Source organism: Meriones unguiculatus, chromosome 5 (genome assembly GCF_030254825.1).
Source record: "Meriones unguiculatus strain TT.TT164.6M chromosome 5, Bangor_MerUng_6.1, whole genome shotgun sequence".
In the NCBI taxonomy this organism is placed as follows: Eukaryota; Metazoa; Chordata; class Mammalia; order Rodentia; family Muridae; genus Meriones; species Meriones unguiculatus.
In genome coordinates this window covers 49122783-49194871 of record NC_083353.1, presented here as the reverse complement: position 1 = coordinate 49194871, position 72089 = coordinate 49122783, and the positions used below count along the sequence as shown (strand labels likewise).

The 72089-nt window shown below is 41.9% G+C and overlaps 1 protein-coding gene across 1 annotated transcript; it reads right to left on the bottom strand.

The window, feature by feature from the left end:
- Window positions 1–28687: 28687 nt before the first annotated feature.
- Window positions 28688–63473, bottom strand: LOC132654147 (vomeronasal type-1 receptor A11-like; the record flags this gene model as incomplete). The annotated part of the gene is made up of 5 exons (XM_060383402.1): window positions 28688–28708; window positions 31156–31266; window positions 31319–31451; window positions 52771–52815; window positions 62602–63473. Coding segments are annotated over 5 exons (1182 nt in total), but the record flags the coding sequence as incomplete, so codon positions are not given.
- Between the last annotated feature and the right edge of the window lie 8616 nt (window positions 63474–72089).

Sequence of the window (72089 nt, the reverse complement as noted above, 5' to 3'; positions counted from 1 at the left end):
CCTTCAACACCTCAGAGACTCCTGAGCTACCAAGTTAGGCTACTAGCATGTGATGCAGCCTCAACAGTATTTAGACCACAGTGTCTGTGTGCTGAAGCTGAGAAAATACTTCAGAGGGTTTTAATTGTTTCACCAAGTCAAAGGTTTCATTTTAGTGGTTCTTTATTTTAATTAAACTTTTATATTTTTATATTACTTACAGTTTATTTAGTTTGTATCCCAGCTGTAGCCCCCTCCCTCATTTCCTTCCAATCCCACCCTCCCTCCCTTACCTCCTCCCTGCCCCTCTCTAAGTCCACTGACAGGGAAGTCTTCCCTCCTTTCCATCGGACCCTAGCTTATCAGATTTCTTTAGGATTGGCTGAAATGTCCTTCTCTGTGGCCTAGCAATGCTGCTCTTCTCTCAGGGGAGGAAGGAAGGTCAAAGAGCCAGCCATTGAAGTCGTGCCAGAGACAATCCACGTTCCCCTTACTAGGGTACTCACTTGGATAATGAGCTGCCATGGGCTACATCCAAGCAGGGGCTCTAGGTTATATCCATGCATGGTCTTTAGTTGGAGAAACAGTCTCAGAATAGACCTCTGTGCCCAGGACAGGAGCCTACCACACAGTGTCTCTGAAAGACTCTGCCTAGCAGTGTATCAAAGCAGATGCTGAGACTCATAACCAAACCTTGGGCAGAGTGCAGGGAATCATAGGAAAGAAGGGGAAGTTAGTATGACTGGAGAGGACAGGAGCTTGACAAGGACCAAACATTTTAGTTTTTCTTAATTCACAATATGAGTGACCCTCATAGAATCTTTAAGGGACTCTCATGCTTCCCTACGGAACTACATAAAACAAGCCTCCATCATCTGCTCTGCTCTCAGCATTACATTCTAATATCACACCAAATAATCCACTAAAGTATCAGCACTCTATGTATTTTACAGTCCAAAGTTTCAAAACCTTTCCACAGTTCTCCAAAAACCCAAGGTCAGGTCTGTCATAGTCATACCTCATGGCCTAGTACCACTTTCTGTCTTCTCAGGGTTTCTGTTGCTATGGGGAGAGGAGGGATTATTTCACCACACAGCCTGTAGTTCCCCAGCCAGGGAAGCTAGGAGAGAACTCAAGACAGGGACCTGGATGCAGGAACTGATGGAGAGGCCATGGAGTATTGCTGCTCACCAGCTTGTTCCTTAGAGCTTGCTCAACCTACTTTTTGTAGCACCTGGGACCAGCAGGCAGGGACGGCACTGTTCACAGTGAGCATGGCCATCCATATGAAACCAACATCCATCAAGACTTGTACCAGGTGCTTGCCCACAGGCCGGTCTGCTGAGGATGTTTCCTCAACTGCGGTGCCCTCTTCTGAAATAATTCCAGCTTGTTTCAAGCTGCCATAAAACTTTCCAGCACAGACACCATGCATGCAGGAGATGTAATTCGGTAAACAACTTCCTGTTCATAGGAAAATCTTATCACTGAAAGTCAAGTGTGTAGGGTGAAATTGTTTTGTACTTATTTAAACCATGTGACATTGTCACCACAACTGGCAAATCCTACCATGTGTGACAACCATGAGACATTGTCATGGAACATACTAAGGACAGGCAACTGGGATAAAATTTCACAAGTACAGGGTACCATGTCAGGAGTTAGACCCAAAGCAGATAGTTGGTGAAACATTGAATAAAGCAGATTTTCTAAAATAAATGTTCTGTAGCATCATTAGAAAATGTTAATCCTTTATGGATTATGGACCATGCACTTCAGGTAGCAGAAGAGTGTTGATTAAAAGAGTGGTGCTTAATTATTCTTTATAAAGCTTATGGGTTTGTTTTCCAAATCCCAGTCACAAGAAGCAGAACACAGTAGGTTGGGGGCAGCTCTGTTTTCCAATGAGCCAGTAAAATGGCAGTTGTCTCTACTTTGAACAACTTAGACATTAGAGTTGTGCTGTGACAGCCCAGGAAAACAATGGAGAGACTGATGGGGCTCCATTGTTTCCAAGCTCTATTTACAGCTTTTTAAAATTACAAAGTACATTTACAAATGTCATCGGAAGCACACACTCTGAATGCCATTTTATGGTCTCTGCACTGAGTGGCAGGTGCATGTTCTATACTTATTTCATGGAAGGAAAACACACCTGTAGATTTTAACTAATAGTTTGCATTGCATGTGTATCAGCACTGGCTAACTAAGAAGTAAAAGAGTTCTAAAATGCTTTTTCTTATGTTGTTTCTGATTGCACTTTATACAATGTAACAAAATAGGCTGCTTCCTAGAGGCATGAAACTCTGTACATGGCACCAGGAAACCTCACTGATCTGTGATATATGTACCTTCAGAAAAGGCTATATTGGAGAATAGGAAGGGAAGACATTTGGGCAGATTAGGAAAATAAATCATGCACAGAGCAAGAAATGACAAAGGGGAACATGAGAGCTCCTCAGATAGAGTCTGTTGTGAAGGCTACAGCTGCTCTGGGAGTGGAGGGAGGAATTGAACTCCGTATCCTGCCTGAATTCAAGCGACAACTTTAGCCTGTGTCAGGCCATAGTTACCCAAATCATGAACAACCACAATCCATAGCATCAGCACGTAGAGTGTATTGGTGGAGACACTGTCTCTGCTCAATGAAAATTGCTGGAGGATACTTAATCAGGATGTCTACCTTTGGCACAATCCTAACTTTAAAACTAGGAAGACTCTGGCGAGAAATGGCTGGTACTCCAGGCAAGGCAAAACCATCACTGAGCATATGCCAGCACTGTTTCCAGAGATACCAGAAATAAATGAATTGTGGTATCATTATAGACAAATGATGAAGAGCCTTTTGGCTAAAGAATCATGACTGTTTCTGAAAGCCTGGGTGAGAATTGTGTTTTTAAACTTTGAAGCTTTTGTACAGCATCTCTGAGCTCAGAGTGTCAGTGAGGATGTCTTACAGGGTTTCCAAATCAGCCTCCAGAAACAGCAAGATTGGAAGTCCCTGAGGGGCAGCATGGGACAGACTCCAGGCAGAAACACTGGACCCTGCACAGTGCTGCAGCACAACCTGCTCCCCCAGCACCCAAGGAGCCTTAGGAGAGACTTGGCTTTGCTGCTAAGAGCTGTGATTTCCCTCCCAGTGCATTCATTGCCTCAGTGACAGGAGAGGGGGGTCAGTTCCTGTCCATCTCTTCAGATAAATTCATGAAAAATTGAGCTTTGGGATAAGCCTGGAAATGAAATAAAGACAGCAAGACAGGGTGCTGGGGTTCAGTTCTCTAAAGTTTTCTCAAAGAAAAAGATTCAGGTTTTTCTCTCATAAAAAAAATTGCACAGAGTATATGGGGGAGAACATAGAGAAAAGACAAAACATGCAACCAGCTCTTCTCAGGATTCCTGATCTCGGTGAGACTGGGAAGGGAATCTGCCACTGTCACTGTGCATTAATAGTTAGTGTCCTGGAAACCTCATCATCATAGCCATTTTCTGACACCTCCTACCAGGCCAGCAGAGGCTAAGGGCCGACACCACTAATTTGTGATCTCTGAAATTGAGCTGAGAAGAATAGAGGCCATGAGCAAACACTAGAAGGCACATTGCAGTCCTGTGGTGCCTTCCTCTGTGGAATGAGATTTTGAATCTGCAGCCTCTATTACTTACACAGACATTGGAAGTTTTTATACTTCACAGCACAGAAGATGTTACATCAAAATAGTTCTGTGCACACCAAAGTTACAGATACACAAGTGAGGAAAGTGAGCTCTCCGGACCTTTCACTTACCTGATAATTTATCCTAGGAATAGGTAAATCAGTAAAAGAAATGTAACTAAACAGCTTATCCAGGTATACAGTGTGAGTTACTTAGTTCACAAGAATGAACATGAATTCTATAGTAATTTGAAAGTCTATAAATTAAGGAAATGAGTATGTTGGGAAGAAAATGTTCTTGTTGCCCATGCAGAACACAGTCCCTTTTGGTGTTGGTCTGTCAGAGCTCAGCATCTCCTCTGTAGCTGCTGAAAACCCCTCTTTAGCCTCCTCCTCCCACAGCCTGCCTGGGTTCCTACCACCTTCTGAATTTGCTCTTGGATGCAGAGCACTTACCCAGATTGACATGGCAGGGGAGGACTGTTCGCCTGAGGAGATCCTGCACAGCTTAGGTGAAGGGAGAATTTAAGGCCTCTTTGTGAAATGTTATTTCTGTGTCTGTAGAAGTTATCACGTTCCTGCTGGGGTAATGGAAACCTGGCATCCCAGTGAAGCATCTTCTCTGCCTGTTGATCTTACTTCCTGTGTCCTGATAACAGCCATCTGGGGAGGGCTGAGAACAAACTTTATCTGTGCTCCCTTCCCACACCTGGGGGAGTGATCAGAAAGTTTGCACCAAATTGACAACAGTATCTTTTCTCACTTTACGCTTTAGGCTTAATTTTGAGCAGTTTCTCCATTGTACTGCCTCTCTTTTGAGATTCAGAATTCTTGGTCCTCTAATGATTTGCATGCCCACTTGAGGGTCCTCCTTCTACAGTGTGTGACTACAGCCTCTTCCCAGGTCAGTCTTCCCATGGAGCACCTGTTTTGTTGATGTATTTTCTAGTCTATCCAAACTCCTAGTTGCAGGATTTTAGCTGTGAGTGAAATCTGAAGGTGAATTATGAAAGAAATCATATGCAATGTAGAGAGCTCAAGGCAGAGCTGGAGAGCCAGAGTGACCACAGGCAGATGGGACCCAGCTGAGGCCAGAACAAGCTGAGCTCTAAAGTCTGAATAAAGGGATGACTCCAGAGGTGGAGCCAGGAGGATTCATGGCTACCCTGGCTACAATGATGTTCTCATTTACAAAAAGGAAACAAGTATAAGGTTCTCAGGTAGGTGATTTAGATTTAGGACATTAGAATTAGAAGAGCAGCCTTTAAAAATACAAACCTCCTGTCTTATGTCAACAATTGAATATAAATATAGATGGAAACAAGATTCTAGCGAAAACTGGAAATTCAGAGATATTGAATGTCCTTTTATTTTAGTCAGGGTCTCCCAATGTAGCCGTGGCTGGCCTGAAACTCATTATATACACCAGGCTTGCCTTGAACTCACAGAGCTCTGCTGACTTCTTCCCCTGCCCACAAACTAAGTGCTGGCACTAAAGGCATGTGCCCACACATTTGGACCTGTTCATGGGTTCACAAGTTTGTTTTAACTATTAATTTCTCCCCATTTTCTCCATCTTTATGTATCTGTAAATATTCCCTCCCTTAGAGTCATTCACAACATTCAATTTTGCTAGCATATAGCCTGTCATCCGCATTTCTGACCAACCCAGTATGTATAAAGGACATGTGATCTTTTCCTCCATCTGCCCTGCCTACATTACCTAGTTCTTAAGTCATTTCTTTAAATGATCCTAAAGGCTAACTTATGAGATCTACACATGGACAGTGACATCACTGCTCATGGGTATGAGTGTGCTTTGATATGTAACATCTCCCCAAATTGCTCTTTTCAGTTACTGAATAACAAATGAAACTGTAATTAGTATAGAAAAGCCCACCTGAGTTAGAGGCTTGCATTTGATTTCACTTTATAAGTAATCAGGATACTGCAAGCTCCCACTTTTGATGGCATTAATTGAGGTCCAAGCTGTGTTATGTTGCATGTCTTATTCTGCATTTAAATTTAGGAGGTTTTGTCTACCTCTGTCTCGGTGTCTCTGCCTGTCTCTCTGTTTACTGTCAGTCTGCTGTCTGTCTGTCTCTCTCTGGTGTGTGTGTGTGTGTATTCATGATATCCAAAACAAAGAGGCCAGCACCCAATTGTAAATTTACTTTTAAATATAATAACCCAGGCCAAGCATTCACACATGGCCTCCTAGCACTGCCACAGGTTCCCCTTCAATGGAAAAAATTGTGAAGGAAAAATTGGAAAGATGGAGTACACGGTAGAAAGATGAAAGAGAAAGTGAAGTGGATTGGTATACACACTGTAGAAAAGGGTGGAAATGGAGACTTAATGGCAGTGAGGAACAGACATCCATGAGGAGGCCAAGGTGAGGTCCTGCTGAAACTGGGGTCTTTTTCTATGTCTGTAGCTTAAGTTACCAACAAAGGCCAAGTGGATGACATGGTTAGGGCTGCCACTGAAGACCATGAGATTGTCTGAAGGATGTGCTGCTGAGGAAGAGATAATGATGTACAAATTTTAGTGGGTATATCCTATATTATATGTCTATATATACCCTGAGTGTGTATATGCCCTGTGTGTCTTTCTGCTTCTGGGACAGCTCATTCAGGATGATCCTTTCCAGGTCCCAAATTTACCTGCAAATTTCATGATTTCCTTATTTTTCATTGCTGAATATTATTCCATTGTGTAGATGTACCACAATTTCTGTATCCATTCTTCCGTTGAGGGACATCTGGGTTGTTTCCAGCTTCTGGCTATTACAAATAAAGCTGCTACAAACATGGTTGAGCAAATGTCCTTATTGTGTACTTGAGCTTCTTTTGGATATATGCCTAGGAGTGGTATGGCTGGATCTTGAGGAAGTGCTATTCCTAGTTGTCTGAGAAAGCACCACATGGATTTCTAGAGTGGTTGTACAAGGTTACATTCCCACCAGCAGTGAAGGAGGGTTTCCCTTTCTCCACAACTTTTCCAGCATGTGTTGTCACTTGAGTTTTTGATCTTGGCCATTTTAATGAGTGAAAGGTGAAATTTCAGGGTCATTTTGACTTGCATCTCCCTGATGGCTAAGGAGGTTTTGCATTTCTGTAAGTGTTTCTCTGCCATTCAATATTCCTCCATAAAGAATTCTCTGTTTAGCTCTGTTCCCCATTTTTCAATTGGATTACTTGGTTTGTTGCTTTTCAGCTTCTTTAGTTCTTTATATATACTGGATATTAGCCCTCTGTCAGATAAAGGGTTGGGGAAGATTCTTTTCCTATCTGTAGGTATTCATTTTGTTTTGATGACAGTGTCCTTTGCTTTACAGAAGCTTTTCAGTTTCATGAGGTCCCATGTATTGATTGTTGCTCTTAGAGCCTGTGCTGTTAGTGTTCTGTTAAGGAAGTTTTCTCCTGTACCAATGAAGTCTAGGCTCTTCCCAACTTTTTCTTCTAACTGATTTAATGGTTTTATGTTGGGCTCTTTATTCCACTTGGACTTTAATTTTGTGCAGGGTGATAAGTATGGATGTATTTGCATTTTTATACATGTAGACATCCAGTTAGACCAGCAACATTTGTTGAAGATGCTATCTTTTTTCCATTGTATGGTTTTGGCATCTTTGTCAAAGATCAGGTGTCTATAAGTGTGTGGGATTATTTCTGGGTCCTCTGTTCAGTTCCATTGATCCACCATTCTGTTTCTATGCCAATAACACACAGTTGTATTATTACTGTTGCTCTAATGTACAGCTTAAGATCAGGGATGCAGATACCTCCAGATGATCTTTTATTGTAGAGGATTGTTTTAGCAATTCTGGGTTTCTTGACATTCCATATGAATTTGAGAATTTTTATTTCAAGGTCTATAAAGAATTGTGTTGGTAATTTGATGGGAATTGCATTAAATCTGTAGATTGCTTCTGGTAAGATGGCCATTTTTACTATGTTATTCCTGCCAAGCCATGAGCATGGGAGATCTTTCTATCTTCTGATATCTTCTTCTAATTCTTTCTTCAGAGGCTGGATTTTTTTTCAAACAAGTCTTTGACTTGCTTGGTTAAGTACAAGTTCCCTTTTGTCATTTGTGGCTGTTGTAAAGGGTGTTGTTTCCCTAATTTCTTTCTCAGCCCTTTTGTCTTTTGTATACAGTAAGGCTTCTGATTTTTTTGAGTTGATTTTGTATCTGGCCACATTGCTGAAGGTGTTTATCAGCTGTAGAAGTTCTCTGGTAGAATTTTTGGGGTTACTCAGGTATATTATCATATCATCTGCAAAAAGTGATAATTTGACATATTCCCTTCCAATTTGAATCCCCTTGATCTCCTTCAACTGTTTTATTGCTCTCGCAAGGACATGCAGCACTATGTTGAATTGATATGGAGAGAGTGAGCAGTCTTGCCCTGTCCCTGATTTCAGTGAGATTGCTTTAAGTTTCTCTCCGTTCAGTTTGATGTTGGCTATAGGCTTCCTGTATATTGACTTTACTATGTTTAGGTATGTGCCTTGTATCCCTGATCTCTCCAATACTTTAAACATGAATGGATATTGGATTTTGTCAAATGCTTTTGCAGCATCTAAGGAGATTATCATGTGGTCTTTTTCTTTCAGTTTGTTAATATGGTGGATCACATTGAGGGATTTCTATATACTGAATCACCCCTGCATACCTGAGATGAAGCCTACTTGGTCATAGTGGATAATATCTTTGATGTGTTCTTGTATTCAATTTGCAAGTATTTTTTTTAATATTTTGCATCAATGTCTATAACCAAGATTGCCCTGAAATTCTGTCTTTGTTGGGTCTTTGCAGGGTTTAGGTACCAAGGTGACTGCGGCTTCATAGAATGAGTTGGGTAGTGTTCCTTCTGTTTCTATTTTGTGGAATAGTTTGAGAGGATTTGGTGTTAACTCTTCTTTGAATGTCTGGTAGAATTCTGCGCTGAAACTACCTGGTCCTGGGCTTTTTTTGAATGGGAGATTCTTGATGACTGCTTCTATTTCCTTAGGGGATGTAGGACTATTTATCTGATTTATCTGGTCTTGATTCAGCTTTGGTAAGTGGAACGATCAAGAAAATTGTCCATTTCATTTAAATTTTCAAATTTTGTGGCATATACACTTTTGAGGCAAGTCCTAATAATTGTTTGGATTTCCTCAGTGTCTCTAGTTATGTCCTCCTTTTCATTTCTGATTTTGTTGATTTGGATGGTGTCTCTCTGCCTTTTAGTTAGCTTGACTAATGGTTTGTCTATCTTGTTGATTTTCTCAAAGAACCAGCTTTTGGTTTTATTGATTCTTTGAATTGTATTATGTGTTTATAATTGATTGATTTCAGCCCCGAGTTTGATTATTTCCAGCCATCTACTCCCTTTTGGTGTGTCTGCTTCTTCTTTTTCTAGGGCTTTTAGGTGAGCCATTAAGTGGCTTGAATGAGCTGTCTCGATTTTCTTCTTGAAAGCACTTAGTGCTATGAACTTTCCTCTTAGCACTGCTTTCATTGTGTCCTACAAGTTTGGGTATGTTGTGGCTTCATATTCTTTTAATTCTAGGAAGACTTTAATTTCTTTATTTCTTCCCTGACCCAGCTGTCATTTAGTAGCAACTTGTCCAGTTTCCGTGTGTGTGTAGGCTTTTTGCTATTTCTGTTGTTGTTGAGGTCCAGCTGTATTCCATAGTGATCAGAGAGGATACAAGGAATTATTTCAATCTTCTTGTATATGTTGAGTCTTGCTTTGTGGCCAACCGTATGGTCTATATTGGAGAAGGTTCCATGGGGTGCTGAGAAGAAGGTAAATTCTTTTGTGTTTGGGTGTAAGGCTCTGTAACAGTCTGTTAGGTCCATTTGATTCATGACATCTGTAAGAGTTATTGTTTCTTTGTTTAATTTCTGTTTTGTTGACCTGTCCTTTGTTGAGAGTGGGGTGTTAAAGTCTTCCATGATTAATGTGTGGGGATCTTTTTGTGGTTTAAGTGTTATCGTTCTTTCTTTTACAAATGTGGGTGCTGTTGTATTTGCGGCATAGAAGTTCAGGATTGTGATGTCTTCTTGGTGGAATTTTCCACTGATGAGCAGGAAGTGTCCTTCTTCATCTCTTTTTATTAATTTTGGTTGAAAGCTTATTTTATCAGACATTTGAATGGCTACTCCTGCTTGGTTCTTGGGTCCATTTGCTTGGAAAGCCGTCTTCCACCCCATTACCCTCAGGTAATGTCTATCTTTCTGACTTAGGTGTGTTTCTTGTTAGCAACAGATTGCTGGGTCTTGTTTACACATCCATTCTTTTAGTGTGTGTTTTTTATTGGAGAATTGAGTCCGTTGATGTTGAGAGAGATTAATGACCAATCGCTGTTAGATCCTTTGATTTTGATGTTGACTGTGGTCAGAAGTTTATGTGCTTGGTGGCTTTTTGTTTTACTGTAATGAGGTTAATTATTTCCTTGAAATAATTCTTTTTGAAAAATTTTTCTTGAAAGTAGCTAGTTTTCTTGGGTTGAATTTTTTCTTCTAGTGTCTTCTGTAATGCTGGATTTGTGTGTAGGCATTGTTGAAATTTGTTTTTGCCATTGAATATCTTGTTTTCTCCCTCTATTAGGACTGAGCGTTTTGCTAGGTATAGTAGACTGGGCTGACATCTGTGTTCTCTTAGGGCCTGCATGATATTCATCCAGGCCCTTCTGGCTTCCATAGTCTCTTGAGAAGTCAGGTGTAATTCTGATGGGCTTGCCATTATATGTTACTTGGCCTTTTTCACTTGCAGCTTTTAGTATTTTTTTCTTTGTTCTGTATACTTACTGTTTTGACTATTATGTGGAGGGAGGATTTTCTTTTCTGGTCTAATTTATTGGGTGTTCTGTAGGCCTCTTGTATTCTTATTGGCCTCTCCTTTAAGTTGGGGAAATTTTCTTCAGTGATTTTGTTTAAAATATTCTCTGGGCCTTGGAAGAGGAAATCTTTTTTTTTTTTTTTTCCTCTATTCTTATTATTCTTAGGTTTAGTGTTTTTATGTTGTCTTGAATTTCTTGGACGGTGTGTGTCAGGAATTTTTAAATTTAACATTTTCTTTGACAGATACATCGATTTCTTCCATTGTATCGTCCACACCTGAGATTCTTTCTTCCATCTCTTGTAGTCTATTGGTTATGCTTACCTCTGTAGTTCCTGTTTACTTCCCTAAGTTCTTTCTCTCCACAATTTCCTCCATTTGTGTTTTCTTTAATTTTTCCTATTCTATCTTCAGATCTTGAGCCATTTTGTGGATTTCCTTCACCTGTCTGACTTTGTATTTCCTGTTTTTCCTTCAATTCCTTCAGCTCTTTGTTTGAATAATCCTCTTTTATTAGTTTCAGTGATTTAAGTATTTCCTCTCTAAAGGCCACAAACTGTTTCCCTGCAACTTCCTGTATTTCTTTACGGATGGCCATAATCTGTTTGGTTTTTTTCTTTATCTTCCTCTATTTTTTTACAGATGGCCGTAAGCTTTTTGAATTTATCTTTCTCTAGGTCTTTACGCATTTTATTTGTTTCCTCTGTTATCCTCTTTTTGAGAATAGATGTTAGGTCATTTTCTTGAATTTCAATTATGCTTGGGAGTCCAGGGTTACTTGCCCCTTGATAACTGGTTTCTGGAGATGTCATATTGCTCTGGCTTTTGTTGGTTAAGCTTTTATACTGGCCTCTACCCATTATGTTAGGTATTGGGTGTTAGTTTCTGATGGTTCCTGGAATCCTGTAGTGCAGAAAATTCCCTTGGCAGAAAGATGGTTTTTCCTGAAGGAAGCCTCCTCAGCTTTTTGGGTATGGTCACTGTATGGCCGATGCTTTTCAGGAGTTGCCACAGCTCACCTCAGACACACAGAACTGAGTGGTTAGTGTAGTCCTTGTTAGTCCAGAGGGCTCTCCTCTCACCCAGTGAAGTCCTGGAGACAGCTTCCCTGCTTCTGGGTTTCTTGCTGTAAATTTAGTGAGCTGCTGCTGTAACTGGGTGTCCTGTGGTTTGGTCAATTTTGTTCTGGATAGATGGTTGCCCCTTGGAGCATCTGGGGGTTGATCTCGAAGATCCCAGGATTCTGTAGGTCTAAGGTTGGAGCTTTGTGCCCCAGTACCCAAACTGTAATCTGTGGCAGATAAGTACTGCTCTCCTGAGAGCAGCAGGCTAGCTGGTACACAGCAGGTCCCTGGGTTGGGCCAGTCTGCAGGACCTTTTCCAGGGATATATTTGGTGGCCTAGGTCTGCCCCCTTTGCTTGCTTCCCTGTGGGAGATTTCTCCCCACAGGGACTCCAAGTCTCTGGTGCCCTGGAGTGCACATTTCTGTCTGTGATTAATAGCTGGCACACAGCAGGATTTTGGGCTGGCGGCACACAGGTCGGCTGGTCTGTGGGACCTTTTCCAGGGATATACTGGGTGGCCTAAGTCTATCCCTGTTTGCTTTCTTCCCTGTGGGGTTTTCTCCTGAAAGAGACTCCCAGTCTCTGGTGCCCTGAGGCGCTCAACTCTGTCTGTTTTGGAGAGCTGGGTGCGCAGCAGTCTCTGTGGTCTCTGCTACAGCCCAGCTCAATGATGGTGGCTCGGATACACCATTCTGCAAGACCTTTTCCAGGAAAAGATTGGGTGACCCAAGGCCAATCCCGTTTCCTTCCTTCCCTGTGGATTTTTCTCCCGACTGGGACTCCCAGACTCTGGTGTTTTTGTGATAGTTACCCATTTTAAATTTAACCTTAAGAATAAACAACCTAAACAAAGTGACTAGATAAAACTCAATCTTGAACTCAACTATAATCTTTAGCATAACTTTAAATCTGCACTTTTTAAACTAAAATCAAAGCAAAACTTTTTATTAAACATATTTTTAAAGGAGCTAGCAAATCTTATTAATCCTATCACATTGTATTAAAACTTAACAGCAAAAAATTAAAGGACAAAAGTTTTATTTAGCATTAAACAGAGAACTAAACTTAGCCTGCAGGCCTCAGCAAAAAAGGCCTATTCTGGCCATACCAAAGCTATAGGCTAAAAAGAAACAGCATTAAATCATTTATTTAGTTACTGGCAGTCAGGCATAAATTTTATATAATGGTTAACAATGATCTGAATATAACCCTGCTTAACCCTGGGCTAACATGGAACTGTTGTCCTTTTTGTCCTGTAAAAGAGCATAAGCAAACATTTTGCATTGAAGAATCTCCAGCCTTTTTAAATGAAGAACAACTTATTTTATAGGGTTTTTTGACATGATATATTGTAATTGCAGTTTTTGTTTAATTGGCTTAAACAGCATGGCTTGGTTTTACTTTGCAAAATTAATAAAATAAACACCAAGGTCTTTTGACCTCCCCCAAAGGGATGAGAAATTTTTTTAAGTTTTTTTGTTAGACTGTCCAAGGATTATTATTTTAAAATACCTGATAAATTTTAAAATGTTTTATAGAATTTAAGTTTGATGGTCCAGGACGAAACTCAGAGGTGTTTAAACTGTCTCATGTCAAAAAATATTAATATCGTCAGTCAGTTTTTAAAATATCGTCAGTTTAAGTCCGCAGATAAACATATACACATATACATTCCAGAAGGAGTAGGGTCCACATGACCTTCACTTCACACAGAATAACGTCCCAGCGACCCTCTCTCCTGGTCCTAAAAGGAGTAGAGCCATTACAGGGCCTTTCCCAGGGAACTGGGACGTCCCCCAGATTCCCTTGACCAGATTGGAAACTCTCCCACAACTTGCAAGCAAACTGAAACCAGAAACCAAAACAGACAGCTGGCAAACAAACAAACAAACAAACAAACAAAAAACACAGAGACAAAGACAATAACAACTGCGGTACCTACTTTTTAAACATTTAAATATTTTCTTTAAAACTTGTTTTTGTAATATTAAAACAAAACATCCTCTTTAAGAGTGAATTTATAGAGCATGACATAACCATGATTTCAAAAGTCAGAACTAGATTTAAAACTCAGAATTTATCAGTGCACACAACTTAATCTTTAAAACTAGAAGTGGCTCCATCCCTCCGGCCACTGTCTGAGAGCCAACACTGACTGAAGCCCATGGGAGAAGAGATGAGAGGAGGAAGGTGTCAGGGTGAAGTGCAGCTCATCTCTGCAGCTGGTGGAGGCTGGTCTTCGGCTGATTCTGAGAGTGTGAGCCTTCCCATCCACCTAGTTCTCTGCAAGCCATCCAAGCCTAGCAACTGGTAGGGGAGAGGGAAGGAGATTTGTAGTGTCCCTGTTTTTCCTGCTCACTGAGCAACAGCCCTGTATTCTGTTCCTGACAGACTGGAGGCCTTTTTTCTTTGTTAGGGCTAGGGGGAGGTGGGCACAGGAGGCCAGTCTGAAGTATGAGAATTGGCAGCTTTATTTTTTCCCTTCTGACTCTGTTTTATACTCATTATCTAGAGCTTGTCTCCTAAATTATTTTCTGCTCTCAAATTACACAAATCTGTTTGAGCTCCTTTATGAACATTTGAAATAACCTTAGAAGTACTTTTTTCTGCCTGTTTGGCTGCTATAATGTTTTAAGTAACTCTTTAGCTTGTGAGATTCCTTTTTGTTTACCCTTACTCCTCCTGTCTTGAAGGACTCCTTGAGATCCTGTAAGAATAAGTCATGCTGACTCAATTTTTGTCCTATAATTCGTCATTCTGACTTACCTCAATGGATCAGACTCACAGATGGGCAGTCCTGTGGAGATCTCAATGCATTACCTTCAATCACTTCCCATGTGGAAGCACGAGATCTTATGTAGGGGTGTGGGCACACAAAGAAAGACATTCAATTTGATTCCCATGCCTCAACCCCATGTTGGGTGCCAAGTGTGTTCTGTCCAGCAGGAGTTCAATGTGTTCCTAAGGAGTGGCGAAAAGAATGGGTTGGGAAAGAGATAAAAGAGGGAGAGCAAGTCTATAATCTGATCCAACTCTCTTATATTTAAAAAATTTCACACAACTTTATAGGGAGAAGGCAGGAAGGGAAAATGTCTCAGCAAAATAGTTTACAAAACATAACTGGGTGATTAATGATGATGCAGAATACCACAAGAATGTTTACTAAAAGAGGTACTACAAGAATGTCAGCTAAGATATCTCAAATTGTCTAGCCTGACAAACAGATGTCTCATAAGTTCCAGAAACATAAATCTCTCACCCACAACCTTGTTGCAGCGGTCTGTGACTTTCTACTAGCTGGCATTGGCTCCCAGCACCCAAATTTTTACCAGAGAACTCCTCCACATGATAAACATGTTCAGCAAAGTGGCTGTATACTCGATGAACTCAAAACAATAGTAGCCCCTGCTTTACACAAACAATAAACGGGCTGACAAGGAAGGTAGGAAAACAACACTTCACAATAGCCATAAACAGTACAAACTATCTTGGTGTAACTCTAACCAAACTAGTGAAAGACCTGTGTGACAAGAACTTCAAGTCTCTGAATAAAGAAATTGAAGAATATATCAGAAGATGGAAAAGATCTCCCATGCTCATGGATCTGTGGATAAGAGCACCGTTTGAGTAAGCACAAGGTAAGAATTTGGATCTTCAACACCACATTTTGAAAAATACTGTTCTGGGAGCTGGGGAGAAGGCTCAGCAATTAAGAACACTTACTGCTCTTGCTGAGATACCAGGATGATTCCCTGGTATCTACATGCAGCAGTTTACAACTGCTGCCTCCAGCTCCTATTTTCACCTCTGTAGACAGCTGAACACAGGACTGAACACACACATGTAATTAAAAATAAAATAAAAATCTATACACAAACTAATCTGAAACACATATTTTAACCCTGGTATATAGCATGTTATTCTTGTGGAATACTTATTTTTTTAAACATTTTAGTTCATCAAAAGAAAAAGGAAAGTAACAGAAGACACACACACACACACACAGAGAGAGAACCTTGATCCTTACATGTATTTCCTTGTCAAGCTCCCATGCACTGTATTTCATCACCTGTAAAGGGAGGTGTTGTTGGCATACTTTTTTAGTCTATTTTATTTATTGGGGTTTCTTACATCTCTTTCTTCCCTCTCCACCCCAATCCCTTCTAACACCCTGACCTCAGGTAGGAGAGAAAGAAGGCTAGAGGAGAGAGGAGACATAGTTCCCTTTACCTACTTCCTACTGGTTAGGGTAACTGGGTGCCTTAGGGCAAGTCCAATCTTCATTTCAGGATATCTCCAACTTGTTGTCAAACTGCATCAACAGCAAACAGGAGAAGCAGGAGAAAGCAGCAACAGATTTCTTCTTCCTTGGAGCCTCATACACACACACAACTATTTCTCTCCTGTGCCTGGCATTTACTCTCTCTTCAGAGTCTTCAACATTAAAATATTTGTAACTGGCAAAGATCATGCTCCTCTCAGAGCCTGCATGAGGCAAATAGTCTGTTGCTTGGACAATGTAGATCAGCCCAACATTCCACAGCTGGGATTAAAACAAAACTCTGCTTACATAACATAACTGAGTTTCTTCTTTGCAGCCCACTTTCTCTGTCCTTCCAAAGACTTCAGCTTATCAGGGCAACAGGGTTAGAGGCCCCTGTTCTGCACAAAGCCAGGAAGCCATGACTGTAGACACCGTGTCATCCTTCAGTTGCCTGAATTGTGGATAGCCTGAGATCCATAGGACTCAAACTCATGACCAGTGATCAGCACAACAGGGATGTGAACTTGTGACCTGGAGGGAAATAAAGAGTGCAATGGAAAGAAGCAAACCTTTTGCAGACCTAGTGCATGCTGGGTGACTGTGGCACTGAGGGTGCACTACATCCAGGGAGGAGAAAAAGTTTCCTCCTCTACAACATGGACTCAGCCTTCCCATTTCCTAATGCTGAGAAAATGTGTGCAGAGCATGGTTTATGTCAGGGCTGAGCAGCACCTGTCCACCCTGTGCTTATGAATCCATGGGCTTGATTTCGCCACCATCACACAGCACAGCTTTACCATGGGATCATCAGTCTTGCCCCATGCTGTGAGGCACTGCAAAATGCACAGGGTGGCTCAGGAGGGGAACTGCTCCTGTCTCTTGCAATTGGTGTAGAATGAGGTGGAATTTAACAGTGTGGCCTGTGTGTCGCACAGCTCTTCCTGGAAAGCCAGAGGTATACTAGAGAGATGGCTGGTGTCTCAGGAAAGGATACTATATCCAAGCAGATGCTAGCTTTGAATCCAGAAATGCCATGAAGTAAATGAACTGCAAAAATATTATGGGCAAAATCATGTCCAATGTTTGAACTAAGGAATGGCAGATATTTCTAGAAAATGAGCTGGAATTATCCCTCTTGGGTTTGTTTGTTTGTTTGTTTGTTCTGTAATTGAAATTATTTTAGCCTTGCCAGGGCTCAAATCTGCAGCCTCGATGTTTATATACACCTTCAGAAACAGAAATAGATCAGCATTCTTTTAAAATGAAGAGAAAAAGCTGGGAGAGCTTGGTCATAGACATAGCAGCTGTCCTTGCTGGGAAACTCAGGAGGGCTGCAGAAGTACCTGCCTTTCTGCCCCTTTCCATGATGCAGTCACAGCTGAGACTGACTTTCTTCCTAACTGGCTTTATCCTCGTGATACCATACCCTATAAGCTACAAGAGCAAAAGAGGAAGGTTCGAGCTGATTTGACTGTAAAAAGATGCCAGGGCTTTTTGTGGAAAAATATATGAAAACCAAGCACAGAGCAAAGGACAGGAACAAAGGCTCCTCTGAAGGAAGAGAGACCATGAACTCCCATTAGCAGAGAAATTGATGGGGATATTTATTTCAATTAACAGAACACAAAGAGCTCTGGAACTTATCAGGTCCTGGTGCCTCAAGGTCCAGGGAGGACATCACATTCACTGTTCAATGGTTGGTGGCCTGCAGCCTCATCTCCATGGACCCTCTGCTGACATGACTTAACTTATAAAGTGTGGGGCAGGACAAACAGCACAGTTTGTAATTTCTGAAGCCAAATTAGGAGACAAAGATGCAGTGAGAAAATTCTGGTAGATACTTTGTAGCCATGTGAAGGTATCCTCTAGGAGATGAAATTGGGGGTGGGTCTCTCTTCTGAAGATCCTGAAATTATTTTGATTTCTCAAACTACAGAAGTCCCTTATAACACTTGCATTTGCCATATGTCAACCACAGATGCAAACACTATTTATGATTAAAAATTGAAATGAAAACATCAGTTCTCTCATGGTACATTTGTAAAAGCACCTCGGTAACATGAATGCCAACACAGCTGGTCAACAGGAGTCATCAAATTCAAAAAAAGAAATTAAGGTGTAAAGTTGATGCTATGTAACCTGGAGGTTCTAAGTCAAAGAAACAAGTTTTCTAAGATGAAATCCCCTCATTTTTCAGAACACAGTCCCCTGTGCTGAGGGGCTGCCAGGGCTCAGGTCTCCTCTGCAGATGCTGAAACCCCCTGTATCATTCATGCTCCTCCTCCCACAGTCTGCCTGGGACCCGACCACCTTCTGACTCTGAACTTGGGTGCAGAGCTCTTACCCAGATGGACGTGACAGGGCAAGACTCTATACCGGTAGAGACCTGCACACTCTTGGTGCCTTTAATGCATCTCTGCAGTCTGTAATTTTAATGCCTGTCTACAACAAGAGGCCCCTGGGCAACCACACACATGGCATCCCTGGTGAAAATCTTTGCCTCCCTCTTGGTTTTATTGTGTTGCATTCTAGGTAACTGCACACCAGAGGGGGGGGGCGAGGAGAGCTGGGCTCAAACTTTTCTCATAAATTCCCATCACTCATCTGCCAGAAGAATGAAAGGGTCACATCACACAAGCAACCCAACTTTGCTTATTCTTAATGTCAGCTTTAATTGGTCTCTACCTGTTTCATCATTTTTCAAATCTCTCGGCATGAAGATGAGGGGCTGTGGGTGTGTTCCCACAAGGTGCCTGTGGCTGAGGGTACTCTGTCCAGTGCTGTGGGTGAGAAATGTCCATATCTTTCCCCCAAGCTCAAAATGTTTGCCACTCCCTCAGACAGTCAGTGAGGGTGGTGTTCTGATGTGCAGTTACACATTTCATTGGAGCATTTATGCTCTTAACCCAGAATCAAGAAGTAAGATTAATCCTTTCCCGTGTATATTTTCCTTCTGTTTATTTTGGGATTTTTTTTCTGAGTCAGGGTTTCTCTGCATAGCCCTGGCTGGCCTGGAACCTGATCTGTAGACTAGGCTGGCCTTGAACTCAGAGATTCCCCTGCCTCTGCCATCTGAGTGCTAGGATTAAATGCATACACCTCCACCACTCATCTTATTTTGGATTTTAAAAAAAATATGTTATTCTTATACTTATTTTTTGCTTTGTGACTGTTGTGTGCTAGTCTGGACTCACTCCTGTAGCTCAGGTGGACCTTGAACTCACTATCCTGTTTCGACTTCAGGGTTACAGACTTGAGCCACCAGGCAAACCTCTGCTCGTGGGTTTATACAACTTACAGTTGTGTGGTTTCTTTCTCCTCCTCCAAGTCATTGATGTGTGAAATATTCTCTCATTTCACTTGTTAAATTCCCTTCCTTTTTGTTAATATTCTGAAGAGTTTAAGTTAGCCTGGGTGACTCCATTTTGAAATAAGGATCCATCATGACTGGGAGCTGATCTTAGGTACCAAGAAATGTCACATAATATGCACCCGGCAGAAACAAGGTTATCTCTCTAAGCAATGGCAACCAGGAAATATCACAGAATAAATGTTTAGTAAAAAAAAAGACAAATTCCCTGGCATTTGTGATTATGTAAACGATCACCTCTCCTCTGTGGCTTTTACCCAATTCTGTAAAGTCAAGGCATGAATCCTCCTGCTTTCTATCATGGAAACATGAACCCCCTGTTTGCTGTCATGGAAACCCCCTTCTTACAGTCTTTTCCATTAAAAACTCACTCAGGGCTTAGGGTCCCACTTCTCTACTGCTGTGTCAGTGAGACTTGGGTCCCGTCCAGACTTGAGTTGGATTGCTCTCGTCATAAAGCTCTCATGCTCTTGCATCAAGTTGTCTCTTGGAGGTATCTGAGGATCCTGTGATCCTTGCATTACAATACAGCCTGTTTGAGGTTCTAGGCCTTACTCAAAGTGTAGACAGAACATGGAATAGATCTTCTTTGATATTTCTCTTTCCAACAACCAGGTTCCAGTTATTTTTTTTTAGATTTTATGTAAGTGTCAACATTGAAATTACTGAATTCCAGGTCAGGTGGGGTTCATGTTTGTGACATTCCCTTGCTTTGAGTGACAGATAACAGTTTTCCTGTGTGAAGTACGCCTCTAAGTGTGTGTTCTGCTCTGTAATGTATGCCCCTGGGTGTGTTCAGCTGTGTAAATTTTTCGTTGTATGTACCGTTGTGTGAAGTGTTTCTTTCTGATTGTGTTCAGCAGTGTTCATTGTGCCTCTGAGAGTGTTCAGCAGTGTGAATTATGCCGCTGATTGTGTTTGGTTGTGTGAAGTCTTCCTGTGAGTGTGCTCAGCTGTGTGACATGTGTGACTGAGTCTGTGTTCCATCACATGAAGGGTGCTCTGAGGAGGTATCTGATTAGTCTCCAATAAGCAGGCACGCTGCAAGCCCTCAGTTCCCTGGAGTATATCAATAGTACAGCTGAGTAACTATCTGTGACTAGTTTACTATTTACATTTGGCTATGATATTTTGAGCACAGATAAAGCACTTTGTTTATGGTCTCTATTCCTTTGACACCCCTAAGCTTCATCTTTCATAAGTAACTCATCAAGTTTGTGCAGTGTGTCTGACTGGCATGGCAGACATTCGTGATGGTCTTCATGTTCTCACTAGCACTTCTTGGCACAGGGAGGCCATGACCTGATTCCACATCCTGACACCCCTAGATTAGACAGTGGCTGCTCCTACCTTTGACTTTTTTAAATTTGGCCATAGGAGCACAATTATGCAAATGACATTATGGTTCTCTGCATATCATTTTAGCTCTGTGTATTTGTGTGTGTGTTCTGCATCCTGTGATAATTTATTCTCAAAACAATGTTTCCTTGTGTATTTTTCCAAATATAAACAATTGAGGCATTCATTTATTGAAAATGCCATAGTTGCCACATATTTAAAGTAATGGTTGTGCCAGAGAGTTGGCTCAGCACATAAGTAAACTGTTTTCTAGAAGACTCAAGTTCAATTACCAACACTCACACTTGGCTGGCCCACAACTGCCTATAAGTCTAGCTCTAACAGTAATTGACACATCTGGGCTCCAAGAGCATCTGCACTCAAGGGCACACACACACACACACACACACACACGCACACACACACACACACACACACACACAGTTAAAACTTAAATCATTGTTCAAAAAATTAAAAATAAACTATGCATGGTGACACACACCTTTGTTCCCAGCACTCAGGGAGGCAGAGGCAGGTGGATCTCTGTGAGTTTGAGGTCAGCCTGATCTACAAAGAAAGCCCAGAAGAGCCAGGGCCACACAGAGAAACTGTGCTTCAAATTCCTAAATAAATAAATAAATAAATAAATAATAAAAAGTAATGTGCTAATGAAGGTCAGATGAAAGACATCTCACAGATCTTTGTGGAAAACCAATTGAGAAAGATAAACCTCATGTGATATCTGAGTGGAAATGCAGTTTAATCTTCTTTTACATACTTGCCATCCACAAACAGAGTAAACAGATGTAATGGGAAAAGGATGTTTTCACATATCAGTTTAAACCTTGGAATGTTCCTACTATGTCATGATCATAGCTCTGATGACAACATATTGGACTGTATTAAGGGATCATACCCATTCCTGAATAATCACATATTTACTTTCCTGTCCCACACTGACCTCAAAAATTTAATTATATGCTTTTCAGTGCAAATAAACACAAGGGGACTGACTGTGGCATAGCTATGGGACACAAGAATATGAATAAAGTAGAATAGTAAGCCATCTTTGAACTTCATTCTTGTTTGCAAGATAACAGTCTCCAAAATGCAGAGAAACACAAAGAAGCTCATGAGCAGCAGGATGGTCCGGGTGGCCCTTTGCTCTGGAGATGCCTTTGGAGAAAGGCTGGTGTTGTGACGATGCCAGGCCTGCTTCATGTGTCTGTACAAGAGAGCCACCATGTACCCACTGGAGAGGACCATGAGACTAATAAAAAAGGCTTCCCTGAAGAAAAACAATGTGGAAAATGTGCTTTGTCTAGAGTGACTCGGGAGTAGAAGTGAGCAAGACTGAGTAACAAACATAAAATTATCTGAGGTCGAATTGGGGATGGCACTATTTGATACCAGGAGGTAACTGCTAAAAGACATGTAGAGAACACAAAGAAAAAGGGCACAGGAGATGGGATGGGGAGATTTATGTTTAAACTTGTTTAAACAGCAGCTTCTAGGGCTGAGGATGATGGTCCAGAGGACATTCAGCAGACAGGCAGCACAAAGGGAGAGGCCCCTCAAGAACCTGTGTAGATAGAAAAGGGATTTGCATGTGGTGTGGTCCCACCTCCCCCGAGACAGAAACATGTCTGCAGCTATGAGTCCCATAGTTAGCAGCATCAGTAGTTGGGTCAGGGCCAAGAAACCAATGGCGAGATCAATGGGCTTAGGCCTGTGTGCACCAATGAGCCTGCAGAGGTGGAAGAGAAAAAGGATGCTGTTGGCTGAGATCTCAATACTCATTTCAGAGAACAAGGTAATTTTAATGTTTGTGTTAGTGTGGAGTATGCTGGCTTTATTCATTGTGTGTGCATTTGCAAGTATCAAAAGTCTGAGGAGAAAAGAGAAAACTCTTCATTACAAATACAGGGAATGAAGCATTACCCACCAACACTGAGCTGGCAACAAGATGTCAATTCATCCCAATTATAACTTGTCTAATTGGAACTCAGCCCCAGCTCACACCCCCTTGAGGCCATCCCCACAATCCCCACTGTCCCCACTGTCCTGATGCTTCTCAAACAAAACTGAACTCTGCAGACCATAGTGGGGCTGTCTCAGAATACAAACTTTCTGGTACATTAAACATTTTCAGAAGTTATAAAAAAATTTCCTCTCCTGGTCCACATGTTTGGTTTATTAAGGGGTAATAGCTGCATCTCACTTGATTGTCAGACACACATGCACAGGATCGTTTATCTCAGTGCCCTCTTCCCTGCTGGTCAAGTATTCATTCACCTTCTTTTTCATTCATTCATTATTCATTCATTTTCTTTGTCTCTTTCTCTTCTTCTCTCTCCCCTTTGTCCCCCTTACCTCTGCGTCCTCCTCCTCCTATTCTCTCTCTCTTTCTCTCTCTGTCTCTTTGTCTCTCTGTCTCTCTCTCTCTTTTCAGTTTTTCTCAGGGTTTCTCTATGTAGTCCTGGTTGTCCTGGAACTCACTTTGTAAACAAAGCTGGCCTAGTACTCGGAGATCCTCCTGCCTTTGCCTCCTGAGTGCTGGGATTCAAAGCATGCACCACCACTGCCCAGCCAAATGTTCTTAATAAATCTCCAGAACAAATAATTACCAGTTTGGACCCTGAATTGAATCCTACTGACTATCTGCCATTCATCGACGTGTGACCATAAGCACTCAGAAGATGAGCTCCAGTCAGCAACTCTGGAGCATATGCACAGTCATGGAGACCCTAGGTGTGAAGATGCTACATACACACCAAGAATGGAACTGTTTCTAGCACAGAGTGATCTCTGTACAGGTCACCTGCTGGTTTTCTCATGCAGTGGCCTGGGAGACAGAATGCAGCTCTGTGAATGACTGATCAGCTCCTTCCCTGCATGAAACAGAAAAGAAAAAAATTACCCGAAAATCTAGAATGATGGAGACAAGTTCACTTTCCAGAGAGTTTGAAATCTTGGTCTTTCTCTGAACTCTGGTAAGTGACTCTGCCTCCAACCTATGAATTTAATCTCCAGCCATGAGATCCAGTATGGTCTGAGTTCAGGGTGAGCATACTCCTTTTTTTCCCCTCTTTTGACAGGTAAAATCAGGGTAGTAAACAAAACTACAATTACAATAGACTTAGGGCCATCTCATTCTAAGGTCATAAGTAAATGAAAAGTGTTCACCCAGTCTTGAGGGATGGGCTCCACAAGAGTCTTAAGTCTCCATTGCCTTCAAGGTGTAGGGGACTTGGCCAGACTTCAGGGATGTAGGAAATTCAGTGGGCATTTTATGTAGAGCTCATCATTTCCTTTAATGACGATTAAATACACACAAAGTATATAATATTGTAAAAAGTTTCCCAAGTAAACATTAATGAATTATCAACTGAAAATCAAGGGGGTGAGATGAAATAACTTTATAGCTTTTCAGAACATATTGCACTGTAATACAGTATACTGACAAGAAGCAAAAATGTTTTCAATGATCTAAGTATTTGTTCTTATATCCACCGATGAGTGTAACCCCCACTTCTCAAAAACAAAACTTCTCTTTGCAGCAGAATGAGATCAGTACAGAAAACTACAGCTGATCAAGATGTAGAGTTGTGGATCCTAGTCTTGGTGGACCCATCTACCAAAGAACTCCTGTAAGCAAGGCTCAGAGAACATTGCTTCTGAAGATGGCATGGAGAGATTGAAAGCAGGGGTTAGGGAATTCACTGTGAGATTGTGTCTCTCAGTAGAGTTAAGGAGCTACAGCAATAACCTTACCCACATGAGTGCCTAAACACGAGCTAAACATGGACAACAACACTTAGACATGCCAAGTTACAGGAAAACCACTGCTCAGCCCTTCTCAAAGAACTACAGGAAACTAAGGAATGCCAAGAGCAGGAGCAACAGTCTTCTCCAGGGAAGAGCACACCAACTGGTAGTCCAAAATGAAATTATCAGCCCTGAAAACATGCAAACACGTCACATTATACAGACTGAGCAGGTCACAGTTATGCATCTGAGACTACATATGTATATAATAACAATTAAAGAAAAGAGGCCGTGAACATGAAGGACAGCACAGGGAAGATTTTTGGATGTGTTTTGAGAGAGGAATGGGAAAGGACATATTATATATTTACATAATAAGCTTAAAAATCAATGAAATACTTATAAAATGAGGGAATAAGGAAAATGTTAAAATTCATAATTGCTTGATAAGAATGAATAATTCAGAGCTGAAATGGATACTTGATAAAAACAATAATTTGAGTTTCCTCACATAAAAATTCTATAACAGCAACACAAAAAGCTAGTTCTTCAAAAGATTGGTGGCAACTAGGCCCAGAGAGTCATGATTAAGCTCTTCAGATTTTTCATTCTGTGAATCTGTGGAGTTCCTCATAATGCCCTTGCTCCTCCCTGACCTCAGTCTCAATGAAGAGAAGTCAGCGGTGATGACAAGGAAGGAACAGGAAAGAAAAGGAAGAGGAGGAGGAAATTCAGTTCCATCAAGAGGTGACATAAAATAACAGTTTAAGGCACACAGCCAATATGGTTGTGTCTGTTCCATGATAACCCCAGAAAAATAAACAGTAATCAAGCCTTCAGGACAAAGAGTAGCTGTGCACACTGGTGCTCAACCTGAATGTCAGCTTGTGACCTGTGTGCACCCATAATGGTAGCCATGGGTTTAATACACACATTTCGTGGAGGAGAAAGTACACATTGGTAAGATTTCAAAAGTTTAAAAAACTTGAAATGTATGCATTCACTAACAGCTACTAACAAAATAATGCTAATATATGTTTATCTCTTACCATTTTTATGAAAGGAAAGGTTTTTATGTTCCAATGAATACAAAAACACATAAATACATACACACACAAACATGAGAGAATGAGAGGAGAAGAGAGAGGGGAAGACGGAGGAGGAGAGGGAGAAGGAAAGGGTGAGGAATTGAGTCTTACAAAGATATCACATTGTCAACCCAGGGAGAGGGTTGTCAACCTCTGTAGAGTTCGGTGCAGGCTGTGCTATTTTTAGGGTGACTTCAGTAACTACAGCCCTGAAAAACATAAATCACTTAGGGAAGCCAGGCCTTCTCAGGAGCCAGGAATCTTCAGGCATATTCATGGCATCATGGCTTCAGGAGATCATTGCTTTGAAGGCACTGCAGAACCATGTTAGTGTGGAGGAGAAAGTTCACAGTTGCTTCCTCTCTGCAGAAAAAGCTGAGTAGAATGACACAATGTCATGGAACTGTGAGCACCAGCTTGTCTGGAGTGAGACAAACAACAGCCTTAAGCCACCTGCCAGCTCCTGTCTTTGCAGCCCCCTCAACTGTGCCTATGTGAAGGTCTGTAGGAAATTCTGGGCTAATGCATCATTTGTATACAAAACATTATGGTGACTAAAAGCCTTTCGTAGAAAAACTGCTGTCTTCCCAGATGGTAGTCCTCACATGAATGCCTACTAGCCCATCACAGGAGATCAGAGAACATGACAGCCACTTCCTGCCATCAGAAAAGTTATGTAAGAGAAAGCCTTTTGCTCAACAGCTCAGGCTTCAACAGCCGCCTGTGTCCTTGAGATTCAATTGCACTGTGCCCTAAAATTACCTTTTTTAGCATGGTCTATCACATTTCCTGCAGAAAGAATTGGTGTTCTGTACACAGAGAAAGGACCCGGATTGGTGAAATAAGTTCCCTGTGAAGAGGCCACATTGGGGACAAGAAAGGAAAGGCTTAGAGGGTAGAACAGGAGAACATAATACACCTGGAGCAAGAAATATCCACAAGAATCCTGAACATTCCCTGTTAAAGCAGCTGTGAGGGCTTCAGCTTCTCAGGGCAACAAGGTTAGAGACCCTGTTCTGCATGGAGTCAGGAAGCCACAACTGTAAACACTGTGTCATCCCTCAGTTACCTGAATCATGGACAGCCTGAGATCCATGACATCATCAAACAGGCCTCAGACAGGTGACCAGTGTTCAGCACAGCAGTGGCCTGAGCTTGTGACCTGGAGTGAAATAGAAAGTGGAAAGGAGAAAGGAAGCCCTTTTGCAGAGGTCACTGCATGCTGAGTGCTTGTGGCCCTGTGGGTGCACTGTAGCCAGGGAGGAGAAAGGAAGGGAATGATGTCTGTGTCCTCCTCTACAACTTGGGTACGGCCTGCCCATTCCCGGAAGCTGAGAGGCTGGGTAAAGAGCATGTCTATGTCTGGGCTGAGCAGAACCTGTCCACCCTCATGTTTTTGAAGCTGTGTGTTCGTGTTTGTCGCCATCACATGGCTCACCTGTACAGTGTCACATCACTCTCCTCCCCTGCTCTGCCTCCCCATGCAGTGAACAGAGGGGTTTGGAAGGTGGGACTAGCTCTGCTTCATCAAAGTGGGCTGTGTTTAGAACGGAGTTACACTGGGCAGTATCCTCCAACAATTCTACTTGGAAAGCTCAGAAAACAGTGGGGAAAAGCCACCAGGGACCTAGAAAAGGAAAACTGTCACTAAGCAGGTATCAGAGCTGTGTCCAGAGAGGCCATGAAACAAAGGAGCTGTGGGGGTGTGATGGGGAAAACATGAAAAACAGTTGGGCTAAGGAATGGCTGAAACCCTTTTTATTGTCCTCAGAGCTCACCCTTCCAGCTAGACTGGTGCAGTACAGCAAAACGAAGGAATGAAGTCCCAGAGAAGCCTCCTCACCGACCTAAAAGTTTTGTCACAGATGCCTGCTGTTACTAAAGGGATCCAATTGTCCTACAGGAGAAACTTTTCCTGACAGAACCTGTGATCTGATGGACTCTGTGATGGAACAAGGGATAACATCCTTCTTGCCCAGCAACTTTGATGCTCGTGATCGTCACACGTGATCGTCACGCCAGCAAGAATGCACGCAGACACAAGAGTCCTTCTGCAACAGGCTTTTTATTACAGTCAAGCGATGAAAGGAGGAGGAAAGCCTCAGGACCAACCCCATGACGCTCGGGGCGGCAGCGCGCCACCTCACAGGCCCTACTACCTCACGGCCGCGAGCAATGCTCACATTGGACGACGGGCCGCAGCCGGGGCGGGCAACCCCTGGGCCGGGAGAGAGGGAGGAGAGCGCCAGGGCCCCGAAGTGGTGCTGTTTATATAAGCCCTGGTCGCACCTAAGTGACGTGTCATACCCTGATTGGCTGCTCACTCTTTACCCCTGGGCAGTGGCTTGGCGTGCTTACGCAACCCGCACATGCGTTCTGGAGGTTCTTTACAGTTTTGAGGGCAGATGTCAGTGCCAGTAGATGGCATCTGAGTCTCAGCTCTCCACATCTCCCCCTTTTGTTTTAATAAATGAAAACTGCCTTAAAGCCTTATAAGCGCGGCACAAGAGAGCCCTAAGCTCGATCAAGGGAACTCCTTCTTTGGGGAGTAAGCAATCAAGAGCTTTAGATTACTCCCTTTCCGGACCAGGTGCAATGGAGACAAGTCCTCTGGGTGCAGGGGCTAAGGGAGAAGATTGAAAATGGAGGTGACACCCATTCCTGTGCAATGGAATAAAATTCCAGGGAGTGCAAGGGCTGTCATCCTCCTATCTAGGTACCATAGCCACTTAGGCAAAGGCAAGATTATGACTTGGATCACTCATCGACTCAGTGCAATGGGTAAAACCCCTGAGGTGCATCGACTGAGTGTCACAGTCTGTTTTAATTTTTTAACATGGATAACCAAATTTTGGGAGATGATCTTTGTTCCAAGGCCACAAGTGCTTGCGCGATCACAACCTTGTCACGTTTGTGTTGCGTATTGAGTTTGCAGAACAACCAGAGTAAAAACACTAAGCCACAACATAGTGCTGCACCAAACATTCCAACCCCCACCCAATCTTAGAGTAAGAAAAGGCGGAAGAAACCCAGGATAATAAGCCATCCGTGAGCAATGATTCCACTCGAGTAGAATTAGTGGTCACCATGGCCGCCCTTAATTCTTCAAGTAGTAGCAGGTGTATTTGTTGAAAGATCATCTTCAGCTGTCAGGAGCTTTCGCGTGAGTTGCTCCAGTACCCAGAATGGATTGTTTTCTTCCTGTGGGAAAACACAGACAGCTCCCCTGGATCTTATTAAGATAGGATCCAGGCCTTTCCATTGACCAGTCAAGACATCCTTCCATTTATTCATTTCCTTAGGCCTATCAGGCCCTAAGCAGTGACGATCAGCCGCCGAATGGCCCTGACTGTCCAAATTTTAAAAATTGAGAGGAAAGAGTGCCAAGGAAACAGTCACTTGTGGCACTGAGGGCAGAGCCTCCTCGACTCCCCCTTTTTGTTTTATTAAGTAGGATTTTAGAGTGCTATGAGCACGTTCAATAATACCCTGCCCTTGAGGGTTATATGGCAGACCCGTTAGGTGAGTCACTTCCATTTGATGACAAAACTGTCCAAATTTTTGAGAAGTATAGGCTGGCCCATTGTCAGTTTTTAGAATTTTGGGCTTTCCCCAGGCACTCCATGCCTCCAGGCAATGTTGAATAACATGGGCTGCCTTTTCTCCAGTCAGGGGAGAAGCAAACATAACTCCAGAGCAAGTATCAACGGAAACATGCAAATATTGAATTTTACCAAAAAATGAAATGTGGGTAACATCCATCTGCCACACTTGTAGTGGATGGATTCCTCTGGGATTAATCCCAACATGAGGCATAGGTAAGAACTGACAACAATTTTGACATTGGGTAACAATATCTCTAGCTTCTTTTCTAGTTATGTAAAATCGATGATGCAATGTCTCAGCTGTAACATGAAACTTTTTATGAAACTCCTTAGCCAATTCTAAATTTGAAAGGAGGGCAAATGCAATCATCTTTGTGGCTCGATCTGCCAGGTCATTTTCATGGGACGTGGGCCCCGGTAGACCGGAATGAGCCCTAATATGTGTAATAAAAACAGGGAATTTTTTGGTAATTAAGGCAAACTGAATCCTTTGAAAGAATTTTGCAAGCTTGCTAGATGCTTTAATCAATCCAGCAGCCTCTAAGATTTTGGTTGCATTTACCACATAACTAGAATCAGAAAAAATATTTAAAGGACCTGGAAATTTTTTCAAAACTTTTAGCACTACTAAACATTCCACAGTTTGAGGCGAGGTCTCATGATATTGCTTAGAAACAACTTTATTATTAACCACATAAGTTTCCACTCCTGTTTTTGACCCATCTGTATAAACCACCAGTCCATCCCAAAGTGGTTCCTGGGATGAGAAAGGAACCTACTTCTGAAATTTGGACCTTTTTAGTGGCAATATGCAATCCCCATTGCTGCAGGGTTTTTTGCAACAAAGGATACGGCATTAAAATTGAACAGTACCTGAACAAAATGGTGGCAAACTCATAGCTCCACCCTCTTTATCTCCGGCCCAGTATGGCGGCTGGCCACGTGCAACTGAACTCAGCTGGAAACCCTAAACAAACATGGCAGCCAAACTACAGCTTACATGCTTTTTATTGTTGAACCATCATGGCGGCAGGCCATGTGCTAGCATTAGCAGGCGGTGACTGACAACACCAAGTACAGCCACTAGGTGTTGCTGATACAGTAAACACTGTGGAGCATCTATAATCCCCCACAACCAAAAGTTTTTAGTGATTAAACAAGCTTTATAATTAACTGCTTAACGGAACAATTTTAAACTGTAAGAATTATTTTAGCCATACCAAACCTATCAGCTAGAATTTTTTCCTTAAAAGAGCATAAAAAACATTTTGTAATGAACAATCACCAGCCCTTTAAATGAATTATAACATATTTAAAATACAGTTGTTTTTTTTTTTAGAATTATATTAACTGTAAAAGCAAGTTACATTACTATAAAGAGGAGTTTTGAAACTGCCTAACTTTTTAAAATAACCTCCCTGTAGCAGGTAACAAACATACTCTAAGGAACTTGGTGAAACTTCCCCCCCCCCCTTTTTTTTTGTCTCAAGGTAAAGAGCAGGGCGTAAACATGTTTTTTATAAACAAAACAGCTTATCAAACAAACAGCTCTCCACAAGATACATTTTAAAAACTGTAATTTTTTAGTTAGCACAAACAATACGGCAGGGTTTTATTTAGTAAATTGATAAGATACCCAAGAGCATAAACCCAGTGAAAAAATTATGAGGGCATTTAAATAGAAGCGGCTTGGGAAAGGGGCTGGGTTATTGTGGGGGAGAGGGAGGCACACGGGAGGCAGGGCCTCTTTGCCCGAATTAAAGATGGCACCGGCCACGTGGGGCAGGGCGTCCTTGCCCGAACTAAAGATGGCACTGGCCACATGGAAACCGCTGATATACCCAAGGTCCCGCCCATTTTTCCCAAAGCCAAGATGGCTGTGCCCAGTCACCAGCCACGTGGAAGCCTCTGATGAAAGCCAAGATGGCTGCGCCCAGGCATTTAGCGGGAATTTTAATCTTATTGGATAAAGAGCCTTTTTTTATTGTTTTTTTTCTTCTCCTTTTACCTTTCTCTCCCAGGGCGTTTTTTCCCTTATCTCTCACTTCTGTGGCTTTAACATCCACAGAAGGGCCTTTCTTCTTAGAGACGTCTCTATTTCTATCCATTGGGGCCCCAATCTTTTGTCACGTCCTGTTTCTGACATGCGGTCTCGCATCTCCCTTAAAACTCCCTTAGTGTCTACTCTTACCCTTTGGTTAATCTCTTTCCTTCTGAGGCCGCCCTCAAGTTTGCACAAAACCAAAAGAAAGAGGGCTATGGCAGCGATCACAACGGGGAAGGCGATAAGGGCTTCTGCTAGCTGAAATGAAAAATGAGATGAATCAAGATTGAACATGCCTCTCAGGACAAACCTCGATGTTGCAGTTCTGAATCCTCCCCGCAAACGAGGGCTCTCCTTGGCAGCACCGGCAGTGGGAGCCTCCCTGCTTCCCGGGTGGTTTGGTCCCCGGTTTCAGCACCAGATGTTGAAAGCCGCGTGATGGTCTCGCCAGCAAGAATGCACGCGGACACAAGAATCCTTCTGCAACAGGCTTTTTATTACAGTCAAGCCTTGAAAGGAGGAGGAGAGCCGCGGGACCAGCCCCACGAAGCTCGGGGCGGCAGCGCGCCACGGCACAGGCCCGGCTACTGCGGCCGTGGGCAGCGCTCGCATTGGCCTACAGCGCAGCTGCGTCCAGCGGGCCGCGGCGGGAGCGGGCAACCCCCCGGCGGGGAGAGAGGGAGGAGAGTGCCAGGGCCCCAAAGTGGTGCTGTTTATATAAGCCCTGGTCGCACCTAAGTGGCGTGTCATACCCTGATTGGCTGCTCACTCTTTACCCCTGGGCAGTGGCTTGGCGTGCTTACGCAACATGCACATGCGTTCTGGAGGTTCCTTACAGTTTCGAGGGCAGATGTCAGCGCCAGTAGATGGCGTCTGAGTCTCAGCTCTCCATAGATGCATTATCACAAAATCGCATATCATTCATCAACAGTTCTTTCATAGTTATGGAAAAATAATTGATTCAAAGTCTCAGATGCTTGCTTGTTTATAGTAACAGCACTTAACCACAGCCACGATGGAAATAACTCTCTGTCCATAAGCAGATGAATGTACCAACCACATCTGGCCTTTATATATCATGGACTATTACTCAGCTTAAACAGGAAGGAAAGCCACATATAGGTATAGGTCCACCACAGATGAATACATACTTCCAGTGACCTGTCAGTCACAGAATGACAAGCTTCTGTATATCTAGGGGTGGAACTGAGAGTACTGTACTGTAATTTTTAAAGAAAGGAAAATGCAATGGTGTTTGCCAGGGATTGAGGAATGGCACAGTGGAGAATTCTTAATTGGTATAGAATGACCATTCAGAACAACAAGAAAAAACAGTAATCTTCTGAAACCAAATGAAAGGCTGGAGGGGTGGAGGGGGACTGGGCTGGGTAGGGGTGAGGTAACAGTGCTTTCTGCACAAGCATAAAGACTGAATTTGAATCTTCAACAGCTATATAAAAGCCATGCTGTGTGTGAGTTCCTGTAGCCCCCAGCACTGAGGGGGCAGAGACAAGTAAGACCCTAGAGCTCATTTACCAGATACCCAAGCCAAACTGATAAGATTCAGATTGATTAGGTTCATTTGCCATGCAATCATGAGGACCTTAGCTAGAGTGCAGAGAAGCCACATAAAGCCAGACAGGGTTAGTACCTGTCTGTACTCAGTGCTCCTATGTTGAGATGGAAGCAGAGATAGGAGAATTCCTAGAAGCTTGCAGGTCAACTAACCTGAAGTACACAGCAGAGAACAACAAAAGAAACTTTCATTGCTTATTAGATCAAGATTGCTTACTATGGCTTCAAGGAATTAAACCAGGCTCGTAGGAGGGATCGCAGCAAGGTTGAGGCTGTGACAATTTTATGGAGAACAATCAGACCTTTTATACCTTTGTCAAAAACAGATATAATGACCATTGCCAGGATCAACACAGTGGTCTTTGCCAGGATACATTGATGTTTGCAAGCACTGGAGGGTACACAAGGTTATGTCTAAGAGTAATTGTCCTGTCGAGTTTCCATGTTTCCTTGACTACTAAAGAAACATACAGAGAAATGTTGTTGTTATTAAAAACAAAATCCCAAGCGTTCAATTATTACCTATTAGGATCCAGATGCTGGGGTGAAAGCTTGCTAGCTCAGAGAGGCAGAGAAAGACCTTCCTGCTCAGCTGATCTTCCTACTCAGCTCACGTCCCAGAAGGAAGCACCTTCTTCTCCACACTGTCTTAAATTCCCTTCACCTCAAGCCCCTCTTTCCTGTTAACTTCCTGTCAGCTGGTTTTTTACTCCACCTCTTGACCTGGGGTTAACTTTACTTAATCCTGTGTACAGAAAGCTCTTAGATTAAAGGTGTGTTTGAGGGCTGAGCCACACCAAACAAGAAACTTTTTGCACTCTCACAATAGGATCAAATATCCTGCATCAGAGAAACACAAAACTGCCTAACACTTCAACTGCCTGCAGGAGTGTGTCAGTCTCTCAGGAACTGAAGGTGCTTAGTGTCCCAGGAGCCATGAACCCTAACTTAAGAACCCCTATGCCGCTCAAGGCAGCCAGGCCAGGCCAACTAAATGGTTCCCTGCAAAGATCCTGTCCCACAGAGAGTGAAATGTACGATCTGAGCTTAACCTCTTACCTCCACATATATGTCCTTACACACACTCACACACACACACAGAGATGATGAAATGTATAAATAAGGTGGGTGATGACAGAGGAAGACAGTTAACAATCATTTCTGGCCTCCACATATACACACTTGCACATGTACATACATACATATGTACTAACCCACACAAATGTGTAAGTATGCCACACTCATCACACTCAAAGAAAATTTAAATGCCAGTATAAGGAGCCTAACTCTTTGCAGAACTCTCTGATTCAGGGAACTGAAAAGATAGATATATAGGAACCTGGCTGTCTTTTACCAGGTAGGAAGTACCCCAGATAACACAGGGGCAACCAAGGACTGGAGAGTGAGGATGAGGGACCCCTAAAGAGCCAGTGCTGGAGAGTGAGCATCAACAGCAGGCTGAACTGGCAGTAAAGAATGAACATGTCACTCCACAGGGACAGACAGAATGACCGCACACAGTAAGTGAGGGAGAAGAGGAAATCTTCCTACAAAGAATTTAATTATTGTGCATAGGTGATTCCTCTCAGGGGCATGAAGCTTGAAAGCTTGGGCCTTCTGTTTATGGTGTTGGGCAGGCATGGTGACTGGCTTCCAAAGAACAAAGGAGGAAGAGGTAGAATGTGCAACCATGGAGGATGAACCAGGCAAGGCAACCTTGACCAAGGGATGACCACAAAGATGGCATGTGGCCCTCACATATTCTCTCCTTAGACCACTTGGGGTGGGGTGGAAAGACTTCCTCTGTGCATCCCACAGGTGGTCTGTGCACTGGAGTCAGCATAGCAGGAGCCCAAATGAGTGTGCAAGGTCACTGTAGCCACAGTTCCCCCTTCCTCCCTTCTGCCCACACCAAAACACACCTCAGCTCAGGCTCTCAGGTTCCCTGCAGTGGGATGCTGGAATAAGGAGAAAATTCATCAGCTTGGGCTGATCAAGAGAACTGGGGAGAGTGAAGGCCTGGCCCCCTTTCACTGTGGCACTGGGCTTTGAGCTATTAAAAATCACTGCTTTTGACAAGTTTTACAGTTCTCAGCTCTTGTGAATTCTTGAAGGAGGCTGGGAAAGGGCGAAGAGCATTCCTTCATAGTACTTACTGGACTCTGCCTGGATGTTCTGAGCAGAAGGTAACTCAGTCAAACAACCTGTGCAGACACCAACTATAACATGTCTGTGTACATTGTGCACGTGCGTGTATGAACTTACTGGGTGTCCTGTACAGCTACTAACTTCCAGGCTGAGAGTTCTGAGAGGGAAACAGAATCTGATCCACCCTAAGATCCAGACCCTCCTGAGATCAGACTGACTGCAGACTTAAGGCTGGCAGATTGGTGCTAGGCCAGGCTAGTCTCCCATTTGCAACTTCTGTATGGGTCCAGGGGGAGGCATTTCCCACCTCCCTCCCTGCTCCCCCACTATGACCAAGTGAGTGTTACATCTTCAAGCAAACCAAGCTATCAACACCTCAGGACTATGCTTGGCTTGGTGCTTTGTCGCCACCTGCAGGAAGCAGAAGAGAAGGCCACCTCAGTCCCAGGGCAGCATTAACAGTCCCAGGGCAGCAATAGCCACGCCCCCAAACTCCCCTGGGCTCACTGGACCCCGCCCCCTGGGTCTCAATCAGGGCTCCAACATCAATTATCTCTGTGGTCTTAGCAAAGTTATTCGCTCTATTCTCCTGCTCAAACCTGAAGGACATGGCTCTAACTTCCTTAGGTGGCTGTGAAGGCTGAGGTGCTGTCTCCTGCTGCCACATTAAGGCCGCCTGTGCCTCTGCAAAGTGAGGTTGTGAGATCCACTGCTGCCTCATGGGGCAATCCTTATGTACAAAATCCTGTTCAAGGCTCTTCTTGTTGTCAGGTCCCCTTGATAGGCTGTCGTTTCCCACTTGTATTTGGTGGTGGGTGTGATTGTAGGAAAACACATATTGGGGGGGATTTTCCTGAAATACCTAGAGCTGCTGGGAGCCCTGAGTTGGGTAAATGAATGGGTGAAGAAGAGATACACTACCCCACGGTGCAGTGTCAGGGAAATCACAGGAGGTGATTAAGTCTTTTCTGGAAGTTGCCTTCTGCACTTCCCTTTCAGGTGCTCAGGTGATCTCACTTGTATGCTGCTCTCTGGTGTCACTGTGTGGTATGAGGAGGAATCAGCACAAGGACCTGACAGGCTTCATTGCTTAGGATTAAAGGTGTATACTAAGAGTGTGTCTGTATTCCAGCCAGATGGATTAAGTGTGTACTGGGAAGAACAAGATGGCGGTGCCAGGAGAACACTACATCTGAGAAGTAGGACAATATTTTCTGTACAGTAACCAAGAGACTGAACTTTGGGCCCTAAAACAACAGTGATTGTGTTTCCCAGGTAAGAGGAAACCCCCATAATATGTGAATCATTCGGGTCCACTCTCAGGTCACCCAGCCAGAACCCTACAGAGATCCCAGGTCACACAAGCACTAGGTCGCCGGACCAGAGCCAGCGTGTCCTGATCACCTTCCCAGGCTGAATGGGTGTACAATAACATCAGAGACTGAGAGTCCCAGTCTAGAGAAAAACCCATGGGGAAGGAGGAAACAGGGATGGCCATGGGCCACCCACTCTCTCCCTGGAAAAGTTCTTGCAGAATGGCGGGTGTGCCCCCAGCACTGAACTGGGCTCCAGCCACCAGCACAGAGACTGGCTGCCCACCCAGCTCTGTGTCACAGACAGACAGAGCTGTGTGACACAGGGCAACAGGGACTGGCAGTCCCTGTCGGGAAAAATCCTCACAGGGAACGAAGCAAATGGGGTCAGACTTAGTATATCCATGGAAAAGGTCCCACAGACCAGCCCAAACCACAGACCTGCTGTGCACCAGCTAGCCTGCTGCTACCAGGAGAGCTGTACTCACCTGCCACAGATTACCACTTGCATACTGGGACAAACAGCCTCAACCTCAGATCTATAGAAGCCTGGGATCTCCGAGATCAACCCCCAGATACTGCTCCAAGGGGCAACCAGTTATCCCTCACATAACTGACCAAACCACAGGACACCCAGGTTACAGCAGCAGCTCACTAAATTTACAGCAGAAAACGCAGAAGCAGGGCAGCTGTCTCCTCTCTGGGTGAGAGGAGAGCCCCCTCGACTAACAAAAACCACAGTTAATACTCAGGTCTCTACATCTGAGGTGAGCTATGGCAACTCCCGAAAAACACTAGCCATACAGTGACCATACCCAAAGTGCTGAGGAGGCTTCCTTCAGGAAAATCCATCTTCCTGCCAAGGGGATTCTGTAAACCACAGGATTACAGGAACCACCAGATTCTCACACCCAACAGCTAAGATAGCCCAATGGGTAGAGGCCAGCATAAAAGCTCAACCAACTTAAGACAGAGCAATATGGCATCTCCAGAACCCAGTTATCCAGGAGCAAGTAGCCCTGGACACCCCAGTTTTATTGAAATTCAAGAAGATGACCTAACATCTATGCTCATGAAGAGGATAATAGAAGAAAAAAAAAATAAAATGTGTAAAGACCTGGAGGAAGATAAACTGAAACAGATTATGGCCAGGAGTAAGAAATACAGGAATTTGCAGCCAAACAGTTTATGGACTTTAGAGAGGAAAGACTTAAATCACTGAAAGAAATAAAAGAAACAGAGGAATGTTCAAACAACTGAAGGAATTGAAGGAAAAACAGGAAAATACACAGTCAGATAGGTGAAAGAAATCAACAAAATGGCTCAAGATTTGAAGATAGAATTGGAAAAATTAAAGAAAACACAAATGGAGGAAATTGTGGAAAGAAAGAACTTAGGGAAGAAAACAGGAACCACAGAGGTTAGCATAAACAATAGAATACAAGAGATGGAAGAAAGAATCTCAGGTGGGGAAGATACAATGGAAGAAATCAATATATCTGTCAAAGAAAATGTTAAATCTAAAAAATTCCTTACACACACAGTCCAAGAAATTCAAGACAGCATAAAAAGACAAAGCCTAAGAATAATAGCTGTAGAGGAAAAAGAAGATTTCCTGCTCCAAGGCCCAGAAAATATTTTCAACAAAATCATTGAAGAAAGTTTTCCCAACTTAAAGGAGAGGCCAATAAGAATACAAGAGCCCTACAGAACACCCAATAAATTAGACCAGAAAAGAAAATATTCCCACCACATAATAATCAAAACAATAAGGATACAGAACTAAGAAAAAATACTAAAAGCTGCAAGGGAAAAAGGCCAAGTAACATATAATGGCAAACCCATTAGAATCACACCTGACTTCTCAACAGAAACTATGGAAGGCAGAAGGGCCTGGACTGATATCATGCACACCCTAAGAGAACATAGATGTCAGCCCAGGCTACTATACCCAGCAAAACTCTCAGTCCTCATAGATGAAGAAAACAAGATATTCAATGACAAAAACAAATTTCAACAATACCTACACACAAATGCAGCATTAAAGAAGACACTACAAGAAAAAATACAACTCAAGAAACCTACCTATTTTCAAGAAAACACAGGAAATAATTAACCTCACTACAGTAAAACAGAAAGCAACCAAGTACACAAACCTATGACCACAGCCACCATCAAAATAAAAAGATCTAACAGCCACTGATCATTAATCTCTCTCAACATCAGTGGACTCAATTCTCCAATAAAAAGACACAGACTAATAGAATGGATACGTAAACAAAACCGAGGAAGCTGTTGCATACAAGAAACACACCTAAGTCACAATGATAGACCTGAGGGTAAAGTGCTGGAAGACTGCTTTCCAAGCAAATGGACACAAGAAGCAAGCTGGAGTAGCCATTCAAATGTCTGATAAAAATAGGCTTTCAACCAACATCAATAAAAAGAGATGGGGAAGGACACTTCATACTCATCAAGGGAAAATTCCACCAGAAAGACATCACAATCCTGAACTTCTATGCCCCAAATACAAGGGCACCCACATTTGCAAAAGATACATTGATAAAACTCAAACGACATAAAGATCCCCACACATTATTATTGGGAGACTTCAACACCACACTCTCAACAAAGGACAGATCAACAAAACAGAAATTAAACAAAGAAACAATGTCTCTAACAGAGGACATGAATCAAATGGACCTAACAGACACTTACAGAACCTTACACCCAAACACAAAAGAATTTACCTCCTTCTCAGCACCTCATGGAACCTTCTCAAAAATAGACCATATGGTTGGTCACAAAGCAAGCCTCAACAGATACAAGAAGATGGAAATAATTCTTTGTATCTTATCTGATCACCATGGAATAAACCTGGACCTCAACAACAACAGAAATAGCAAAAATCCTACACACACATGGAAACTGAGCAACTTGCTACTCAATGAGAGCTGGGTAAGGGAAGAAATAAAGAAAGAAATTAATGTCTTCCTAGACTTCAATGAAAATGAAGCCACAACATATCCAAACTTATGGGACACAATGAAAGCAGTGCTAAGAGGAAAGTTCATAGAACTAAGAGCCTTCAAGAAGAAATTTGAGACAACTCATTCAAGCAACTTAATGTCTCACCTACAAATCCTAGAAAAAAAAAGCAGACACATCAAAAAGGACTAGATGGCTGGAAATAATCAAAGTCAGGACAGAAATAAATCAATTAGAAACAAATAAAACTATTCAAAAAATCGATGGAACCAAGAGCTGGTACTTTGAGAAAATCAACAAGATAGACAAACCCTTAGCCAAGCTAACTAAAAGGCAGAGAGACACCATCCAAATCAACAAAATCAGAAATGAAAAGCTATAGACACTGTGGAAATCCAAACAGCCATTAGGACTTAATAGACTTCAAAAGTGGATATGCCACAAAATTTGAAAATCAAAATGAAATGGAAAATTTTCTTGATCAATTCCACTTAACAAAGCTGAATCAAGAGTAGGTAAATCAACTAAATAGTCCTATATCTCCCAAGGAAATAGAAGTTGTCATCAAGAGTATCTCATCCAAAAAAAGCCCAGGACCAGATGGTTTCAGGGCAGAATTCTACCAGACCTTCAAAGAAGAGTTAACTCCAATTCTCTTCAAACTATTCCACAAAATAGAAACAGAAAAACACTACCAAACTCATTCTATGAAGCCACAGTCACCTTGGTATCTAAACCTTACAAAGACCCCCCCAAAAAAAAAGAGAATTTTCAGGCCAATCTCCCTTATGAACACTGATGCAAAAATACTCAACAAGATACTTGCAAACTGAATACAAGAACATATCAAAGATATCATCTACTATGACAAAGTGGGCTTCATCACAGGTATGCAGGGGTGGTCCAATACATGGAAATCCTTCAATGTGATCCACCAAAATAACAAACTGAAAGAAAAAAACCACATATAACCTCCTTACATGTTTAAAAGTCATTTGACAAAATCCAGCATCCATTCATGTTTAAAGTATTGGAGAGATCAGAGATAAAAGGCACATACCTAAACATGGTAAAGGCAATATACAGCAAGCTTAGAGCCAACAACAAGCTAAATGGAGAGAAACTTAAAGTCATTCCACTGAAATCAGGGACAAGGCAAGGCTTCCCACTCTCTCCATATCTCTTCAACATAGTTCTGGATGTCCTTGCTAGAGCAATAAGACAGTTGAAGGAGATAAAGGGGAAACAATTTGGAAAGGAAGAAGGAGAATTATCACTATTTGCAGATGATATGATAGTATACTTGAGTGACCCCTAAAATTCTACCAGGGAACTCTTACAGCTGATAAACACCTTCATCAACGTGGCCAGATACAAAATTAACTCAAAAAAAAAAAAAAAAAAGAGTAGCCCTTCTGTATACAAAAGATAAAAGGGCTGAGAAAAAAAATTAGGGAAACAACACCCTTCACAATAGCCACAAATTACATAAAGTACCTTGGTGTAACCCTAAACAAGCAAGTCATATCTTGTATGAAAAAAAAATAAGTCTCTGATGAAAGAATTAGAAGAAGATATCAGAAGATGGAAATATCTCCCATGCTCATGGCTTGGCAGGAATAACATAGTAAAAATGGCCACCTTACCAAAAGCAATCTACAGATTCAATGCAATTCCCATCAAATTACCAACACAATTCTTTACAGACCTGGAAAGAAAAATTCTCAACTTCATATGGAATAACAAGAAACCCAGAATTGCTAAAGCAATCCTCTACAATAAAAGATCTTCTGGAGGTATCTCCATCCCTGATATTAAGCTCTACTATAGAGCAACAGTAATAAAAACTGCATGGTACTGGCATAGAAACAGAATGGTGGATCAATGGATACAAACTGAAGACCCAGAAAAAAACCCAGACACTTATGAACAACTCATCTTTGAAAAAGATGCCAAAACCATACAATGGAAAAAAGGTAGCATCTTCAAAAAATGGTGCTGGTCTAACTGGATGTTTACATGTAGAAAAATGCACATAGATCTATACTCATCACCAAGCACAAAATTAAATTCCAAGTGGATCAAAGACCTCAACATAAAACCAGACACATTAAATCGGTTAGAAGAAAAAGTGGGGAAGACCCTAGAAGTCATTAATAGAGGACACAATTTCCTGAACAGAACAACAACAACACGGGCTCTAAGAGCAACAATCAATAAATGGGACCTCATGAAACTGAAAAGCTTCTGTAAAGCAAAGGACACCATCACCAAAACAAAATTAATTCCTACAGATTGGGAGAGAATCTTCACTAACCTTTTTTTTTTTTTTCTGACAGAGGACTAATATCCAATATTAGTATATAAAGAACTAAAAAAGCTGAAAAGCAACAAACTAAGTAATCCAATTAAAAACTGGGGAACAGAGCTAAACAGAATTCTCTGTAGAGGAATATTGAATGGCAGAAAAACAAAGAAATGCTCAACCTCATTACCCATAAAGGAAATGCAAATCAAAACGATGCTGAGATTTCACCTTACACACATCAGAATGGCCAAGATCAAAAACTCAAGTGACATCACATTCTGGAGAGGTTGAGGAGCAAGGGGAACCCTCCTCCACTGCTCATGGGAATGTAAATTTGTACAACAACTCTGGAAATCAATCTGGCGCTTTCTCAGACAAATAGGAATAGCATTCCTCAGATCTAGCCATAGCACTCCTAGACATATTTGCAAAAGAGGCTCAAGTACACAATAAGGACATTTGCTCAACCATGTTTGTAGCAGCTTTATTTGTAATAGCCAGAACCTGGAAACAATCCAGATGTCTCTCAACTGAAGAATGGATACAGAAATTGTGGTACGTCTATACAATGGAATATTACTCAGCAATGAAAAATAAGGAAATCCTGAAATTTGCAGGTAAATGGTGGCAACTGGAAAGGATCATCCTGAGTGATCTGTCCCAGAAGCGGAAAGACACACAGGGTATATACTCACTCGTATAGACATATAATATAGGACAATCCTACTAAAATCTGTACATATAAAGAAGTCCGTACAAAAGCGAGGACTCTGACTAAAATGCTCAATCCCCATCCTAAAAGGCAAAGAGGATGGACATCAGAAGAAAAAGAAAACAGGAAACAAGTTAGGAGCCTGCCACAGAGGGCCTATGAAAGGCTCTGCCCTGCAGACTAGCAAAGCAGGTGCTAAGACTTATGGCTAACTGTTGGGCAGAGAGCATGGAATCTTATGAAAGAAGTGGGAAATAGTAAGATCTGGAGAGGACAGGAGCTCCACAAGGAGAGCAACAGAACCAGAAACTTTGAACAGAGGTGTCTTTCCAGATACTCCTACTCCAACCAAGTACCATGCATGGAGATAACCTAGAACAACTGCACAGATATAGCCCATGGCAGTTCAGTGTCCAAGTGGGTTCCATAGTAATCAGAAGAAGGACTGTCTCTGACATGAACTGATTGACCTGCTCTTTGATCACCTTCTCCTGAGGAGGGAGCAGCCTTACCAGGCCACAGAAGATGACAATGCAGCCACTCCTGATGAGATCTGATAGACTAAGATCAGAAGGAAGGAGAGGGGGACCTCGCCTATCAGTGGATTTGAGGAGGTGCATCCATGAAGAAGGGGGAGGGAAGGTGGGATTAGGAGGGGAGGAGGGTGGAGTTCATGGGGGGATACAAAGTGAATAAAGTGTAATTAATAAAACTTAAAAAAAAAGGGTGTGTACTAAGAGTGTGTCTGAATTTCAGCCAGATCACACAGACCTAGGTCTTCGGATGTGATCTCTTGCCAGAGTAGCCATTTTGCTAGATTAAAATTAACCTTCAACTGGGTGACTTTTATGTGTGATTTATACTTAGTTTCACAGTTTAACTTCATAAGAAACACCATCTAGAAAGTCTTGGTGAAGAGTTTAAATTAGCCTGGGTATTGTTAGCCTAAGTATAACTCCATTATAAAATAAAGAGCCATCTTGACTGGGAGCTGAATTCAGGTACCAGGAAATATCACAAAATGTGCGCCTGTCAGAAAACAAAGTTAACTCTCCCAGCACCATCTCTAGGAAATATCACAGAATAAACACTTCATAGAAAATAGAGACAATCTCCCTTGCAATAATCAATGGGAATCGGTTGAGAATCTGGTGGGAAAATTCTCCCCAATGTTTCAGATATAGATTAAATGAATTGCCATTGTAATCATATGTCTTAGGCAATTGTTCCTCAGAGAGGCATATACCTTAGGTAATTGTGATTCAGAAAAGGTCACCTCACCCATCTAACTTTTACCTAATCCTGTAACATCAAGGCATATGCCCTGTTTGCTGTCATAGAAACATGTGCTTCCCTGTTTACTGTCATGAAAACTCCCTGATCAAAGACTTTCCCTAAAAACCCTTGCTCACTCAGGGTTCCAGGTCACACTTCTCTGCTGCTGCATCAGTGAGACTCAGTTCCAAGTTTGATTGCTCTCATAATAAAGCTCTCTTGCTATTGTACCGAGTTGTCTCCTGGGGGCTCTGGGGATCCCCTGAACCTGGCATTACATTTGGAGTCTGGTCCAGGGTGCCTCAGGACCTCTAGGACTCCTGACCCAGAGAACTTAATCCCATGGGTAAATGTCTTTTGTGTTGTCTGTCTGCTTAAAGTGTTTGTTTCTGTTCATTGATCTGAAAAGCCTCGATGTGTTGTAGAGGCAGCCAAAAGTGGAGAAGAGAGACCTGTTGAGGTCCAGGGCCTCAGGGGTCAAAAAGACATTTTGGGCCTTGTAAGTTTCTGCCTCCCTGGAAGTCTTGGGATAGGGAAATGAGAGTGAGGATTGGTTTTCATAGACTTTCTGGCACTTCTGTGGCAGAGAAGTACAGGAAATGACAGGTTTTTGGTTTTATTTGTTTCTGTGTAGGATTAATTTTCTTTTTCTTGTTGTTGTGCCAGGAGTTACTTTTGTATTTTTGTGATTGATTGCTTGTGGTCTTGCATTTGCCTTTGAAGCCATAGCTCTTCTTGCTTTAGTGATTTTAGATATTAGCCCAGGTATAGGTTGTGAGTTGTTGCCTTTAGTTTGGTTTTTATCTGGGATGGCTGGTTCTTTTTTGTGTATGTGTCATTTACTATTTGTTGAAATTGCTCTCCTTACTTCTTTTGTGTTATCCTGAATTCTTTTTATGTAAAGACTGGCTGATGATATGGGACAGAATATTTCCAAACCCCTTGACTTGGTTCTGACACATTTTTAGAGAAGTTAAGACTAGAGCTCATGGTCTTACAGTTGATGTGAGGAGAGGAAAAATGATGACTTTTTGTAGCTCAATATGGCCCACCTTTAATGTGGGCTGGCCAGCAGAATGAACTTTCCACCCTTTCCACCATCCTTGCAGTGGAAAATGGGGTTTTTCAGAAAACATGTGGGTACCCAGACCAATTGCCATATATTGTAGTCTGGAAAGACCTAATGATTCATCCACCTCCATGAATTAAGCCCTTTCTGACCCCCACTAACAATCCTCCTTCCACAGCCTCTCCAAAACCAGAGGCCACTGCCCTGGCTCCCTCATATCTCCTTTACTCTATTTTTCAGGATGAGACTCCCATGGAAATAATTTTCCAACCCCTCCTCCTCACATTCCTCAGACAGCTCCAGCCCTTTATCCAGGTTGGAACCACCATCTGTCCCAGCACCAAAAACCCAGAGTCTCTTGGCAGCCTCTTTCTCTGGGGAACCAGATAACTGGAGAACTCAGAATGCCAAGTTCTCTGACAATTCTAAGGATTTGATTGATCTCTTTGAAACTGTTCTTTTCACCCACCAGCCAACCTGGGATGATTTCAGCAGCTTTTAAAAGTTTTGTCTGCCATAGAGTAGTGCGGACATATTATTTTAGAAATCCAAAAAATGTCCCAGATACTACAGGAGTTGAAACCACACATGAAGGCCATATTGATGATTAGTTTCCTACAAGAGGCTCAATTGGGATTACAACGCTGCTGCAGATAAGGAACATCTCCTAGTCTATTGTCAGGCCCTGTTGGCAGGTCTCAAGGCTGCCACAAGGCAGCCCGATAATTTGGCCAAGGTATATGATGTCAGACAGGGAATGGATGAAAATCCAGCTTCCTTCCTGGAAAGAAGTAATGACATCTTTCGCAGATATACACATGGAGATCCAGAAAAATCTGAACATACAGGCACGGTTGCTTTGGCTTTCATTAACCAGTCTGCTCCAGACATAAAAAGAAATTGCAGAAACAGGAAAGAATAGGACAGACGACATTGCAAGATTTAGTCCAGGTAGCTGAGAGAGTGTACAATAACAGGGACAGTTCTGAGAAAAAGCAGTTGAAGTCAGGAAAGACTTTGAACTGGGATCTGGCAAGTGTCCTATTGGACAACAATGTTTCATACCACAGAGAAAGAAAGCACCAACTTCACTGGCTAGCCCAAGGCAAAGGACCTGAAGGACAATGCAAACCACCACTGTAAAAACCAGTGCACATAATGCAAGGAGGAAGGTCATTGGGTCAGATATTGCCACAAAAAGGGACCCAGGAATCAGAATAAGTTCCTGGCTCTGGAGGATCAGCATTTGTGTTGAAGGTAAGTCAGAATGTAGCTAAGTTTATTGGGGCAGATTGGACATTGCATTGTGCATATAGCCACCAAAGTTCAGGACAGGTAGAGAGGATGAACAAAACATCTAAAGAGACCTTGATGAAAATGACCTTGGAGACTGGCACTGACTGGGTGATGTTCCTCCCCTTTGCCCTTTATAGGGTTGGGAATTCCCCTTACCAGCTAAGTTTAACTCCCTTTGAGATTATATATAAGATGCCAGCCCCTATAGTGCCCAGTCTTAAGAATGATGCTACTTCTGAAGTAGATTAAAACAGATATTGATTATCGCCATGCCTGGTACGTGGTTGGAATATGAGTCTCTGGAAAGACCCCTGTGTTCAAATTTTCTGGTTCTGTTGCTCTCCTTGTGGGGTTCCTGTCCTCTCCAGATCTTACTAATTCTCACTTCTTACACAAGATTCCATGCACTCTGCCCAACAGTTGGCCATAAGTGTCAGTGTCTCCTTTGATAGTCTGCAGGGCAGAGCCTTTCAGAGGCCCTCTGTGGCAGGTTCCTAGGTTGTTTACTGTTTTCTTCTTCTAGGAGATAACCTAGAACCCCTGCACAGATGTACCCCATGACAATTTAGTGTCCAGAGGGTTCCATAGTAATGGGAAGAGGCATTGACTCTGACATAATCTGATTGGCCTCCTCTTTGAACACATCTCCCTGAGGGGGGAGTAGTCTTTCCAGACCACAAAAGATGATAATGCAGCCACTCCTGTTGAGATCTGATAGACTAAGATCAGAAGGAAGGAGAGGAGGACCTCCCCTATCAGTGGACTTGGAGAGGAGCATTCGTGAAGAAAGGGGAGGGAGGGTTGGACTGGGAGGTGAGGTGGGCGGGACTTATGGGGGGATACAAAGTGAATAAAGTGTAATTAATAAAATAAAATTTTAAAAATGATAAAAAACAGGTTTTGAGAAATATTTAAGGCTTCTGTGCAAGCAGACAGCTCTTAAAGTGTCAACAGCAGCTTCTCAGGGAAGAAAGCTGCAAGCCTCTATGGTCATAAAATAGTATTCAACCGGGAGCAAGACGTTCCTCCGTTGAAATTACAGCTAAAGGGGGTAAAAAATTAGTTTTATAACTTTGTGTGTTTGTTTTAAATATGTAAGTTTACTATATTCTATGTATATTTTGATGTTTGATTATTGATTATTAAATGTACTAAGACTTTACATAATTTTGGTCCTGTATTAAAAACCAGGTTTATAAAAATAATAATGTTTAAAACTACATTTATATAAAATATTAAAACTGCATCTCCGTGTGTTTGATTACAAGAACTTTTCTTACTGGCAGCCAACATCAAAATAATGTAGTTGGTATTGATTTTAAAAGTACTGAATAGTTTGCATTGATAAAATCTGGTTTTTAATTTTAAAATTATGGTTATATTTTGTGACTTCATTTCTAAAAAGGATACCTTATTTTGATATTGCAAAAACTGATGTTAAAAAATATGTTCAAGGTTATGAAATATTTTAAAGTTTATCAGGTATTTTAGACAATGGCTGTGGGCATTCTAACAGAGAACTTGAAACAATTACTCAGTCCTTTGGGGGAAGACAAAAGACTTTGGTATTTATTTTGTTAGTTTTACCAAATGAAACCAAGCCATATGATTTGAGCCAATTAAGAAAATTGCAGTTTTAAAAATGTATTATGTCAAAATGATAAAATAATAAAAAAGTTCTGATGAAAATTTTATATGGTCTGAAAATCAAGAAATATGTCGGTTGAATCAAAAAACAAAGCTGAGAAAAGTCTAACTTGAAGATACACAGAATGTTAGAGAAGATATAAACTGTATTTGCTTTGTGTATTTTTTTGTTGTTGTTTTGTTTTTGTTTTTACACCTGCAAGCATGATTTGAGAAAGAACTGTAAGATATGTTGCTCTTCATTTCAAAGGCTGGTGATTCTTCAATGAAATTGTTTTCTTATGCTCTTTCACCCAAGTTTATACAATGTAATGTTCAAGTCATTGTTAATTAGTATAAAAATGTATGCCTGGTTACCAGTTCCTGTATAAATGATTTAATGCTGTTTCTTCCTGGCTGATAGGTTTGATATGGCCAGAACTGTCCATCTCTGCTAAGGTTGCCAGTTGTGTTTAGTTCTCGATTTAGGGCTAAATGAAACTTGTGTCCTTTGTGCTTTTTTGCTGCTCAGTCTTAATGCAGTATGTTGGGATGAGCAAGATTTGCTGCCCCTTCTATATATTGTATCTGATCAAAAGTTTTGCTTTGATTCTAGTTCAGAAAGGTATTTGAAGTTATGCTATAAGAATCAGTTTTATCTAGTCTTCTGTTTATGTTTTTGAAGTTAAGCTTAGGATGGGTAATTATAAAGTTTGCCTATAGAGATTTACTTGAGATGAATATGGCTCTAAAACATTTATTTAAAGAATATGCCATAATTAGAGATTATGACATTCTATTTCATAGGATGCAATTTAAAATTGATAATTAAAAGAGAGATGAAGAATAATTCAGATATCCTGGCCCACAAGCTTCTCAGAGATCTGATGAATATGGCATTTTAACATTTGTAAGATTATTTTGACACAGATTTCTAAAATCCTGACAGTAGCTCCCCCAAGGTCTCCAAGAAGATTTGGACACACTGCAACTCTGTATTATGGTATGCTAACAACTGGGCCAGACTGCCCCAACTGGCCCAATGCTAGGGCCCAGCCTAAACTATGGACAAAACTGTGGACACCTGAAGAGTCAATGTTTCACATTGCTAAGGGCGAGGTGAGGCCATTCTCTTCCCTCTCATTATCTGGGCCTGGTTGCTGGACTTCCCTGCTCATGATGCCATAAGACCACAGGACCCATGGACAGCTGACTGGAGTGATTCACTGACTAGCTTTCACTGTCATTTGGATTGGTACATATTTATCCTTCTCAGGTCTCTGATTACATTGATGGCTAAGCTAAGCTAATGGTAGTCTTTGCAGCTAAAGACCAGATAGTTAGATCCAGTGTTAGTTTATTGGTTAATTTATTACTTAGTTAAAATTACCAGGTACTAGGTTTTCTATTTAAAAAAGGGTTGCCATGTCTACAGGCTCCATCTTCATTATTTATGTCTTATGATGAATGGCTGGATAGAAAGATAATAGAGTTTATGTAGGGTTTGAGGATATAGGAGTTTAGGTTTTGAGAATCTAGAGAATGTTGTTTGGTGTGGAAAAATGTTTCAGGGTTGATAAATGCAAGAAACATTGGAGGGTGTAAGGAGGTGTTTTAAGGTATATGAATGTGGAGTGTAATGATTTGAGGCATATTAAAAACGGGAGATATGTCAGATTTCTCTCCTCTCTCTGCTATTGTTGTGCCTATGATGTTATAAGGTTTCAGAAGTCCAGAGTTTTGACATTGACCAATAGAGTTCTGATATGTTGATGAAACACTGATTGCTTATTACCCAGTCTTAAGCTTGAGATTTTAATTACCTTTTGGTTGTCTTTTGGAGGTAGATTTAGAAGTGTATTTCATCATGCTAAACACGTCTATACAATGTGTATATCTGAGCTTTTACAATGATATTTTTAATATCTGCCATTTCTGAGGTAGACTTTGATATAGGATTTAAGAATATTTTAAATATGTTTCTTCTAGTTGCTTTGTTAAGGAAAGTCCAACCATTCAGAGTTTAATACTAAAGCCATTAATGTATTTCTGCCTAACTTTCCAATGTAACATGGAGATGGGGACTAAAAGTAAATGCTAAGAAAATATGACAAAAAATAGCCAAGCTCTTTGATGGCTGATTACCAACAACAGGGCCCACATTAATTAAAATGTTAAGAGTTTCAGGCCATGGACAACTTAACTTGTTTATAAAGGTCACAAAACAAACAGCTAAGAAAAATTGATACTCATTCCATTGGATGTAGTTTTACCTGTTACTCACAAAATGTTTCAGGAAATCAAAAGGTCATGAGACCTGAATCTGACATAGCTCAAACAGACCTCAGTTGAGTTTTTCCCTGGTCTTGGGATTCCTCATTTTTCCCATTTATTACACAATTTTAACTTCTGTTTCTAGTTTGAATTTGTCTCAGCAGATTTTCACCTGGTTGAGACTGCAAGCTGAGATCTGAACTTGCTGGAAGCTGACATGATTGCTCACAGCCTCCTTGGATGGATCACCTAACCAGACGTTTCTGAGGACTGCCCCACTGTGCAGCCTTTCGCTGGCATTTCAGTCTTCCTAGCCCCTGATGCTAACGGTGCTATTATCATAATTAAAGCATTTTCAGAAGAAGAGACCATCAGCCCAAAATCCCAACAAAAGGCTGAAATGCTAGGTCAAAGGGAGCTCCTTGACATTACCTATTATCTTGGGGACCAGTTTAGCTGGATCAGAAATTAGTGTTGCCATACTAGATGTACAAAGCCAGAATTATAGCATCTCAAAAGCAGAATCTTTTGCTTTTGGTCATTTTTGGATTATGCTTACTTAATAAGTTGTTAGGATATATTAGGCAAAGACTAGGACTATACAGTTGATGATAATGAAAACCCAGTAATGCCAGCTTGGACATGCCCTTGAACTATAAGTGCCCAAGAGTGGCCTATTCAGGTTCATGGAAAGGGAAAAATAAATTGTTTAAGTTAGCCTGGGTATAGTTAGCCTGAGGTTAACTCCATTTTTTGCAATAAAGAGCCATCTTGACTGGGAGCTGAATTCAGGAACCAGGAAACATCACAATATGTCCACCTGGAAGAAAACAAAGTTAACTCTCCTAGCAATAGCCTCCAGGAAAATCACAGAATAAATATTTCATAGAAAATAGAGTCAAACTTCCTGGTAATAATCACTGTGAATCAGTTGAGAATCTGGTGGGAAAATTCTCCCCAATGTTTCAGAATAAAAGAATTAGTAGATTAAAAGAATAGCCATTGTGATCATATGTGTTAGGCAATTGTGCCTAAGAGAAGCATATACCTTAGGCAATTGTGATTCAAAGAAGATCACCTCAACCCTCTTTTACCTAATCCTGTAATGTCAAGGCATATGCCCCCCCATTGCTGTCATAGAAACATGTGACCCCTGTTTGTTGTCATGGAAACCCCCTGATCACAGACTTTCCCTTTAAAAATGCTGCTCACTCAGGGCTCACGGTCCCATTTCTCTGCTGCTGCATCAGTGAGACTTGAGTCCAGAGTTTGAATGTTCTCTTAATAAAGCTCTCTGTCTTGTTATTGGGGATCTCTGAGGTTCTCATAAACTTGGCATAACAATAGCACTGGAGCTGAGAGGAGGCTGAGAGCTTTTTAAAATTAAATTCTGTTGCTTTTGAGGAAGGTTCTAATATAGCCCAGGCTGGCCTTACTTCACTGTAGCCAAAGCTGGCAGGCCTGAAGATTGCTCAAAGGCTGAGCACAGGCTGTGATGCAACCTGGATCTCAAAGGTGTGAGGGACCACAAGGGAATGAGAAACAACTGTGATTACTTGAATTGAAGCCAGGTGCAGCAAGCTCTTGAAGGGTGGGGTGAACTGTCCTGAGAAACAACCAGCTGTAAACTATCTACAACCAGCTGTAAACTATAGAGCAGACTGATCTGATTTTCAGGTATAAAAACCCTGTGCTTTGCATGTTCAGAGTCATCTCCTGTCTTTGGAGGGGTGACCCTACCTCAATAGCAATAAAACCTCTTGCTTTGGCGTCAAGCTGTGCTCTGTGAGAATTCCTGGGAAGTGTGTGATCCTGAACTCCTGAGCAGTGAGACTCCAGGTCTTACAAGTGGACTTCTCTGCTTGCTCTGAGGACCTGAGATTAAGATGAGGACTATGGGGATTGAGAAAGGAGGAGGGAGGGACCCACATGGGGGGATACAAATTAAATAAAGTATAATGAAGAAAGAATTTTTTAAAAGATGAGGACTATGAGAAAACCCTCATTGTTCAAGAAAATCTGTCATGTGTTAAAACTTGAGAAATCATATTTTGACAATTTTATTCTCATTTTTAAAATTGTATTTTACTTTAGTAGTTTTATTTATTTTTTATTTTGTATGCATGAATGCATGCCTGGTGCCTGCAGGACCAGAAACCATGAGATCCTCTTGAACTGGAGTTACTAAGAGTTGTGAGCCTTCATATGGAGGCTGGGAATTGAACTTTGGTCCTCTGCAAGGACAGCCAGTGTTCTTAACTCCTGAACCATCTCCCCATCCCCATTGTTCACTTTATTATTTCAGGGAAAATATACTTCACTGCTTGGTTAAGGTAACTGAACACATTGTTATTTTGGTAAAGCACAAACAAAACAAGAATTTCCCATCTTCAGCATACTGCTTGGCGTTGATTACATTTTTACAGTCTGCCTCCACCCAGCAAGTCGCCCATGGCCTTCCCTCCTGAGCTGAGGATGAGAGTCTGTTTTTGTTTCCACTCCTGAAAGTTTCCAAGCTCTTCCTGCTCCCAGTAGTCCAGACAGAATTTGTTCTGCCTAGACTCTCATTGCAGTCAGTACAGTGGCTTCATGCCAATCTGTGTGGGACCATGTGCACAATCTCCTTCTCTTTTAAAGCTGGAGTAACAGTCCAGTGCAGAGAAGCTGAACTCTGTTTATCCATCATCAGGACTGCATTTTATACGTAGATTCTCTGTCTGTTTTGGGCTCTGTCTCTCTGTGTCTCTGTCTCTCACTCTGAGTGTGTGTGTGTGTGTGTGTGTGTGTATGCTAAATGATTTGAACATTTCTGGATACTTGATAATTATAATAATAACTATTTACAAACCTCATTTGGCAAAACAGAGATAGCTGAGGGATTTGAATAAACGAAGACTATCATAAGCTGTCACGTATTATAAATGGCTGTGGATAATCCAGACTCTAACAAGACAGTCACTTTATGTCTCCCCAAAAGACACACTGGGAAGTACAAAAGACTCATGTATCTGGCATGTGGTTTGTCTTTTATGTGTAGCATCCACACATCTCATAAGAAATAGGTTTAACAACAGCAAAAAGACAACTCTGTAATTTCGTTTAACCCGAAGCTCATGTAAACTACATTACAATTCATAGCTCTAATGCCAGAATACCGGCTTATCTTAAGGAATCTTACCTATACCCAAGTAATATGATGTTTACCATCCTTCCATACATGGATCTAAAAATGTTAATTATGTGCTTTTCAGTACTGAGAACCAAAACAGGGCTGACTGTGTCATAGCCATGGACTGTGAGAATATGGAAACAAAACAAAATCAGGTCATCATCTATACTTCTTAGGTAGGAGATGACGCTGTCCAAGGTGTACATCACCATAAAGGAACTCATGATGCAAAGGATGGTCCGTGTGGCTCTTTGTTCTGCAGATAGTCTGAGGAAAAGGCTGGCACTGTGGAGAAGCTGGGACTGGTTCTTATGTCTTATAGGAAAGTCACCATGTACCCACTGGAGAGGGTCATAAGACCTACAAAGATGACATCCCTGGAGGTCAACAATATAAAAAATGTGTGATGGACAGAGTAGCTCATGGGCACAACACACCAAGATTGACTGACTTATATAAAGCCAGGTGAGGTCAGATTAGCGTTGCAGTTATGTATGTTATAAGGGGACTGCTAATGGATGAATAAAAGATACTCAGGAAAAGAAGGCAACCTAGCATGTGGTGTGGAGATTTACATTTGAATTTTGCTAGATGGGAACTTCTGGGACTGAGGGTGATGGCCTGGAGAATGCTGAGCAGGCTAGTGGCACAAAGAGAGAGGCTCCTAAAAGACCTGTACAAGAACATGACAAATTTGCATGTGGAGTCACTCCATCTCTTCCCTGGCATAAAAATGTCTGAAGCTACTAAACTCACGACGACTACCAGCATCAGTATGTGGATTAGGGCCAAGAGACTGATGGGCAGATCAGTGAGTCTGGGCCTCTGCCCACGAATAAACATGAGGATGTGGAAGAGAAGAAGGAAGCTGTTGCCTGAGAGCCCAATCCCAGCTCCAGCATAAATGGTGTTTCTTACCTTGGTGTTACCTGACAGTTTGTTGATTTTGTTCATTTTAAGGCTGAAAGAAGCAGGTAGCAACTGTGAGGGGAGAACAGCAAGAAGATTTCTATCACCAATCTAGCCTTGATCATCAGCTGCAGACAATGGCAGCTCCACTCTCCTTGGAAAGATGTTTATTTCACAGCTCTGCCTTATTCCGCTTAAGAGTGCCTTCATCTCAAAGTGCCCAGAAGGGATGCCCACTCTCTCCATTGTTCTGACACTTATTGCCCCATCCAGATAGAAGCTTTCTCCCACATTACAATTGTCATGTGTCAAGAAAATATTTCTTTTCCTACTGTTTCCTTTTTGAGGTTTCCTTAGGCAAAAGCAATGTCTTACTTGTCTTTCATCTGCATCATGTTGATTGCCAGACACAGAGCAGCTCTGCAGGTTTTGGTGAAGTTCAATGAGGATTGCAAGAAAATAGAAATAAGATCCTCAGATGAAGCTGTGCCCTTGTCTTAAACAGGCCCAGAGTCATTTTATTCCAATCTCTTTGTTCTGCTCATTTACTTCAGACCTTGTGCTCTTCATGTGGATGTGCAGGGAGCATTAGGAGTGGAAATTCTGAATCCAGACTCCTTCACATCATACTCACTCCTGCCATATCCTGTGTGTGACCCTGAGCAGTCTGGGACTAAGCTACAGCATTAGAACATATGACATCTGTGTGCCTGCGTCAGGGAGATGTGTAAGAAGATGAAGTCTACATACCAAGAATGTCGGTGTTCCCTGTACAGGGCGAACTCTTGGAAGTGTAGGCTGCTGGCTTTATTCTCATGAAGGTTCCTTATGTTTGTGACTTGGAATAGTTAATACAGATTTAAAAAAAAAAAACCGTTTGGTTTCTCCCAGCCCAAATCAGAGAAGGGTAAGCATGAACACAATAGACTTCCCAAGCAATCCTTTCCAGAGCATCCTGGTAGCATTTTAGTCCTTCTCTGTGAATCTCACATTGTAACTTCATCTGAGGTATGTGCTGATGTCACAACAAACAAAAGCCTCCATGAGAAGTTTTCAGTTATCAGAGGCTGCCAGGAATGTGGTCTACGTTTTGTCTCTTTCCGCATTTGAAAGGAAACAATTAATAAGAATTATAGTTTCAATAGATTGAGGGCCATTCCCATTGTAAGGTTTTAATGAAAGAAGAATTATCTAACTCATCCTGAATGAGGGGCTGCACAGGTGTGTAGGATTTCATACCTCCTTGAGGAAGCAGTGATGCTACTCAGACTCAGGTGGCCAAAGCCTCAGAGGTACAGCAGAAGATTTGATGACGGGTCTTCTCGAAAATTATTTCTCATGCAATGCAAGTATTTACTTTAATTCAAGTATCATAATCCTAAATTATGCAATAATAAAAAATGAAGTCATATAGTAATGAAATAATTATCATTTTAATATCATGGGTGTAAGATGGTTTTATTTTATCTTTAATGTGAGATATGAGGGAAAGCAAAAGGGCCTGAGTTACCAAACCTGATGCACCAGCTAAGTAAGTGCTCAGAGCAGAAGAAATGAGGGAGCCTCAGTGTTCAGAAGTGCTGGCCTCCAGTCATGATGAGTTACATTCTAGAAGGGAAGAACCAATTTCAAAGAGTGGTCCTCTGACCCCGAGATGTGTGCTGTGACATACACACCCTACCCCATCCCACAAAATACATAAGATGAAAAGTAACTTTAAAAAATCAGAGTTGATGGCCAGTTAAAGACTGTAAACATGGGGTGCTTGGTGTGGTGAGAACCTGCTGCTTTGACAGAGGCCCCGGGTACAGTTCTCACCTCTCACATGGCAGCTCAAAACCATCTGTAACTCTAGGTCCAGGGGTTCCCAAAACTGCTGAGGTCCTCGGGCAACAGGCATGCATGCAATACAAATATATAGACACAGCAAAAGCAAACAAAATAAAACACCCAAAAAGTATAACACACATAACAAAATAACCTAAAAAATTTAAATTGAGATTTTCTAAAATAGAATGGTAAAGCATCATTAGGAAAGGTAAAACTTCTACAAGATTAATATGCTGAGTTCTATGTACCAGCAGAGCTGTAAATACATTTTACTGAGTGATTCCCATTGCATTACCATGCTCTTTATATAATAGATCCGTTTGGTTACCCAATGTCAATTTCAGCAGATGTCAGAAACAAAACAGATTGAAAAACAGAGAAGTAGAGGCAAAGCTCAGAGCTGAGGTGGTCACAGGCAGGTGGAATATAGCTGAGGCTGAGGCCATGTCTGAATGGACCCCAGTCTCTGAGGAGCAGGAATGGAGACCTCATTTTCATTGAAGACTTCAGGAAGAGGCTGTGCTTTGCTTTAGTGGAACTTTATGCTCTGTGTCTCAGTCTCCCCAACAGACATGGTGCACACACCTGCACCCAGGACTGAGGAGAGGAGGAAGGAACATACTTAGTCCAAGAGCAGCCTGGGCAACTCACAGAGCCCTTGTCAAGAAGGGCAGTCATTTTATGGAGACTCTCATATAGCCAGGTACTAGAAAACAATACCAGTGTACTCAAAACTACTGACCACTTTCTCTCTGTCAGGTTCAGAGTATCTGGTTTTATGTTGAGGTCTTGATCCACTTGGATGTGAATTTTATGCAGGTTGATTGAATGGGTATATTTGCCAGTAAGGCCAGCACAATTGATTGAACATGCCTTTTCCCTCATTGTACATCTTCGACTTCTTTGTAACAAATCCGGTGTCCATAGGTTTGTGGCTTTACATCTGGGTCTTTGATTTAATTCCTTAGACCCACCTGTTTTGTTTTGTTTTTTAATGCCAATACTATGTTTTTTTGTTGTTTTTTGTTTGTTTGTTTGTTTGTTTTATTACTATAGCTCTGTAGTAGAGTTTGAAATCAGGAATGGTGATACTGCCAGTAGTTTTTTTTGTTGTTGTTCTTTGTTTTTTGTTTTTGTTTTGTACAGGATTGTTTTAGGTATCCTGGCTTTTTCTTTTTCAATTTTAAGTTGAGTATTTTTTCTTTCCAGGTCTGTAAAATATTGTGTTGGAATTTTGGTGAGGAATTGAATTGAATCTGTAGATTGCTTTGGTAAGATGGCCAGTTTTACTATGTTGATCCTACTGACCAATTAACATGGAAGATCTTTCCAACTTCTGATATCTTCTTCAATTTTTTTAAAGACATTAAGTTATTGTCATTCAGCTCTTCACTTGCTTAGTTAGAGTTACCCCAAGATATTGCATATTATTTGTGGCTATTGTGAAGGATGATGTTTCCCTGATTTCTTTCTCAGCTTACATGTCATTTGTATAAAGAAGGGCTACTGATTTTTTTTTTCTTGAGTTACTTTTGTATCCAGCCACTTTACTGAAGGTGTTTATCAGCTGTAGGAGTTCCCCTGTAGAATTTTTGGGGTAGCTTATGTATAGTATCATATCATCTGCAAATAATGATATTTTGACTTCTTCCATTCCTGGTTGTATCCCCTTGTTCTCTTTTAGTTGTCTTATTGCTCTAGCTAGAACTTCAAGTACTATATTGAATGGATATGAAGAAAGTGGACAGCCTTCTGTTGTTCCAGATTTTCGTGGAACTGCTGTGAATTTTTATTTAATTTGATGTTGGCTAACACCTTGCTATATATTGCTGTTTTTATGTTGAAGTATGTAACTGTATTCCTGATCTCGTCAAGATTTTTATCATGAGGGGGTGTTGAGTTTCCTCAAAGGCTTTTTCAGCATCCAATAAAATGATCATATGTTTTTTCTTCTTTCCGTTCATTTATGTGTTGGGTTACATTGACTGATTTTTGTATTTTAAACCATTTATGCATCCCTGGGATGATCCCGGGACGATAGTCATGATAGATGATATTTTTAACGTGTTATTGGATTTGGTTTTCAAATATTTTATTGAGTATTTTTGAATCAATGATCATAAGAAAAATTGGTCTGTAATTTTCTTTTTCTGTTGTTGAGTTGGCCTGGTTTGGATGTCAGGGTGATTATGGCCTCACAAAATAAATCTGACAATGTTTCTCCCGTTTCTAATTTGTGGAATAATTTGAGGAGTATTGTTATTATCTCTTCTTTGAAAATCCAGAAAATTCTGTGCTAAAATCATAGAACCGTGGGCTTTTTTTTTTCAATGCAGTTTATTCAGGAACCTTGAACAATCATCTGACCCTGGGGAAAGCCAGCCCACAGCTTAAATAGCCTCTGGGTAGCCAACCCCAGCATGCCACGTGGGCAATGCAGATAGGTCCACATACATGGAAGCAAGCCAGATCCTCAGCCTTAGCCAAATGTGGAATTGTTCATGACAGAGAGCACTCACCATCAGGAAGGTGGAAGGTGGAAACCAGCTCCATCTTCACGGAATAGCATTCCGCAGCTCTCTACAGTTCCCCCTTTTTGTTTTAGACGCATCAGGCAAGAGTAGAGGTCTGATCTCTGATATTAGAAATAAATTGGGACTTTGTACTGATGTTCATTTAGGTGTCATCCACCCAAAGAGCATCAGACCGGACCGATACCTTTTTCTCAGAGGCGGGACCTGGGGCATCAACCCGCATTCAATCAGACATGCTCTTCTCTGGTTCCAAAGCGGCTGACCCTGAGTGCAGTGCTTAGCCTCGCATCCTGAGCATAACATTTTAGCTTTTGATGGTAGCCAAACATGCCGGGGAGACTCTCCTGCTTCAATGGCTGTAAAGGCCTGAATGATCATGGCTGCATCACACTGTTGTGAGACTCTAATCTTGCATATACACCACAGGCAAACCAAGGAGACAAACACCAGAAGGCCTGCTAACACTCCCATGCCCGCCCATTCCTTCAGATGATTCATGGCTGCAGCAATCCATGATGATAATCCTGTGGCTAGTCCTGCGTCCACTCTGGTAGAATTTACCGTGACAATGGCCACTCTCAGCTGCTCCATCGTAGTATCGAATTCTCCAGTCCAATTACCTAAAATATAGTTCGACAATTGTTTAGACAGATTTGCAGCACAGGAAAAATTCTCATGTTATATGCTAGTGACACAAAGTCCAGCATATTTTCATTGACAGCCAAGTTGAGCGATTTGCCATAGGGTATCAATTTGCTCCTGCAAGAGGTCAATCCTCTGATTGAACACCATCAAGCTTCCTTTTAGTTGAGCATTAATTCCTTTTTGTACAACTAAGGCATGAGCTAAATTGGCTACATGATTATTCAGGGTCTGAGCAGTCTGCCCAGGATGACTCATGGCTAATGCCCCGGTGGTAGCTCCAACAGCCGCCAATGAGATGGTAGTAACAATGGTGGCTGTAGTTCCAAGATCCCTTTTCTGTCTGAAGAGAGTCATAGCGTGAGGGGCATCAATGGGCACAGGCACGCAGTGAGGCATGCGAGTAACCAGGGCACACCTAAATTAACTAGCATTCCAGCATTGGGCAAAAAAGCAAGTATCATTACCACAATTACTTGGCTCTATCTGGGTAACAATAAATAAAAATGGGGGATATAAACAAACAGGTGTGTACTTATAGGAAATATTACAAGAAGCCTTAACCCCCTAATTGGAACATCCTGCATCAGTTCTAGAACTAGCAGTGGTGGTGTCCAAGGTCTGAGTAGGTTCAGGAGACCATTGCCCCCAGGGGCGAGACACGCTCCATGCCAATTGACTAACTCCATGTTTTCCTCCACTTTTGAAAGTCATTTAAGGTTCTTAAATTATTTTTCCCTTTTTTTTTAAATTTTTCATCAATTACACTTTATTCATTCTGCATCCCCCCATAAGCCCCTCCCTCCTCCCCTCCCAACCCCACCCTCCCTCCTCCCCCTGCTTGCATGCCATTCCCCAAGTCCACTGATAGGGGAGGTTCTCCTCTCCTTTCTGATCTTAGTCCATCAGTTCACATCAAAAGTGGCTGCATTGTCCTCTACTATGGCCTGGTAAGGCTGCTCCCCCCCAGGGGGAGGTGATCAAAGAGCAGGTCAATCAGATTATGTCAGAGGCAGTCCCTCTTCACATTACTATGTAACCCAATTGGACTCTGAACTGCCCTGGCCTACATCTGTGCAGGGGTTCTGGGTTATCTCCATGAATAGTCTTTGGTTGGAGTATGAGTCTCTGGGAAGTTCCCTGTGTTCAAATTTGCAGGTAAATTGTGGGATCTGGAAAGGATCATCCTGAGTGAGGTGTCCCAGAAGCAAAAAGACACACATGGTATATACTCACTCATATAGACATACAACATAGGACAAACCCACTAAAACCTGTGTATCTAAAGAAACTAAGCAAGAGAGAGGACCCTAACAAAAATGTCCAATCCCCATCCAAAAAGGCAAAGAGGATGGACATCAGAAGAAGAAGAAAACAGGAAAAAACCTAGGAACCTACCACAGAGGGCCTCTGAAAGCCTCTGCCGTTCAGACTATCGGAGCAGATGCTGAGCCTAATGGGCAACTGTTGGGCAGAGTGAATGGAATTTTAGGTAAGAACTGGGAAATAGTAAGAGCTGGAGAGGACAGGGTCTCCACAAGGAGAGCAACAGAACAACCTTGGGCTTTTTTTACTTCCTTTAGTTGGGAGACGTTTAATGACATCTTCTATTTCCCTAGAAGCTAGACTTCTATTTAAGTTGTTTATCTGATTCATCTTTGGTAAGTGGTATCTATCAAGATATCTGTCCATTTCTTTTAGATTTTCCATATTTGTAGAGTAGATGTTTTTGAAGTATGACCTAATGATTCTTTGGATTTCCTTGGTATCTGTTATGTCATCCTTTTTATTTTTTGTTTGGTTAATTTGGATAGTTTGTCTCTGCCTTTTAGTTAGTTTGGACAGGGGATTGTCTATCTTGTTTATATTTTCTAATAACAAATTCTTTGTTTCACTGATTTTTTTTTTTGTATTGGTCTTTTTGTTTCTATTTTATTGATTTCAGTCCTTAGTTGGATTATTTACTTTCCTCTACTCCTCTTGGATGAATTTGCTTCCTTTTTGTTCTAGAGCTTACAGGAGTGCTACTAAGTTGCTAGTATGGAGTCTGAACTTTCCTCTGACTACCATTTTTATTGTGTTTCATAAGTTCAGATATGCTGTGCATTCATTTTCCTTGAATTCTAGGAAGTCTTTAACCTCTTTATTCCTGCCTTGACCCAGTGGTCACTTAGAGGATAGTTATTCAGTTTCCATGATTTTGTGGGCTTTTTGTTATTTCTTTTATTGTTAAAATATAGCTTTAATCTGTGAGAGTATGATAGGCTACAGGTGGTTATTTCAATTTTCTTGTACCTGTTGAGACTCACTTCGTGACTGAGTATGTAGCCAATTTTGGAGAAAGATCTGTGAGATCCTGAGAAGAGTGTATATTCTTTTCTGTTTGGGTGAAATATTCTCTAGACTTCTGTTTGGTCCACTTGACTCACAATGGCTGTTAGCTCCATTATTTCTCTGCTTAGTTTTTGTCTGGATGACCTGTCTATTGATAAGAGTAGTGTATTGAAGTCCCCTGCTTTTAATGTATAAGGTTCAATGTGTGGTTAAAACTTTACTAATGTTCCTTTTACAAATGGGGGTGCCCTTCATTTTGAGGCATAGATGTTCAGAATTAACATTTTTTTTGCGGTTGGATTTTCCTTTTGATGAGTATGAAGAGTCCTTTCCCATCTCTTTTGATTAATTTTAATTAGAAGTCTTTTTGTTTTGAAGATATTAGAATGGCAACCTCAGCTTGCTTCTTGGGTCCATTTGCTTGGAAAAAAAGTTTTCCTACCCTTTAACAATGGGTAACAATGGGTGGTTTGTCTATGCTCAACTGACACAGAAAACAACCAAGAGATGGGACAACCAGGCTGAAGCCAGGAAGAAGTTCAGTGTATGGGAACAATAGGCCCAGGGGACATCAGTCCAAAAGTTGAATCCCAAATTAACTTAAACAAGGCTTTTCATGCCCCCTGTGTTGCCATGTCCCCTTGCATAGTAATCTAGATGACATATGTTTGATTGGCTTATTAAACTTCCTTATTATAGTCTGATAAACTGCCTCATGGATATAAATGTTTCCCCAAGCAACAGACTTTATCCCAATCTATTTATAGCAGAGGTGAAAGGAGGAGGAATTTGGTTTTAGAAGAAATGTTGTGTAGAGTGTTGAACCTCAAGGGAGCTGGCCAGTGGTGTGGGTCTTTCCTGTTTTCCAGGGCACCATACCTTGGTGACCAGTGCTGGAACTAACTGCCTTGCACCGTAAAACTGAACGTGGTCCTATGCTGTGCAGAGGCTGTGTTTGGGTCAAAAGTTTTGATAACTCTGAGAATTTTAAATCCAGCTGTTGTTCGCATTGCTGTATACATCACATGTGCTTCTTGCAAAGAATTCTCTTCTGAAAGTTCTGTGTATGATTCCTTTCTTTCTGGAGTATAGAACTATTTATGGCAAGAAATGCCTCCTCATTTAATTTGTCAAAATAGCTATACCACAGGAAATTAAAATATTGAAATGTGTTAGACATGGTTACATCCTTCAAAACAGTGTGAGCTGTCCACGGCCATGATGCATGAGAGCCACCTCATAGGATTCCCATAATGACGCATTGAGGAAAAAGATAAAATAAAATAAAATAAAATAAAATAAAATAAAATAAAATAAAATGAGACAAAAATGCCCTGGTCATATCAGAAAAGGGATGAGGTTTAATTTTCTGCTACATGTTTGTTACCACACAGGTTAAAGTAAATAATTTTAACAGAAAAACAAAAACAAAAACAAAAACACTGCTTTAGATTTTCATGTACACCAAAGCACATGAACACCATGCCATGACTGACAGTTCTGATGGCAGTGTATTGGGTCCTCTTATAAAGAAATAGGCCCATCAATGATCAATGAATATTCAAACATTTATGTCCTTCCACACATAGACCTGAAAAAGTTAACGACATGTTTTTCAGTGTTCATAAACACAAAAGGGCTGACTGTGGCATAGCTGTGGACAACAAAGAGTCGGATATAGTAAGATGTTGGATCATTCAGGAACATAGTTCTTGAGCAGGAGATAAAGCCATCCAAGATGGACATCAACACAAAGAAGCTCATGAGCAGAAGGAAGGCCCTGTTAGCTCTTTGCTCTGGGCATGCTTTTGGAGAAAGCCTGGTGCTGTGAAGATGCTGGGCCTGCTTCCTGTGCCTGCACAAGAGAGCCACCATGTACCAAGTAGAGATGACCATAACACTAATAAGAAAGACTTCCCTGACGGCCATCAGTGTACAAAATGTGCTTTTCATGAGGTAACTCATGGGTAGGAGAGAACAGGACCTAGTAACGTACATGAAGTTATTCGAAGTCAAATTGGGAGTGGCAATAATTGATACTAAGAGGTGACTGCTAATGAGCACATAAAGGACACTCAGAAAAAGAAAGGCACATGAGATGTAATGGGCAGATTTGTGCTTGAACTTGGCTAAACAGGAGCTTCTGGGACTGAGGATGATGGCCTGGAGGACACTCAGCAGGCTGGTGGTACAAAGCGAGAGGCCCCTAAAAATACTGTACAGGTAGACAATGAGTTTACATATGGTGTCATCCCATCCCCTCAAAGAAATAAAAATGTCCGTGGCTATAAATGCTATGAACATTAGCATCAGTAGGTGGATTAGTGCCAGCAGACCAATGAGCACGTCAGTGGGTCTAGGCCTGTGCCCAGGAATGAACTTGAGGATGTAAAAGAGAAGAAGGAAGCTGTTGGCTGAGATCCCAATGCCAATTTCAGAGAAGAAGGTGTTCCTTATGTCAGAAGAGTGTGAAGTCATCTTATGTGGAAACAAAGAGTGGCTGAGGAGAAAAGTAAAACAATGATTCACCATGATCAAGACCTCACATACCACTCCAGACCAGTCTTCTGGCCTCAGGAAAACATGCAGATGCTCCTGAATGCTTATTCCGCTGAAGACCTCCATTTTAACTCCTACCCCACAGACCATCCTCCTGCTCTCACTTGTCCTAAGCTGAGCCATGGCTGGACCCTGTGTCCCATGGTGGCTGCACCAGTGTGTGAGCTCCCTCAACATTAAAAACAGCAGCAATTATGTGTTCTCATGTTTGCAGGTTTGGGTTTTCCTGGAGCAGGAGCAGCATCTTACTTGGTTTTTACCCACAACATCTTGATGGCCAGACACATTATAGACAGTTTTCCTATTTTGGGTAGAGTCTGAATGAGAAGGATTGTATAAAAGAAAAAAAAAGCAGACCTTGCCAACTAAAGCGGTCCCATGGATTGGGTATGCACTTATTCTATTCAGGGCTATCTGTACTCTATTGAAAATCCTAATTTCTTAGAAAATTTCTATAGCAAATGTTGGGGGTTGTAATCTATGAATCCAGATGTTTCTGATTTTATTCATGATCTGCTGTTTCCTCCAATTGTGTCCTTCAATACTCTGAGGCCGGGTCCCAGCCACCTCCTCTTGAACATGTGAAGAACAGAGTGCTTGTGTCAGAGAGACACTGGGTGAGCAAGAACACACTGTTTACACACCAAACATGGGAGAATTCCAGCACATGATGGTCTCTGTGGATGTGTTGGTGGCTTATGTTTGTGGTCTGGGAGAGTTCAGGCAGCTCATAAAGACTGTTCAGCTCTGTCACTGCCTGAAACAGAAGATAAAAGACAAATCAGAAAACAATAGCACATTGGCACGGAGTCCTTTCAGAAAACTCTGGTGGATGATTCAGTCTTTGATCACTGCTCTGTACCTCCATCTTGCTTGGTTCTGATCTCAGTCCAGAGCTGCTACAAGAGAAGGGCAAGGTGGGCAAATGTCAGCAGGAGCATATACCGTGTCTTTCTCCTTCAGCGTGTGAAGTCAGGGAGTAAATAGAACTACAGTTCTAACAGACTTGGAGCTGTCCATATTACAGAATTAATTAAAGAAAAATGGTCCAACTCAGTCTTGAAAGGCAGACTCCATAGGAGTCAACATTCCCTCTCTCCATAATGGAGCTGCGATACTTCTCCACATACCTGATATAAACTTGCTGGTCCAAGTTTATATTAGTAAGTGTGGTGTAGATGCTGTTGAATTATTACAGTTTATACTCACCAGGTACCTGATATGCTGGCTCCAGGTTTATATTAATAAGTGTGGTGTACATGCTGTTGAATTATTGTAGTTTTTTTATTTAGACACAGACTAAATAAACCACCATGACCAAAACCAAATTGGCTTGGGAAACCTTTATTTCATCTTACAGCTGATAATCCATTGTGCAGGGAAGCTGAGGAGGGACTTGAGGCAGGAACCTGGGGCAAGAACTGAGGCACGTGTCTTGAGGCAAGAACTGAAGGACGCTGCTTACAAGCTTGTGTCTCATGGTTTTCTCAGTCTGTGTTCTTAAGTATCCTGAACCCTGAGCCCAGAGCCTGCACCCACAGTGATGTGGGCCCTCTCACACTGATCATCTATCCAGAAAATGCATCACACACTTGCCCATAGGCCAATCTAGTGGGGGCATTTTCTCAACTAAGGTTCCCTTCCCAAATGAGTCTAGTGTGTTGACTCAACAAACAAAAGACAAAAACAGCTGCCACAGTTGACCCCCTATCTACCTGACACTAAACACATCTCTGTTACACTATAACTTTGTCTCTCAATTTTGTTGTTCCCAAGATATTAAACTAATGTCAACATTGCAATAGAAAAGTTCCATTTTTTTAAAAGTTCTATCTCTCAAGTCTCTTTCAACATTCAAAGCCTCTACAAAATATTCAAGCCTCTAAAACATTTAGTTTCACTAACATTTTCAAAGTCTCTCTAAAATACCCACAGTCTCTCTAGAACTCCAAACTCTCTGTAAATCTCCAAAATCCCTTTAAGTGTTCAGAGTCAAGAGACTTTGTGGGCTCCTGTAAAATAAAAATAAATATTTTCTTATGTAAAAGGGAAGAACCAGGGCACAGTCACAATCAAGTTCAACAAAGTCCAACAGTGTAACTCTCAGTGCCAGGCTTCCGGGACTCACCAGTGATCTTCTGGGCTCCTCCACACTGCTGGCAAAGCCTTCCACACAGCTTGTCTCCTAGGTTTAAACTGGCCTCGTCCCACAGCAGCTGCTGCTGGCATGTGATACTGACATCTCCAAATGGCTTGGCTCTGCACTGCAAAGGGGTCGAGCCTTCTTCAGTGGCTTCTTGGCTCTCTTCAGGGACTCTATACAGTCATATGGTGCCAAGTCACAGCTTCACTCCATGATCCCTCCATGTTTCAGAACAGTACCACCTGAGAAACTCTGTTTATTTGTTGTTTTTTTGTTTTGTTTTGTTTTTATTTTGTTTTGTTTTTTTTTTGTTTTTTTTTGTTTTTTGACACAAGGTTTTTCTATGTAGCCTTGGCTGTGCTGAACTCCCTCCCTAGAACAGGCTGGTCTTGAACACCTGAGAGACTCCTGAGCTACCAAGTTTGGCTACCAGCATGAGATGCAGCCTCAGCAGTATTTAGGCCACAATGTCTGTAGGCTGAAGCTGAGAAAATACTTCAGAGGATTTTAATTGTTCCTGCAAGGCAAAGGTTTCATTTTAGTGGTTCCTTTTTTTAATTAAATTTTTATTTTTATATTAGTTAGAGTTTATTTACTTTGTATCCCAGCTATAGCCCCTCCCTCATTTCCTCCCAATCTCACCTTCCCTCCCTCATCTCCTCTCTAAATACACTCACAGGGGAGGTCCTCCTCCACTTCCATCTGACCCTAGCTTATCAGATTTCTTCAGGATTGTCTGAAATGTCCTCCGCTGTGGCCTAGCAAGGCTGCTCCTCCCTCAGGGGTGGTGGGAAGGTCAAAGAGCCAGCCATTGACTTCATGTTAGAGACAGTCCCTGTTCCCCTTACTAGGAGACTCACTCAGATAATGAGTTGCCATGGGCTCCATCCAAGCACGGGTTTTAGGTTATATCCATGCATGGTCCTTGGTTGGAGAAATAGTCTCAGAATAGCCCTCTATGCCCAGGACAGAGTGTCTTTGAAAGACTCTGCCTAGCAGTGTATCAAAGCAGATGCTGAGACTCATAACCAAAACTTGGGCAGAGTGCAGGGAATCATATGAAAGAAGGGGGAGTTAGTATGACTTGGAGAGGACAGGAGCTGCACAGGACAAATCATTTTAATGGTTTTTAACTCAAAATATGAGTGACCCTCATAGAATCTTTAAGGGACTCTCAAGCTTCCCCATGGAACTGCATAAGAGAAGCCTCCATCATCTGCTCTGCTCTCAGCATTACATTCTAATATCACACCAAATAATCCACTGGAGTATCAGCACTCTATGTACTTTACACTCCAAAGTTTCAAAACCTTTCCACACTTCTCCCAAGGTCAGGTCTATCATAGTCATATCTCACGACCTAGTACCACTTTCTGTCTTCTCGAGTTTCTGTTACTGTGGGGAGATGAGGGATTATTTCACCACACAGCCTGTAGTTCTCCAGCCAGGGAAGCTAGGAGAGAACTCAAGACAGGGACCTGGAGGCAGGAACTGATGGAGAGGCCATGGAGTAGTGTTGCTCAGCAGCTTGCTTCTTAGAACTTGCTCAACCTACTTTTTGTAGCACCTGGGACCAACAGACAGGGACGGCACTGTTCACAGTGAGCATGGCCCAGCCATATGAAATCAATCATCAATCAAGATAATGAGCTAACGAGAAAAGAAATAAGAAAAAGGAACTTGGTCTTTATGAGCACATCACACTATCAGACTGCCCAGGCAGTGAGCTGTCAGCTCTGCAGAGCAGGGCACAGGCTGTGCTGTTTTCAGCATCTCTTCAGAAACCACAGCCCTACTATGTACAGGTGCTTGCCCACAGGCCGGTCTGGTAGGGATGTTTCCCCAACTGAGGTTCTCTTGTCTGAAATAATTCTAGCTTGTTTCAAGCTAACATAAAACTTTCCAGCATAGACACCATGCATGCAGGAGATGTAATTTTGTAAATAAATTCCAGTGACATAGTAAAAACTTATCACTGAAAGTCAAGTGTGTACAGTGAAATTGTTTTACACTTATTTAAACTATGTCACATTGTCACCACAACTGGCAAATCCTACCACGTGTGACAACCATGGGACATTGTCATGGAAGATACTAAGGATAGGCAAAGGGTTTAAAATTTCACAAGTATGGGGTACCATGACAGGAGTTATACCTGAAGCAGATGGTTGGTGAAAACATTGAATAAAGCAGATTTTCTGAAATAAATGTTCTGTAGCATCATAGAAATGGTTAATCCTTTATTAGATTATGGACCATGTACTCCAGATAGCAGTAGAGTGTTGATTAAATGAGTGGTGCTCAATTATTCTTTATAAAGCTCATGTGTTTGTTTTCCAAATCCCAGTCACAAGAAGCAGAACACAGTAGGTTGGGGGCAGCTCTGTTTTCCAATGATCAGGTAAAATGGCAGTTGTCTCTACTTTGAGCAACTCAGACATTAGAGTTGTGATGTGATAGACCAGGAAAACAATGGAGAGACTGATGGGGCTCCATTGTTTCCAAGCTTTATTTACAACTTTTTAAAATTACAAACTACATTTACAAATGTCATCGGAAGCACACGCTCTGAATGTCATTTTATGGTTTCTGCACTGAGTGTCAGGTGCATGTTCTATACTTATTTCATGGAAGGAAAACACACTTGTAGATTTTAACTAATAGTTTGCATTGCATGTGTATTAGCACTGGCTAACTAAGAAGCAAAAGAATTCTAACATGCTTTTTCTCGTGTCGTTTCTGGAAATGCATATATTTTTTCTTTAATTCCACTGAGTTAACAAGAAAAGAAATAAGAAAAAGGAACTTGGTCTTTATGAGCACATCACACTATCAGACTGCCCAGGCAGTGAGCTGTCAGCTCTGCAGAGCAGGGCACAGGCTGTGCTGTTTTCAGCATCTCTTCAGAAACCACAGCCCTACAAACCAAAAGCTCTTAGGAGAGAAAGGCAGCCACAGAGACTGTGAATCCTCCCTGATACTCTTTTCTTTTCTTTTTTAATTTCATTTTTTCTTATAATTTTTATTTTTATATCAATCACAGGTTGTTTACTTTGTATCTCAGCTGTAGCAACCTCCTTCATTCATTCCCAGTCCCACAATCCCTTCCTCATCTTCTCCCTGAACCTTTCAAAGTCCACTGATAGGGGAGAACCTCCTCCCATTCCATCTGACCCTAACTTATCAGGTCTCTTCAGGACTGGCTGCAATGTCCTCCTCTGTGGCCTAGCAAGGCTGCTCCTCCTTCAGCGGGGGGTGAGAGGAGTCAAAGAGCTAGCCATTGAGTTCATGTCAGAGACACTCCCTGTTCCCCTTACTAGAGAACCCACTTGGAAACTGAGCTACCATGGACTATATAGGAGCAGAGATTCTAAGTTATTTACATACATGGTCCTTGGTTGGAGAAACAGTCTCATGAAAGACCCCTGTGCCCTGATATATTTGGGCCTTGTGGAACTCCTGTCTTCTCCAGGTCTTACTAACTCCCCCTTCTTTCATATGATTCCCTGCACTCTGCCAAAGGTTAGGTTATGAGTCTTAATATTAACATCATGGCTTCAGGGATTCCTGCTTTGAAACCACTTCTGTCCTGGAAATGGAATTCAATAGTAGCAAAAGAGAAAACATACAGGCTTGCCAGGAGGGATAGACATGTCTCTAGTCATCCAAATATCTACACATAGCATGCACTGACAGCTACATCTAAGTCTTATACAATCAGGACCAGTAAGGCAGGCAGATTATAATTTCTAGAGAAAACCTTCTGGTGAGTGTTCCTCTCCTCAGGAACAAGCCACAGAGAATCCTCTAGCCTGGCTCCTCCCAGCTGAGCCTCATCAGCCCACCTGCCAGCCTGTGTATGCTGTAAGAAACCAGGAATTAGGACCCACACTCTCAGACCTGCAGAATGGGTCAAGGGCCACCTCATCCAACCTAGAGGACTGGAGAGAAGAAAGCTGTGCCCAGCCTGGGATGACCTGTTGTAACATGTTCTATGATTGCACTTTACACAACACAACAAAATAGGCTGCTTCCTAGAGGCAAGAAACTCTGTACATGGCACCAGGAAAACTCACCAATCTGTGAAATAGGTCCCATTAGGAAAGGCTGTATTGGAGAAGAGAAAGGGAAAGCATTTGGAAAGATTAGGAAAATAAAACTTGCACAGAGCAAGAAATGACCAATGGGGAACCTGAGATCTCCTCAGTTAAAACCAGTTGTGAAGACTACAGCTGCTCAGGAGGTGGGGGGAGGAATTGAACTCCCTGTACTGCAGGAATTCAAGAAGCCGCGACTTTAGCCTGTGTTAGCCCACAGTTACCCAAATCATGGACAACTCACAGTCCATAGCATCAGCACATAGAGGGGGTTGGTGGAGACACTGTCCATGCTCAATGAAAATGGCTGAAAGTTACTCAGTCAGGATGTCTACCTTTGGCACAATCCTAACTTTAAAAATAGGAAGACTCTAGGGATAAATGGCCAGTACTCCAGGGAAGGCAAAACCTTCACCAAGCATAGGCCAGTGCTGTTTCAGAGATGCAAGAAATAAATGAACTGTGGTAACGTTATAGGCAAATCATGAAGAGCCTTTTGGTTAAGGAATCGCAGCTCTGTCTGAAAGCCTGACTGAGAATTGTGTTTTTGAACTTTGAAGTGTTTGTACAGCATCTCTGAGCTCAGAGTGTCAGTGAGGCTGTACCCCAAGGTTTCCAAATCAGCCTCCAGAAACAGAAAGATTCGATGACCCTGAGGAGCAGGATGGCACAGACTCCAGACACAAACACTGGACCATGCATGGTGCTGCAGCACAACCTGCTCCCCCAGCACCCAGGGGAGCCTCAGGAGAGGCTTGGCTTTGCTGCTAAGAGCTCTGACCTCCCTCCCAGTGCATTCATTGCCTAAGAGAAAGGAGAGGGGGGTCAGTTCCTGTCCATCTCTTCACATAGGTTCATGAAAATTTGAGCTTTGGGATAAGTCTGGAAATGAAATAAAGACAGCAGGACAGGGTGAGGGGGTTCACTTCTCCAAATTTCCTCAAATAAAATGAGATTCAAGTTTTTCTATCATAAAAAATTGCACAGATGCATGTGGAGAACATAGAGAAAAGACAAAACATGCAACCAGCTCTTCCCAGAATTCCTGATCTCAGTGAGTCAGGGAAGGGAATCTGCCACTGTCACTGTGCATTAATAGTTAGTGTCCTGGAAACCTCACCATCATAGCCATTTACTGACACCTCCTACCAAGCCAGTAGTGGCTAAGGGCTGACACCACTAATTTGTGATCTCTGAAATTGAGCTGAGAAGAATAGAGGCCATGAGCAAACACTAAAAGGAACATTTGCAGTCCTGTGGGGCCTCCCTCTGTGGAATGAGATTTTGAATCTACAGCCTCTATTACTTACACAGACTTTGGAAGTTTTTATACTTCACAGCACAGAAGATGTTACATCAAAACAGTTCTATGCACACCAAAGTTACAGATGCACAACCGAGGAAAGTGAGCTCTCCAGACCTTTCACTTCCCTGATAATTTGTCCTAGGAATAGGTAAATTAGTAAAAGAAATGTAACTTAACAGCTTATCCAGGTATACAGTGTGAGTTACTTAGTTCACAGGAATGAACATGAATTCTAAAGCAATTTGAAAGTCTAAAAATTAAGGAAATGAGTATGTTGAGAAGAAAATGTTCTTGTTGCCAATGCAGAACTCAGTCCCTTGTGCTGATGGTCTGTCAGAGCTCTGCAACTCCTCTGTAGCTGCTGAAAACCCCTCTTTAGCCTCCTCCTCCCACAGCCTGCCTGGGTTCCTACCACCTTCTGAATTTGCTCTTGGGTGCAGAGCACTTACCCAGATGGACGTGGCAGGGGAGGACAGTGCGCCTGAGGAGATTCTGCACAGCTTAGGTGAATGGAGAATTTAAGGCCCCTCTGTGACATTTACTTCTGTGTCTGTAGAAGATGACACGTTCCTGCTGGGGTCATGGAGACCTGGCCTCCCAGTGGAGCATCTTCTCTGCCTGTTGATCTTACTCCCTGTGTCCTGATAACAGCCATCTGGGGAGGGCTGAGAACAAACTTTATCTGAGCTCCCTTGCCACACCTGCGGGAGTGATCAGAAAGTTTGCACCAAATGGACAACAGTATCTTTTCTCACTTTACACCTTAGGCTTAATTTTGAGCAATTTCTCCACTGTACTGCCTCTCTTCTGAGATGCAGAACTCTTGGTCCTCCAATGATTTACATGCCCACTTGAGGGTCCTCCTTCTACAGTGTGTGAGAGACAGCCTCTCCCCAGGTCAGTCTTCCCATGGAGCACCTGCTTTATTGATGTATTTTCCAGTCTATCCAAACTCCTAGTTGCAGGATGTTAGC